Source organism: Loxodonta africana, chromosome 11, assembly GCF_030014295.1.
Source record: "Loxodonta africana isolate mLoxAfr1 chromosome 11, mLoxAfr1.hap2, whole genome shotgun sequence".
In the NCBI taxonomy this organism is placed as follows: Eukaryota; Metazoa; Chordata; class Mammalia; order Proboscidea; family Elephantidae; genus Loxodonta; species Loxodonta africana.
Genome location: NC_087352.1, coordinates 14,363,404 through 14,435,220, shown reverse-complemented (window position 1 = coordinate 14,435,220; position 71,817 = coordinate 14,363,404). Strand labels below are relative to the sequence as shown.

The window sequence follows — 71,817 nt, the reverse complement described above, 5'->3', positions numbered from 1 at the left end:
GATTAGTATTTGCCTAGAGCTGGGTGAAATGTGCAAAGACCTAGAGTTACGAAACCAAAACAGAAAAACATGCTCAGCATTTCTCAAGCTGAAAGAACTGAAGAAAAAAATTCAAGCTTCAAGTTGCAATATTGAAGGACTCTAAGGGGAAAATATTGAACGGCACAGGAAGCATCAAAAGAAAATGGAAGGAATATATAGAGTCACTGTACCAAAAAGAATTGGTCAACGTTCAACCATTTTAGAAGGTGGCGTATAATCAGAAACCAATGGTACTGAAGGAAGAGGTCCAAGCTGCGCTGAGGGCATTGGCAAAAAACAAGGCTCCAGGAACTGACGGAATATCAATTGAGATGTTTCAACAAACAGATGCAGCACTGGAAGCCCTTGCTCGTCTATGCCAAGAAATTTGGAAGACATCTACCTGGCCAACCACCTGGAAGAGACCCATATTTGTACCCACTCCAAAGAGAAGTGATCCAATAGAATGCAGAAATTATCAAACAATATCATTAATATCACACACAAGTAAAATTTTGCTGAAGATCATTCAAAAGCAGCTGCAGCAATACATCGACAGGGAACTGCCAGAAATTCAAGCAAGACACAGAAGAGGACGTGGAACCAGGGATACCATTGCTGGTGTCAGATGGGTCTTGGCTGAAAACAGAGAATACCAGAAGGATGTTTACCTGTGTTTTATTGACTATGCAAAGGCATTTGACTGTGTGGATCATAACATTTCGAAGAATGGGAATTATGGATAACATTGAGAAGAATGGGAATGCCAGAACACTTAATTGTGCTCATGAGGAACCTGTACTTAGACCAAGAGGCAGTTATTTGAACAGAACAAGGGGATACTGTGTGGTTTAAAGTCAGGAAAGTTGTGCATCAGAGCTGTATCCTCTCACCATACCTATTCAATCTGTATGCTAAGGAAATAATCTGAGAAGCTGGATTATATGAAGCAGAACGCTGCCTCCTGATTGGAGGAAGACTCATTAACAACCTTCGATATGCAGATGACACAACCTTTCTTGCTGAAAGTGAAAAGGACTTCAAGTACTTACTGATGAAGATCGAAGACCGCAGCCTTCGCTATGGATTATACCTCAACATAAAGAAAACAAAAATCCTCACAACTGGACCAATAAGCAAGATTATGAGAAACGGGGAAACTATTGAAGTTGTAAAGGATTTCTTGTTACTTGGATCCACAAACAACACCCATGGAAGCAACAGAAATCAAGCAACCCATTACATTGGGCAAATCTACTGCAAAAGATCTCTTTAAAGTGTTAAAAAGCAAAGATGTCATATCAAGGACTAAGGTGCACCTGACCCAAGCCATGGTGTTTTCAACCGCTTCATATGCATGGGAAACCCTGGTGGTGTAGTGGTTAAGAGATACGGCTGCTAACCAAAAGGTCAGCAGTTTGAATCCACCAGGCGCTCCCTGGAAACCCTATGGGACAGTTGTACTCTGTCCCGTAGGGTCGCTATGAGTTGGAATCGACTCAACAGCAATGGGTTTGGCTTTCGTTTTCATATGCATGTGAAACCTGGACAATGAATAGGAGAGACTGAAGAAGAATTGATGCCTTTGAATTACAAAGTTGGCAAAGAATACTGAATAAAGAATATGGACTGCCGGAAGAATGAACAAATCTGTCTTAGAAGAAATACAGCCAGAATCCTCATTAGAAGGAAGTATGGCAAGGCTTCATCTCACGTACTTTGGACATGTTGTCAGGAGGAACCAGTCCGTGGAGAAGGACATCATGCTTGGTAAAGTAGATGGTCAGTGAAAAAGAGGAAGATCCGCGATAAGATGGATTGACACTGTGGCTGCAACGAGAGGCTCAAGCATAACGATTGTGAGGATGGCACAGAACTAGGCAATGTTTCATTCTGTCGTACACAGGGTCATTACGAGTCAGAACTAACTCAACAGCACCTAACAACAACATCATGAAATGTACTGGAGATTCCATAGAGGCAACGGGAGAGAATAGCACCACACAGTAAAATGAAATACAGTCGAATTACTTCTGTCTGGCACAGTTCCTCTACCAGGTCTCTCTTCTCCTCGGGTGGGTGCTGGGTCTCTCCACTTATTCATTCCCCTTCCTCAGCTCTCTGCTTCCTCACTCCCACAGACATTTTCCTAAACATTGGGTTTTACTATCCCCTCCCCAACCACTGAATCTCTGCCCTAATTTTTTCTAATACTAAAATGTGTTAAAGTGCTTTATTTTAATTTTGTTCAAATGGGAAATATCTTAACATCATAGCTTTTGTTAAATTACTAGGATGGCCATCAAAAGAAGATGGAAGGAATGCTCAGAGTCATTATACCAAAAGAATCGGTCGATGTTCAACCATTTCCAAATGTAGCATATGATCAGGAACCGATGGTACCGAAGGAAGAAGTCCAAGCTGCACTGAAGGCACTGGGGAAAAACAAGGCTCCAGGAAGTGACGGAATATCAATTGAGATGTTTCAATAAAGGGATGCAGCACTGGAAGTGCTCACTCATCTATCCCAAGAAATTTGGAAAATAGCTACCTGGCCAACCGACTGGAAGAAATCCATATTTGTGCCTATTCTCAAGGAAGGTGATCCAACCGAATGCAGAAATTATTGAATAATGTCATTAATGTCACATTTAAGCAAAATTTTGCTGAAGATCATTCAAAAGCAGCTGCAGCAGTGTATCAACAGGGAACTGTCAGAAATTCAGGCTTGATTCAGAAGAGGACCTGGAACCAGGGATATCATTGCTGATGTCAGATGGATCCTGGCTGAAAGCAGAGAATACCAGAAGGATGTTTACCTGTGTTTTATTGACTATGCAAAGGCATTCAGCTGCGTGGATCATAACAAATTATGGATAACATTGCGAAGAATGGGAATCTCAGAACACTTTATTGTGCTCAGGAGAAACCTGTACATAGATCAAGAGGCAGTTGTTCGGACAGAACAAGGAGATACTGCGTAGTTTAAAGTCAGGAAAGGTGTGCATCAGGGTTGTATCCTTTCACCATACCTATTCAATCTGTATGCTGACCCAATAATCCGAGAAGCTGGACTATATGAAGAAGAATGGGGCATCGGGATTGGAGGAAGATTCATTAACAACCTTCGATATGCAGATGACACAACATTGCTTGCTGAAAGTGAAAAGGACTTCAAGCACTTACTGATGAAGATCAAAGACCACAGCCTTCAGTATGTATTACACCTCAACATAAAGAAAACAGAAATCCTCACAACTGGACCCATAAGCAATATCCTGATAAACAAAGAAAAGATTGAAGTTGTCAAGGATTTCATTTTACTTGGATCCACAATCAACACCCACAAAAGCAGCAGTCAAGAAATCAAAAGACACATTGGATTGGGCAAATCTGCTGCAAAGGACCTCTTTAAAGTGTTGAAAAGCAAAGATGTCATCTTGAAGACTAAGTTGCAGGTGACCCAAAGCCATGGTATTTTCAATCGCATCATGTGAATGTGAAAGCTGGACAATGAATAAGGAAGACTGAAGAATTGAGGCCTTTGAATTGTGGTGTTGGCGAAGAATATTGAATATACCATGGACTGCCAAAAGAATGAACAAATCTGTCTGGGAAGAAGTACAACCAGAATGCTCCTTAGAAGCAAGGGTGGCGAGACTGAGTCTTACATACTTTGGACATGTTGTCAGGAGAGATCAGTCCCTGGAGAAGGACATCATGCTTGGCAGAGTACAGGGTCAGCAGAAGAGGATCCTCACTGAGATGGATTGACGCAGTGGCTGCAACAATGGGCTCGAGCATATCCAGGATTGTGAGCATGGCGCCGGACCAAGCAGTGTTTCATTCTGTGGTACATGGGATCACTATGAGTCGGAATCGATTTGATGGCACCCAATAACAACAATCTTTACGGAAGCAGTTCGCCAGGCTTTCTTCCACAGAGCCTCTGGGTGGGTTCGAACCCATAAGCTTTAGGTTATTGTTGTTGTTAGGCGCAATTAGTCGGTTCTGACTCATGGCGATTCTGTGTGACAACAACGGGGTGATCATGAAGGTCCCTGGGTGGCGAATGCGGTCTGTACTTGGCTATTAACCTAAAGGTTATGGGTTCAAACCAACTCAGAGGCTCTGTGGAAGAAAGTCTGGCAATCTGGCTCCATAAAGATTGTTGTTTGGTGCCATGGAATCTATTCTGACTCATGGTGACCTTGTGTAACAGAGTAGAACTGCCCCATAGGGCTTATGAGGCTGTAATCTTCACTGGGCCAGATTGCTAGATCTTTCCCCTGGGGAGCTGCTGGGTGGGTTTGAACCATCAACCTTTTAGTTAGCAGCAGTTCTACTCTGTAACACATGGGGTGGCCAGGAGTCAGAATTGACTTGATGAGAACAGATTTAGATTGTTTTTTGGTTTAGAATGATCATGGCAATTGAACCAAAGCTGAGGATGCAAAACTGAAATAAGGTACTTAATTAGTTTTTGTGGTAAACCCATTACTTATTTGATATAGCTACCATTCCTATGTTTTATCACTTTATTGAGGTATAATTGATGTACTCTATAAGCAGCATGTATTTCAAATGCAATGTATCTGTGGGACCATCACCGCGATCAGCTTAACAAACATTTATGTAACATCCGGGAATTTCCTTGTGCCCCTTTGTAATCTCTCCCTCTCCATCATCCCCAGGAAACCACTAACCTTCTATCTGTCACTACAGATCAGCTTTCATTTTCTAGAATTTCACATAAGTAGAATCATGCAGTATGAGGCTGTTTTTGTTTTTGTTTTGTTTTTATTGTGGTGCAAATCTACACAACAAAACGTGCATCAGTTCAACAGTTTCTACCTGTACAATTCAGTGACATCGATTGTACTCTTCATGTTGCACAAACCTTCCACCTGTCTTTTTCCTAATTATTTGAGATCTCTTTTTGCCTGGCTCCTTTTGCTCAGCATAACGCTCTTGAGATTCACCCACATTGTTGCACGTATGAGGAGTTCGTTCCTTCTGCTTGCTAAATTGTGTTGCATTGTATAGTAGAACAGGCTAAATAATGGCCCCTCCAAGATGTCCACATTCTAATCCCTGAAACCTGTGACCGTGTTAGCTTATGTGGCAAAAGGGACTTGCCTGATGTGATTACATTAAGCATCTTGAGATAGGGAGAGTGTCTTGGATTATCTGGGTGGGCTCAACGTAAGTAAAAACTAAAACCAAACCAGTTGCCATCCGGTGGATTCCAACCTCTGGTGACTCCATGTGTTTCAGAGTAGAACTGCACTCCATAGGGTTTTCAAGGCTGTGACCTTTTAGAAGCAGATCACCAGGCCTCTCTTCCGAGGTACTTCTGGATGGGTTTGAACTGCCACCCTTTTCATTAGTATTTAAACGCTTAACTGATTGCACCACCCAGGGACTCCAAACAAGTTGCCACAGAGTCAGTTCCCACTTACGGAGACACCATGTGGCTCAGAAAACAACTGCACTCCATAGGGTTTTCATGATTGTAACATTTTGGAAGGAGACTGACTGCCAGGCCTTTTTTCCAAGGCGCCATTGGATGGGTTGGACCCAACAACCTTTTGGTGACTAGCCCAGCACTTAACCATTTGTACCACCCAGGGACTCCTTCAAGGATCTGTATAAGAGAGAGGGAGGAGAATCAAAGACAGAGAGAAAGAAGATGTAAGGATGAAGGCGGAAGTCAGATGAGAGAAGTTGCTACGCTGCTGGCTTTGGAGATGGAAGAAGGGGCCATGAGTCAAGGAATGCTGGTGGCCTCTAGAAACTGGAAAGGGCAAGGAAATGTATTCTCCCCTAGAGCCTCCAGAAAGAACACAGTCTGCCGATGGCTTGATTTAGATCCAGTGAGACTGATTCTGGACTTCTGACCTTCAGAACTGTAAGATAATAAATTTGTGTTTTCAAGCCACTAAGTTTGTGGTAATGTGATACGGTAGAAACAGAAGACTAATACAAAATTTAGTTTCTACCACAATTTGATTATCAATTCATCTCTTGACTGGGAGAGGGTATGAGAGGGGCTTCTGCGAGCCTGGAGATGTTCCGTATCTTCATCTGGGTGGTGATTGCACAGTACTCCAAACCAAATCAAATCCATTGCCGTCGAGTCAATTCCAACTCACAGCGACCCTATAAGACAGAGTAGAACTGCCCCATAGGGTTTACAAGGCTGTAATCTTTATGGACGCGGACTGCCACATCCTTCTCCCATGGAGTGACTGGTGGATTCAAACCACCGACCTCTCGGTTAACATCTGAGCACTTAACCACTGTGCCCACCACAGTGTGAAAAAAAAAATCAAGCTGAACACTTAAGATTTGTGCACTTTACTGTAAGCTATACCTCAATTAGAAAGAAAAGTGAGGAGGCTGTTGGTGTAGGTGGAAAGTAGGAGATGGTGGTTTCAGAGAAAGGAAGTAACAGGTTTCAAGTAAACGGATGTGGTCAGTGTTGTCAGACACTACTTAGCAACCAAGTAAGATATGAACGGAAACATAGTCAAAGAGATAGGTGTGGCTGGTGAAGAGGAGAAAGGGAGAAAGATCCCTCACCCTATTCTCTTCCTGGAGAATTCAGGAGTCCTCTCTCAGGCTATCTCCTTCCACATCTCCTGGTTCTCTTGGAATTTCCCTTCTATAGGAGCGTTGCAAGCCTTTCTTAGCTTCTCAGTCTCTTTCTCTTGAGTTCTCTGTTATGAAGTAAACACATAACTCAGCAAACTTGTGATACTCAAACACTCCAAAGAAAGGAACTGGCCCTTGATTAGCTCCTGAGAGATAATCTGTAAATCCTTGGAATATTCTGTCTGATAAGAGTGTCTTTGTATACCTGGGGGCTTGGGACATGCCAGATAGCTTATGCCAACAATGTGTTCTATGGTGAACACCTAGTTTTTGTTCATTCAAGGCACTGGGCCATGCTGTATCAACTTGCCATCTAGGGGTTCTGGAGACTGAGTAACAGACCATGCAGGATGGGGTTAACTCAACGGGTCTGGATTGTCCAAACCCTGCACATTCCAAAAAGAGGCCTTTCTTCAAGGCTAGCCCTTGACCACCTCCTAGGAGATATCTCTGATCCCTTGGAATATTCTCCTGACAAGAATACTTTTATATGCCTGAGGTTTTGGGCCGTGCTGTATCAGTTTAAACTTTGGGGGCAGGGGCTAGAGGCTGAATAGTTAAAATCAGTCACATGGGCACTCCATGCCTACATGGTTGACCCCCAATAAAAATTTTGTACACCAAGGTTCGAGTGAGCTTCTCTGGTGGGCAATACTCCAGGTATGTTGTCACACATTGTTACTGGAAGATGGAAGTACTGCCCATCCCTGGGTGGCGCTAAGAGTTAAATGTTAAATTACTAACCAAACATCATCCTGAGACCAGAAGAAATAGATGGTGCCCGACCACAACCAATGACTGCCCTGACGGGGAACACAACAGAGAACTCCTGAGGGAGCAGAAGAACAGTGGGATGCAGACCCCAAATTCTCATAAAAAGACCAGACTTAATGGTCTGACTGAGACTAGAAGAATCCCGGCGGTCACGGTCCCCAAACCTTCTGTTGGCCCAGGACAGGAACCATTCCCAAAGACTACTCATCAGACATAGAAGGGACTGGACAATGCGTTGGAGGGAGATGCTGATGAAGAGTGAGCTACTTGTATCAGGTGGACTTGAGACTGTGTTGGCATCTCCTGTCTGGAGGGGAGATGGGAGGGTAGAGAGGGTTAGAAACTGGCAAAATGGTCACGAAAGGAGAGACTGGAAGAAGGGAGTGGGCTGACTCATTAGGGGGAGAGTAAATGGGAGTATGTAGTAAGGTGTATATAAGCGTATATGTGACAGACTGACTTGATTTGTAAACTTTCACTTAAAGCACAATAAAAATTATTTAAAAAAAAAATTACCAGCCAAACATTTGGTGGTTCAAACCTACTCCGAGGTGCCTTAGAAGACAGGCCTGGTGACCTGCTTCTGCAAGGTCAAGCCTTGAAAACCCAATGGAGTACTGTTCTACTCTATACACATGGAGTCGTCATAAGTCAGAATGGACTCGACAGCAACTAACGACACCAATAATATGACTCCAGTGGAAGAGGACAACTGGAAGCTCACACAGGATCTCCCCTGGACTCTTCCCTGCATACCTTTTGCCTTTGCTGTTTTTAATCTGTATCCTTTCACTATAATAAACTGTAACCATGAGTATAACAGCTTTTCTGAGTTCTATGAATCCTTCTAGTGACTCATCAAACCTGAGGGTAGTCTTTGAGACCCCCTAACACACCTGTCTAGGTGTTTCTCTGGTTCTACATTTCTCAGAGTTTCAGTCACTTTGTCTCTGTTTGTTCTCTGTCTTCACCTCCATTTCCCAAACCAACTTATCATCTATCTCCCAACCCAATGGCCTCTCCATACTTCGCTTTTCCCTTTTCTTCCTCCTCTCCATTTCCTTACCATTTGTATTGATTTCCTAGGGTTGATGTAACAAAATACCACAAACTAGGTGGCTTATAAGAACAGAAATTTATTGTCTCACAGGTCTGGAGGCTAGAACTCCAAATCCACATGTCAAATGGGCCATGTTCTCTCAGAAGGCTCTAAGGAAAGATCCTTTCTTGTCTCTCCCAGCTTCCGGTGGCCCCAGAATTCCTTGGCTTGAGGGTAGATCTTCACATGGCTGTATTCCTCTGTCTCTCTGTGTCTCTTCTCCTCTTTTGTAAGGATGCCACTCATATTGGCTCAAGACCCACCCTACTCCAGTATGACCTCATGCTAATTTAACTGATAACATCTTCAAAGACCTAATTTCCAAACAAGATCACGTTCAGAGATACCAGGGGTTAGGACTTCAACATATCATCTTGGGGGACACAGTTCGATCCATAACACCACTCCTCTTCTCCATTTCTCAGCTTGATAATATTGCTCCATTTTTTCCATTTCTCAGTTTAATTTTATCCATACCTAATCTCACACAATCTTCTTTTCCATTTCTCAGAATGCTTGTCCCCTCTCATGTTTAAATCACCCCAGATTTCATCATCTCCTCTCCATCTCTCTTCTCTCAGTCACTCTCCATCATTGAACTCTCTCTTGCCACACATCTTTCCACTCTGTATCACTGTATCTTAGCTTATTTGCCTTTCACTTAGTTTCTCTCTCCATCTCCGCATTTCTCCTTCATCCAGCCTACTGGAGGCTCTCCATTTCCCTCTCTCCCTACCTGTATCAGATTATCTGAGACTGTTCCAGAGTAACTTGGTATTTCCCAGTATCTCCTCAGAATTCTCTCCAGATAATAGACAACCTGAGGTATTTACCAACTCTTATCACCCAAAGAGTGAAGGTTGCTTCAGAAACGTGGTTCTATTTATATATTGCTGCATACCAAACAACTCCAAAACTTAGCAGCTTAGAAGAAAAATTTTTTGTTATCTGTCATGATTCTGTGAATTGACTGCTGGGCAATACTCGCTTGTGATCTCTCATTCAGTTGTAGTCAGATGTTGACTGGGGCTCTAGTCATTTGAAGGTTCAGCTGGGCTTTGTGTCCAAAGAGGCTCATTCATAGAGCCGGAAGTTGATTCTGGCGTCAAGTGGGAACACAGCTGGGGCTGTCAACTGGAGTGCCTACACTTGGCCTCTCCATATAGTCTGGGCTTCTTGAAACATGGCAGCTGGGTTCCAAAAAGGAGTGTCCCAAAAGCAAGAGTTCCAAGAGCCCCAGGTGGAAGATGCAAAGCTTCTGGACTCAGAAGACACATAGCATCACTTTCACCATGTTCTATTGGTCAAGAATAAGTTACATATGTGGCTAACTGCCTTGATGAACAACTGCATTCTTTGCCATGAGACCAAAGGAACTGGATGGTGCCCAGCTACCATTTCTAAATATTTTGATCAAAGATTTCATAGAAGAATCCTGATCAAAAGAGGGAAAACGTAGAACAGAATTTTCAATTTTCATGGAATCCAGGCTTTCTGGAGCCATAGAGGCTGAATGAACCCCTGAAACTATTGCCCTGAGATAATCTCTAAACCTTAAACATTAAACAAACAAACAAAAATCCCTTGGAAACAGCAGTCAGAAAATCAAACTACATATTGCATTGAACAAATCTTCTGCAAAATACCTCTTTAAAGTGTTAAAAACCAAAGATGTCACTTTGATGACTAAGATGCGCCTGACCCAAGCCATGGGTATTTTCAATCACCTCATATGTGAAAACTGGACAATGAATAAGTAAGACCAAAGAAGAATTGATCCCTTTGAATTACAGCGTTGGCAAAGAATATTGAACATACCATGGACTGCCAGGAGAATGATGAAATCTGTCTTGGAAGAAGTACAGCCAGAATATTCCTTAGTAGGGAGGATGGTGAGACTTCATCTTACATACTTTGGACATGTTATCAGGAAGGACCAGTCCCTAGAGAAGGACATCATGCTTGTAAATTCGAAGGTCAGTGAAAAAGAGAAAGCCCTTCAATGAGATGGATTGACTTAGTGGCTGCAACCATTAGCTCAAACATAACAACAATTATGAGGATGGCACGAGTCTGGGCGGTGTTTCTTTCTGTTGTATATAGGGTTGCTGTGAGTCGGAAATGACTCAATGGGACCCAACAACAGCAACAATCAAGAGACTGAGTCCCTGGGAGGCACAAATGGTGAAGTGCTTGACTACTAGCCAAAGGCTGGGAGTTTGAATTCACCAAGAGACACCTCAGAAGACAGACCTGATGATCTGCTTCTGAAAAGTCACAGCCTTGAAAACTCTATGGAGCAGTTCTACTCTGACACACATGGGGTCGCCATGAATCAGCATAGGCTTGATGGCAACTGACAACAACAACAAATCAAGCAACTGACATCCCAATATCTTCACTATACAGGTAGTCCCAGACTTACGACATATTGCAGTTACCATGAACCTCACTTATGACCATCTGTTTTTTGGGGTTTTTTCTTTTTTTTGGCAAATCTTATTATTAGTAATACATACTACATACAATGTTGCAGCACGTAATTTGCTGATGTTATCATTCTCAGATATTCACTCACAGATGTTCAAAGATCAGGTTTATAAAAATCACCAAAAACCAAACCCACTGCCATCAAGTTGATTTCGACTCATAGCGACCTTACAGAACAGAGTAGAACTGCCCTATAGGGTTTCCAAGGCTATAAATCTTTACAGGAGCAGAGTGCCACATCTTTCTCCTGAGGAGAAAATCTGGTGGGTTCGAACTGCCAATCTTTCGGTTAACAGCCGATTGCTTTAACTGCTGCACACCAGGGCTCCCTATTTATAAAGACGCTGATAATAAAAGGCAATAAAAATGAAAGGAAAAAAAAAGTATTTGTCTTACATCAGAACCAACTTAGGACGGACGGAATCGTTGGAAGGAAACCCCATTCTAAGTCGGGGACTACCTGCATTTTATTGGTTAGAAGCAAGTCATAGGTCCCACCTGCACTCTAAAAGGGAGAGGGATTATGCAAAGACATCAACACCATGAGGTAGGAATCATTGGCAGTCAACTACTGTTCGTATGTCACAGCACTCTATTGGTGCTTGAACCACTGTGGGGTGCAACATGATGGTACCCCTACCCAATTCTGTTCCAACTCATAAGGACCCTATAGAACAGAGTACAACTGCCCTCATAGGGCTTCCAAGGCCGTAATTTTTAGAGATGCAGATTGCCAGGTTTTTCTCCCTAGGAACCGCTGGCAGGTTGGAACCACCAACCTTTCAGGCACCAGCCAAGAGCTTCCACCACTGCACCATCAGGGCTCCAGGATGGTACACGGAGTGTTAAAAGACACTATAGCACTAGCTGTCTACTGCTGCTGAAGGACTGCTGTCAGGAGCTGGAAGCCAGAGGAGAGCTGTTATAGACTGAATAGTTGAAGTCCTAAGCCCCAGTATCTATGAACGGGAACTTGTTTGGAAATAGGGTCTTTGAAAACGTTACCGGTTATGTTAACATAAAACCAGACTGGAGTAGGACGGATCCTAATCCTATCTAAGTACCCATTGCCGTGGAGCTGATTTCAACTCATAGCGACCCTATAGGACAGGGTAGAACGGCCCCATAGGGTTTTCAAGGAGCTGCTGGTGGATTTGAACTGCCAACTTTTTAGTTAGCAGCCATAGCTCTTAGCCACTGCGTGGTGTCCCATAAACGAGGACAAGAGACACAGAGGGACGGAGGAAAGATGGCCACATAACAAGAGTTACGCTGCAGCTGCAAGCCAAGGGACGCTTGGGGCTACCAGACTCTGGGAGAAACAGGAAAGACTCGCCCCCTAGAGCCTTCAGAGAGAGTATAGCCCCGCCAACACCCTGAATTCCTACTCCTAGCCTCCAGAACTGTGACACAATAAATTTTTGTTCTTATAAGCTACCCAGTGCAAGGACCTGCCTCTGTTCTCCTGCTTTCTAGGATCACACTAACGCCCCCTGCTGGCAGAAAAAAAAATTGCTGTTGAGCTGACTCAGATTCATGTTGCCTGCATGTGTATCACAGTAGAGCTGTACTCCATAGTGTTTTCAATGGCTGATCTTTCAGGAGTAAATAGTCAGGCCTTTCTTCCAAGGTACCTCTGGGCAGACTCCAACCTCCAACCTTTCAGTTAGCCACCCAGCACTTTAATTGTTTGTACCACAGCTGTAAACCAGCTAGCAAGGGAGTCTGGGAAATGTAGTTTGTGGACTGCCAGCCCCAACTCACGGGGAAAAGTATAAAATGGGTTGAGAAACAACAGTAAATAAAGAGCACAGTGTCACGGGGACTCCTGGGCTGCTGTTCCTGGTCGGTAGGTGAGGATCTGGCAGCAGTTAGAGGGGACCGAAGTTGGGAGCCTGCTGAGAAAGCAAAATGAGCAGTGAAATGGACACAGTTTTGAGTCAGACTGCCTGGGTTTGCATCTTACACACACACACTTACCCGTTGCCATCAAGGCATTTCCTACTCATACCAAACCTATAGGACGAAGTAGAACTGCCCCCATATGGTTTCCAAGGCTGTAAATCTCTACGGAAGCAGATTGCCACATCTTTCTCCCACGGAGTGGCTGGTGGGCTCGAACTACTGATCTTTCAGTTAACAGCGCCACCAAGGTTCCTATATACACACTTCTCCTTGCTGTCAAGTTGATTTTGACTCATAGTGACCCTTTAGGAAAGAGTAGAACTGGCCCATAGGGTTTCCAAGCAGGGGCCAGTGGATTCGAACTGCCGACCTTTTGGGCTGGGACATGACCACCTGTGGCAGATGAGATCAAAGTCTTCATGCCACACCACCACTGCTGCTGTTCAATGTTCACAGGAAGTTCCAGTCAGAGCAATTAGGGAAGGAAAATGAACAAAACTTTCCAAATGGGGAAGGAAGAAGTAAAACTATTTCTGTTCACACAAGACATGGTCATATATGTAGAAAATCCCAAATAATGTACAAGAAAGCTGCTAGACCTAGTAAATAATTTGAGTAAAGTTTCAGGGTACAAAGGTAACAGACAAAAATCAGTTGCAACAAGACTGAAGGGGGCACACCAGGCCAGGAGCAAGGACTAGAAGGCAGGAAGGGACAGGAAAGCTGGTAATAGGAAACCCAAGGTTGAGAAGGGAGAGCGTTGACACGTCACGGGCTGTTAACCAATGTCATAAAACAATATGTGTACTAACTGTTTAATGAGAAACTAGTTTGTTCTGTAAACCTTCATCTAAAGTGCAATTTAAAAAAAAAAAAAAGTCCCAAATTAGAAAAAAAATCAGCTGCATATAAACAACGGCAATAAACATTCTGAAGAGGAAAATAAAGAACCAATACCATCTAAAATAATAAAATAAAATACCTAGGAATATATTTAATCAAGCAAGTGAACACCGCGTATACTGAAAACTATAAAACACTACTGAAATAAATACAGACATTCATGTTCAAACAAACAAACAAAAAAAAAAAACCTTTACACCATCTATTATGGATTGAATTGTGTCCTCCAGAAATGTGTGTCAATTTGGCTAGACCATGATTCTCAGTATTGTGTGATTGTTCACCATTTTGTCATCTGATGTGATTTTCCTATGTGTTGTAAATCCTACCTCTATGATGTTAATGGGGGGGGCCAGGTGGCAGTTACATTAATGAGCCAGGATTCAATCTACAAGATTAGGTTGTGTCTTAAGCGAATCTCTTTCGAGATATAAAAGAGAGAAGGAGCAGGGAGACAAAGGGACCTCATACCACCAAGAACCGAGAGCCAGGAGAATAGCGCCTCCTTTAGACCTTGGGCCCCTTGTGCTGAGAAGCGCCTAGTCCAGGGGAAGATTGATGACAAGGACCTTCCTCCAGAGCTGAGAGAGAGAGAAAGCCTTCCCCTGAAGCTGACACCCTGATTTTGAACTTCTAGCCAACTAGGCCGTGAGAGAATAAAACTCTGTTGAAGCCGTCTACTAGTGATATTTCTGTTATAGCAGCACTAGAAAACTAAGACACCATCCCCTTCACTTCTATACAATGAGAGTACTTCTCCCTCTCCTTTACGCTGGCCTCAGCCATGTGACTTGCTTGGTCAATAGGGTAATAGCAACACGGGCTTGAAATGTACTTGTGCAGGTGGGCTCACGCCCCTGCCATCACCAGGAGAAGAACACTCCTGCGATAGCCCACTGGTCTTAAGTGTTGGATGCACCTGCCAAGGCCAGCCAAGATCAGCCAGCCCAGGAACACATGAAGGAGCCAGCGAAGATCAACACAGCCATCTAGTGCAATTCGCTAACCCTCAGCCAACCCCTGGATGCATGCACTAATAAATTTGTGCCCCACTGAGGATTTGGGGATGTTGCCCAACAATGGCTCACACCAATAGCTAACATCGTTATCAGTGGGGTATCCACAGACTCATCATAGTTGCAATATGACTATGGATGTATGGCCATCATGTTTTTTATATGTGATCTACAAACCATGCTATGGATTCAATTGTGTCCCCCAAAATATGTGCTGGAATCCTAATCCCTATGTTGTTGTTGTTAGTCATGATTGTTGTCATGATTCCACCTCATAGTGACCCCATGCACAACAGAACACAGTGCTGCCCAGTCCTGTGCCATCCTCACAGTTGTTGCTATGTTTGAGCCCATTGTTGCAACCTCTGTATCCAATCTACCTCGTTAAGGGTCTTCCTTTTTTTCACTGACCCTATACTTCACCAAGCATGATGTCCTTCTCCAGGGACTGGTCCCTCCTGATAACATGTCCAAAGCAGGCAAAACGAAATCTCACCATTCCTGCTTCTAAGGAACATTCTGGCTGTACTTCCCCCAAAACAGATTTGTTCATTCTTCTGGCAGTCCATGGTTTATTCAGTGTTCTTCACCAACACCAATACCCGTGGATATAATGTAAGGTAACGTCACGTAATGTAATTACCTTTCATCAATAAATGCTCCTTGGAGCCCTGGTGGCACAGTGATTGAGAACTCGAGACTAACCAAAAAGGTCAGCAGTTTGAATCCACCAGCCACTCTTTGGAAATCATAAGGGGAAGTTCTAGTCTATCCTATAGGGTCACTAGGAGTCAGAGTCGAGTTGACGGCAACAGGTTTGTTTTTATTGTAGTTGTTGTTTTCTCCCATGGAACCACTGGATGGGTTCAAGCCTCTGACCTTTCAGTTAGCAGCCAAGCGCTTAACCGTGCATCACCAAGGCTCCTTCTTCTATAATAATGCTAAGACATTATTTGCCTTTTTCACTCTTGCGAGCATACACTGGATTTTTTTCAGAGGCTACATGATGTTGATATTGCACCAGGTGGAATGAGAAGCAGCTATGAGAATCCAGGTCTATTGACCCAGATATTAAAAAGGGATTCTCAAAAATGGAAAACAAGGCCACTCTTCTCACTGAAGTTTTTTTTTTAAAAATGGAAAGTATAGTTATGTTTATTTAAAATGTTATTTATGTTAAAATGCAATGGGTTTATTATGGGCTTTTCTAATGAATTGGTAAACAAAATATTGATAGTTAAAACCCATGTAAACAAAAACTTTTTGGGGTCATCAGTAATTTTTAAGCATATAAAGGGTCCTGAGACCGACGAGCTTGAGAACCACTGCTCTACATACCTCTGAGGTGAGCCAAAGGCAGCTGCTAAACTGCCCCCTCACCGTCCACCTCCCCACCTCTCCACCCCCACTTCCCCACCCCTCCATCTCCACCATGACTGCCAAAAGAATGAACAAATCTGTCTTGGAAGTACAGCCAGAATGCTCCTCAGAAGCAAGGATGGTGAGATTTCATCTCAGGTACTTTGGACATGTTATCAGGAGGGATCAGTCCCTGGAGAAGCACATCACGCTTGGTAAAGCAGTGGGTCAGCAGAAAAGAGGAAGACCCTCAACACGATGGATTGACTAGTGGCCTCAATGATGGGCTCAAGTAGAACAATGATTGTGAGGATGGCGAAGGACCCAGCAGTATCTGGTTTTGTTGTACATAGGACCGCTGTGAGTCGAAACCACCTCGACAGCACCTAGCAACAACAACCACCACCTCTACCTCCTCACACCTCCACCTCCCCACTCTTCCACCTTAACTCCCCCGCGCCTTTACCTCTCCCTCTCTCACTTTCCACTCCTTCACCTCCACCTCCCCACGTTCCACCTTCACCTTCCCACCCCCTTCACACCCTACCTCCTGCACCTCTCTGCAAAGGTCTGCAAACTTCCAGGAATTAAATGGCAAAAATGTAGACTACGTTTCTTCTGGCCCAAGTAGATGAAAACCTGGCGGTGTAGTGCTTAAGTGCTATGGCTGCTAACCACAAGGTCGGCTAGTTCTAATCCACCAGGCACTCCTTGGAAACTCTAGGGGGCGGTTCTACTGTCTGCTATATGGCCACTATGAGTTGGAATCCACTGGATGGCAACAGGTTTGGGTTTTTTTTGTTTTTGTTTTTGGTTGGCCCACGTAGACCGGCAACCTCTAAAGACAGGCAACCTCTAGTAGAGGTAAAAGGTATTGCCTGCAAACACAAAATTTCTCTGCTGAGTAACTGTAATTTTGTAGAGCCCACTGAAATCCTAAAACCAAGGCAGAGGTCGTTGCTTGAAATGAGGACTGTATATCAGCATAGAAACTTTAAACCCTGAACTACACCTCTTCTCATGCACACTCACACACACTCACACACAGGCATACACACACAAACACTTGCACATACACACAGACACGTATTCACACACAGAGAGACACGCACTCATATATCCTCACAGATACATAGTCACACACACACATACACACTCACACAAGACACACAATCTGACATGCACACACATACTTTCACACAGCATATAGACACCAACACACACACACACACACAGGCACACAGACACAAACTCACCTGCTCACACATTCACACAGTCTGACACAGACCCACGTATTCACACACACAGACACACATCCTCACACCACCTCACACATAGAGACGGTCACACTCACACATACGGACACTTACACAGACATACACACAAACACACACTTTAACACAGTCACACCCTTAAGAAAAACCAAACCTGTTGCTATCGATTCTGACTCGTAGTGACCCTGTAGGACAGAGTAGAACTGCCCCATAGAGCTTCCAAGGAGCAGCTGGTGGATTCAAACTGTTGACCTTTTGGTTAGCAGCTAAGCTCTTAACCAGTTCGCCACCGGAGCTCTGCACAGTCACACAGACACCAACAAACATTTGCACACACACTCACACACAAACTCTCACACAGACCCACATGTTCACACTTACACACACATACCACTCACATAGTCAAATACACAGACACCCTTTCACATACACACACAACACTAAAAATAGCTAATCGTTAATAAAAGGGATTTAGCAAATGAATGGAAACCCTAGTGGCATAATGGTTAAGTGCTATGGTTGCTAACCAAAGGATCGGCAGTTCAAATCCACCAGGCGCTCCTTGGAAACTCTATGGGGCAGTTCTACTCTGTCCTATAGGGTCGCTATGAATGTCATTCTGTATTTTAAGAAATTGTAATGAAAAATTGGTTTCTCCCCAAAGCCATTAAATAAATGTTGAGCACATAATTAAGCTGAATCTAGGGCTGGAAAAATGCCAAAAGACGGGTCCAGATCCCTTAGCTGAAGCCTTTGAGAGAGACGCGCTTCCGGATTCAGAATTGCTCCAGTTTTAGAAACGTAAATCTGAGCGGATACATAAATTATGTAACATAACGCTCCCAAGGGTCTGAGGCCGCTCGTCCCACTCAGCTACGTTAATATTTTTGAGGGAAGATGTGTGAATATTCACACCAAAGGAGAGCCGTATAAATAGTTCCTATTGGTTGATTTGCCGCCACTTGAGACCTGGCCAAAATTAACCCTCCCAAAATGGGTTTGGCTTGTCAGAGTTTTTTGGAATTCAGAATTGCAGATAAAGGATTCTGGATTCTACATTAGCAGGCTTCTTGCCAGTGCCGCCACATATATTCCTTAGCTTCGGTTTTCAGATTTGGAGGTTTTCAGGATCCTTGGACGCCCCTCCTGACAGCCCCAGCCCTTGCAGTCAGCTGCGGAGTTGGGAAGTCTATTGGCTGAGACCACCTCCAGGGCTGGATCCTGATTGGTCTAAATTTTTATAGTAATCCCGCCTTGCCTTGCCAGTAAGTGGGCAGGAACCCCAGCCTTAACCAACCAGCACTTAACATCCCCCTGGCACAGGCATTGGTTCAGGCGTTGTCATGTGACACATTTTGATCCAATCAGATTGAAGCAAAGACCTTTGGTTCATTGGTAGGAAACAGAACTCCTTTTGAAGGGATGACAATAAGGAGCTGGCAGGTACTTCGGCCTGTGAGCAGCTGGTCTACCACCCCGAGGGACAGCCACTTGGGAATGAGCCAGACCCTGAAGAACCAGAAACAGTTTAGGACCCTGATATGGTCATGAAGGGAAACTGCTGAGATCTTCCAAGGGCACCTGCTGCTGTGCTCAGCTGATGGAAAGCATCATTGTGTTAGGGCCAACTCCATGCTTCCTTTGGCTGCGCCCAGCAATGACTGACCACACCGGATATTAGTGCCAGCTCCCTGCTACCCAATGCAGGACTCCTCTGCCGGACAACCTGTTCAAGGACTCCCCTTGGTGGTGGTAGCTGCCATCCGTGTCAGCCCCCAAGTCATGGTGACCCCATGTGTTACAGAGTAGAATTGTGCTCCATAGGATTTTCTTGGCTGTAATCTTTATGGAAGCAGATTACCAGGCCTTTCTTCCACGGTGCCACTGGGTGGGTTAGAACTGCCAACCTTTGGACTAGCAGCCAACTGCAAACCACTTGCACCACCAAGGCTCCTAAGGACTCTGCATAGACCTGGCCAAGACATTCTCAGAACTGTGTTGCAACTTGAGGCACCTCCTACCCAGACCCTCCTTACCTCTCTCATTTCACAGCTTCCAGCCTGGCATCACACAAAGTCCTGCTCCTTCCCCTCCACCCCTTACACTCCCCACATGTCTAATTCATTCTGGCGTCTGCTTCCCAGAGGACCCAAACTGAAAAGTCCCCAGTGACACTGGAGAGAGCTTAAAAGTATAGGTTCTGGGAGGTCAAACTGCCCAGCCGTCAAATCTTTGTTCTACTGTTTATTAGCTGTGTGACACTGGGCAAGTTACTCCACCTCTCTGAGCCTGTTTCCAAATCAGTAAATGAGGGATAATAATAGTACCTGCCTCATAGTCTTGCCATGAGGGTTGACTAGATCAAGGGCTTGGAATAGGATCTGGCTATTTTCACCACTCTGGAGTCCCTGAGTGGTGTAAATGGTTGATGCACTGAGCTGCTAACTGAAAGGCTGAAGGTTTGAGTCCACCCAGAGTTGCCACAGAAGAAAGGCCTGGTGATTTACTTCCCGAAAATCAGCCATTGAAAACCTTGTGGAGCACAGTTCTACTCTGGCACATATGGGGTAGCCATGAGTCACAATTGACTCAACAGCAAGTGATTTTTTTTTTTTTTTTTTTTTTTTTTTTTTTTGCTATATCACCCAAAAACCTCCCAGTTGTGTGAGCGTGTAATAAAGAATTTGGCCTTGCCCAAAAAGGGCAAGCCCTTGATATATACAAAACCAAACCCATTGCTGTTAAGCCAATTCCGAGTCATAGCAACCCGATAGGACGGAGTAGAACTGCCCTAGAGGGTTTCCAAGGAGCATCTGGTAGACGCAAACTGCCAACCTTTTGGTTAGCAGCATGAACTCATAGCCACTATGCCACCAGAGCTCCGTATGTATACATGTACATATCCTACCTGATACGAGTGTCTTTGTTTGGGGTAGAGTCTAGCCACACCTGATAGTCTTAGGTTGGAAGTTGGTCATACCAGAAAGACTGTGTGATTTAGGGAAAGGGGTTTGGGTCATGAGGTGTATTCATTTCCTATGGCTGCCGTAAAAAATTACCACAAACTGGGTGGCTTAAAACAACCAAAATTTCTTCTCGAACAGCTCTGAAGACTGGGAGTCTGAAATCAAGGTGTCAGCAGGGTTGATTCCTTCTGAAGGCTCTGAAGGGAGAACCTTTTCCACGCCTCTTTCTTAGATTCCAGTGTTGCCAGTAATCTTTAACATTCCTTGGTTTTCAGGTGTGTCAGCCCAATCTCTGCTCCAAAGTCAGTCAGCCTTCTCCCAGTGTCTCTGTCTCTTCTCCTTTTCTTAAAGGGACAGCCATCATATTGGATTGAGGACCCATCCTGCTCCAGTACGACCTCATCTTAACTAATTACATCTGCAGTGGCCCTATTTACAAATAAAGTCACATTCTGAGATTCCGGCTGGATATGAATTTTGGGAGAGCTGATACATGGTGTCATTCGACCTGGAGGCTAAGATCAATCATGCAGACAATCAATTGATCAATAATGTCTATATAACGAGAATAACAACGATTGTGAGGATGGTGCAGGACCCAGCAGTGTTTCATTCTATTGTACTTAGTGTCACTATGGGTCGGAACCAATTGGACGGCTCCTAACAACAATAACAACGATGACGACCCAGTCAAAACTCTGGACACTGAGGCTTAGATGAGCTTCCCTGGTTGGCAATACTCCATGTGTGTTGTCACACATCCAAATCTGTAGGGCATGTGGCAGGCGGGAGAATCCTGCAGTCTAGCCTCCCAAAGTCAAGAGGTCAGGCAACTTGAAGAGTTGCAGAGAGAGAGAGAATCAGTTCTGCAAAATATCTATTTATAGTCTGGAGGGTAATGTGTCCTGAGGACAACAGAAGCTTCTGGTTTCAATCCTCCTTGATTCTACCCTAGAGGCCTATTCCTCTGGCTGATTTTGATATTGTGGTGAATTGAGTTCCTTTATAAGGCCTTTTGCCTCGATTCTTCAGAAAAGAGCTTTTTCCCCTAAGCCTGAGGAATTACCTGTCCCCTAGATTTCCACCCCAAAAGGTCTGTTACTTTTGTCCAGGTTGATTCAGAGGCGTAGGGATGGGAAGTTAAAAAAAAAAAAAAAAAACTCGTTGCTGTTGACTCGATTCCGACTCATAGTAACCCTACAGGACAGAGTAGAGCTGCTCCATAGGGTTTCCAAAGAGCACCTGGTGCATCCTGTTGACCTTCTGGTTAGCAGCCATAGCTCTTAACCACTATGCCCCCAAGGTTTCCGGGTGGGGGGTTAGAGGGAGGCATTTGCTCCCAGGCACAAGTACAGGGGGGCACCAGAAAGTTCCTGACCCACTCCCATCGAGGGGAAAGGGGATAAAAACTTAGAAACATTACTTTCCATAACCCTCTGGCCTTTGATTGACATTTCCTGGGTAACCTGCAAACAACTCGAAGTTTTATAGTTTTTGTCTGGCCCTGGACTGCAGCCTGCCCTGTGATTGGTATGCACTTTCCAGGGGTTAGTCAATACGCTAGTCAAATGAAGTGACTATGGACTGTGCAAACCAGGTGACTATAGCCTAGTTCGTTGTTAGGTGCCGTCCAGTTTTTTCCGACTCATAGTGACCCTGTGTACAACAGAAGGAAACACTGCCCGGTCCTGCACCATCCTCAAAATTGTTGGTATGTTTGAGCACATTGTGACAGCCAATGTGTCAGTCCATCTCATTGAGGGTCTTCCTCTTCTTTGCTGACCCTCTCCTTTCGACATCCTTCTCCAGGGACTGGTCCCTCCTCATAACATGCCCAAAGTACATGAGACTCAATCTCGCCATCCTCGCTTCTAAGGAACATTCTGGTTGTACTTCTTCCAAGACAGATTTGTTCATTCTTCTGGCAGTCCATTTAACATTCTTTGCCAACACCATAATTCAAAGGCATCACTTCTTTTTCAGTCTTCCTTGTTCATTGTCCAGCTTTCACATGCATATGAAGCGATTGAAAAAAACATGGCTTGGGTCAGGAACAATTTGACATCAAATTGACACTTTAAAGAGGTCTTCTGCAGCAGAGTTGCCCAAAGCAATACATTGTTTGATTCTTGACTGCTGCTTCCATGGGTGTTGATTGTAGATCCAAGTAAAATGAAATCCTTGACAACTTCAATCTTTTCTCCGGTTATCATGATGTTGCTTATTGGTCTAGTTGTGAGGATTTTTGTTTTCTTTATGTTGAGGTGTAATCCATACTGAAGGCTGAGGTCTTTGATCTTCATCAGTAAGTGCTTCAAGTCCTCTTCACTTTCAGAAAGCAAGGTTGTGTCATCTGCATAACGCAGGTTGTTAATGAGTCTTCTTCCAATCCTGATGCCCCGTTCTTCTTCATATAGTCCTGCTTCTCGGATTATTTGCTCAGCATACAGATTGAATAGGTATGGTGAAAGGATACAACCCTGACACAAACCTTTCCTGACTTTAAACCACTCAGTATCCCCTTGTTCTGTTCAAACCACTGCCTCTTGATCTATGTACAGATTCCTCATGAGCACAATTAAGTGTTCTGGAATTCCCATTCTCCACAATGTTATCCATAATTTTTTATGATCCACACAGTCGAATGCCTTTGCATAGTCAATAAAACACAGGTAAACATCTTTCTGGTGTTCTCTGCTTTCAGCCAAGATCTATCTGGCATCAGCAATGATATCCCTGGTTCCACATCCTCTTCTGAATCCAGCTTGAATCTCTGGCAGTTCCCTGTTGATGTACTGCTGCAACTGTTTTTGACTTATCTTCAGCAAAATCTTACTTGTTTGTGATATTAATGATATTGTTCAATAATTTCTGCATTCTGTTGGATCACCTTTCTTTGGAATAGGCACAAATACGGATCTCTTCCAGTCAGTTCGCCAGGTGACTGTCTTACAAACCTCTTGGCATGGATGAGTGAGCAGTTCAAGTATTGCACAGCCTACAAGGCAAATGAAATATCTGTGACCTATGGAGAGGGAATTGGTCAGTTTGTGGCCCTGGCGGAAGGGCCAGACCTCGAAATTCATGATGAGTTTGTGTATATATGCAGTCAACCCCACAGAGGTTTTTCAGACAGAAAGAAGCAGGAAGAGAAGCAGCAGGAAAGAGCAGAAGGAAGAAGAGAGAAGCAGAGAGGGAGAGAGGGGTTGAGGAACCTCCTAAAAGAGTTGTAACAATGGCTATAACACTGATGACAGCAAGAGTCCCGGAAGAGGCCCAGTGGCAGAGCCAGGGGTGACAGAGAGCAGAGCCAAGAGGAGCCTGCCCTGAGAGGGCTGAGAGGAGTCCTGTACTGCCAAGAGGAGCTGAGAGAGCTGTCCTGCACTGAAGAAGGGAGACTTTGCCTACAGGCTTCCTGATCCTGATCCTGAGTTGTAGCCTGTTACTTCCTTCATAAACCACCTAACTGTAAGTATGGTCTGTGAGTTCTATGTGGCCATTGCAACAGATTATTGAATCCAGCAGAGAAGTAGAGAGTGCCATGGGAGGGATGGCTGGTGTAAGAACTGTGAAAAAGTGTTGAGAGTGAAGATATGTCTGACCTTCCACCTCCTAGGGATCAGCCTTGGCTGATCTTGATTCGCATTATCCCCCCTGAAGTTAGACAGGTTCTGACCCTACTGGGAAAGCCCACTGCACACATAGTGACCCCATAGCGTTTCCAAGGCTGTAAACGTTTACAGAAGCAGACTGCCACATCTTTCTCACACGGAGCCTCTGGTTGTTTCGAACCATCAGCCTTTCCATTAGCAGTCAATGCTTTAGCCACTTTGCCACAGGGCTGCTGATGATACCACTACTACACCATTTTTACAGATATGTAGCCTTCCCCTGTAATAAACCATAACTGTGAGTATAACAGCTTTCAGTGAGTTCTGTAGATTCTTCTAGCGAATTATTAAACCTGAGCGTGGTCTTAGAAACCACTCCCCAACCTTGCAATTGGTGTCAGAAGTGAGAGCAGACTCATGAAGGACTGTGCCCTCAAACCTCGAAATTTGGCTAACTCTGGGTAGTGAGCCAATCAAGTTCCTTATGGTCAAATCCAGGTAGAGGGAGTCCTGGGTGGCTTAAACAGTTAGGAGATTGGCTACTAACCAAAAGCTTGGCGGTTCAAATTCATCCAGAGGTGCCATGGAAGAAAGGCCTGGCAATCTACTTCCAAAACATCACAACCATTAAAAACCCTATGGAACACAGTATTACTCTAATATACATGGGGTCACCATGAGTGGGAATCGACTGGACGACACTTTTTTTTTAAGCCGTGTAGAGTTGAAGGTTTCTGTTACTTGTAACCAAGCCCCTCCTGACTGATGCGTTACCATCTTCCCTTCCCCAAGTCAAGCTGCCTGACTCACAGAAACAAGTCACCTGTGAACGATATGGTTAGGGAGCCTCCTCTAGGAAGCCTTCTCTGATCTCCAGGCTGATCCGGTGGCCCCTGCCGCCTGGGCTCCCTCATTCCATCCCTGACTACTTTGGATTGTCACTGTCTGGGGTCAGGTCTGTCTCTCCCACTGGACTGTGGGCCCATGAAGGCAGGGACATCACTGCCATGTCCCCAGCACCACTCAGCACAGGGCTGGGCGAGAACGGCCCGAGGTGCAGGGTCACCACCATCTGCAGGGCTCTGACTGTTCCCAGCCCAGTGCTGAGTGTTTGATGCAGGTCTGGCATTGACTCTTCACAACCCCTCTGTGAAGCCAAGACTACTATTCTTCCCTTTTCCAGATAAGGAGGCTGAGGACAACAGTGACATCATAGGATACTTCTGGAACATTTTGAGACCCTAAAATTCAAGAGGGGCAGGAATTAATCTCTTCAAGTTTCCCTGGACTGGGATGTGGGAAGCTGGCAGGGTTTGGGGAGCTTTTTTGTTTTGCTTAATAATTTATTTTATTTTTGTTTTTCTTGAGAATATACACAAAGGAACATACCCTGATTCAACAATTTCCACACGTACAATTCAATGACATTGATTGCATTCTTGGAGTTGTGCAAATATTCTCATCCTCCTTTTCTGAGTTGTTCCTCCCCAATTAACATAAACTCACTGCCCCCTAAGGCTCCTATCTAAACTTTCAAGTTGCTGTTGGCAATTCCAACCTATATAGATTGTTCTGAAAAGAGCCCAATGCTCAGGCAGACAATTTTTCCTAATTAGGGGATATTTTTGATTCAAGGTTTAAAGATGATCTCAGGGCAATAGTTTCAAGGGTTCATCCAGACTCCCTGGCTCCAGAAAGCATTGGGGTGGGGGGGTGTTTAATCAGTATACTTTAGAATTGTTTCACAGAGGAAAGAAAGGGAGAGACATGAGGGAGAAAACCTGGCAAGTGGGGAGGAAAGAGAAGGGAAGAGAAGAAGAAAGTAGTAAAGGTCCTAACCCTGATACCCGGCCTTGGGTATCTAGTGCTGCTATAACAGAAATACCACAAGTTGATGGCTTTAACAAAGAGAAATTTATTTTCTCACAGTCTAGTAGGCTACAAGTCCAAATTCAGGGCGTCAGCTCAAGGGGAACGGTTTTTCTTTCCTGTCAGCTCTGAAAGGAGGTCCTTGACATCAGTCTCCCTCTGGGCTAGAAGCTTCTCTGTATAGGAACCCTGGGCCCAAAGGACACGCTCCGCTCCCGACACTGCCTTCTTGGTCATATGAAGTCCCCCTCTCTCTCTGCTGGCTTCTCTCTTTTATATCTCAAAAGGGATTGGTTTAAGATACTATCTAATCTCGTAGATCTCATCAATGTAATTGCCATTAATCCATCTTATTAATATCATAACGATAGGATTTACAACACATAGGGAAATTACAGCAGATGACAAAATGGTAGACGATAATAAAATACTGGGAATCATGCCCCAGCCAAATTAATATTCATATTTTGGGGGGACTCGATTCAATCCATGACATACCCATCAGTCTCTGAGTTCAACAAGTAGCCCCACCATCCACCCAGGTGCCCAGACCCAAACTTAGGTCAGGCTTCTCTCTTCCTCACCCACAGCCAACCCAGTTGGTCCTACCTTCAAAATATATACAGATTTTGTTTAGTGGTTCCTCAAGTTAAACATAGAATTACCACATGACCCATTAGTTTCACTGCTGGGTATATACCCAAAAGAATTGAAAAGACATGTTTAAACAAATACTTGTGCGTGAATTCTCATAGCAGCCCTATTCACAATAGTCAAAAGGTAGAAACAACTCCCATGCCCACCAACGAATGAATGGGTAAACAAATGTAATATATACGTATGTTGTTGTTACTGGGTGCCATCGAGTCCGTTTTTGACTCATAGTGACCCCATGTGACAGAGTAGAACTGCCCCCACAGGGTTTCCTAGGTGAGTAGGAATCAACTCAACAGCAATGGGTTTTGGGTTTTTTGGAATATTTACGGGAGCAGATCACCAGGTCTTTCTCCCACAGAACTGCTGGGGGGGGGGGGTGTTCAAAATACCAGCCTTTCAGTTAGCAACCAACCATTTAACCATTGCACCACCAGGGCTCCTTCCATATATACATATAAAAACCAAATCCATTGCCATGGAGTCGATTCCTTCCGACTCATAGCCACCCTATAGGACAGAGTAGAGCCACCCCCACAGGGTTTCCAAGGCTGTAATCTTTAAGGAAGCAGGCTACCACATCTTTCTCCCCCAGAGCAGCTGGAGGGTTTGTACTGCCGACTTTTGGTTAGTAGCCGAGCGCTTAACCACTGCGGCACCAGAGCTCCTGTATATACATATAATGGGCTATTATTTAGCCGTAAAGGAATGAAGTACTGACAAATGCTACAAGGTGGAGGAACCTTGAAAACATTATACTGAGTGAAAAACACCAAATGCAAAATGACACACACTGTATGATCCCACTTACATGAAGTGTCTGGAGTAGGCAAATCACAGAGACAGAAAGCAGATTAGCCATTGCCAGGTATTGGGGGTAAGGTGGGAAGCAAATGTTTAATGGGTACAGTTTTGTTTTGTTTTTAATGTTCTGTTTTACAGTACAAACTGTTTAAGAGCCGGAACTCACCAGGACTGCCTTGTTTTCCGGGCCTCACAAGCTTTCTGCCTTTGACAGGATGCAGTCTTAACCACTTTTCTATCGCTCGTTTTAGTGGGAAATATTTGAGTTTTCCTTCTCTGACAGGTTTCCACCTTACACAGGTACTGACTTTTGCAAGTTTTACTGTAGATAGTGATGGGTGCGCTACTTTTTGTACGAAAATCCCACTGAATTGTTCACTTTAAAGTGGTTAAAACGGTAAGTTTTATATTATATGCATTTTAACACAATAAACACACATATATGCATATTTTGACAACTTTCCCCCTCCCCAGCCACCACCCTGGTCCAGCCACCTTCCTCCCTCATCTGAACCTAACAATGGTCTCTTTCCTCAGTGGCCTCTCGGCTTCCACCCTGGCCCCCACAGTCCATTTCCCACATGGCCGCCAGAGGGCGCCTGTGAAAAACTAAGTCAGCTCCCTCCCTTCCTCTGCTCAGAGCCCTTCGGTGGTTCCTGTCTCAGAGTGTAAGCCAAATTCCTCACTGTGACCCAAGAAGCCCTACACGATCTGGATCTGCCCCGTATCTCTCTTGCCTCCCCTCCTCCCACTCTTCCCCTCACCGGCTCTGCTCCAGCCACACTGGCCTCTTTGCTGTCCTTCGAACAAGCCACACACCACCAGCCACAGGGCCTTAGCACTGGCTCTGCCCTCTGCCTGGAATACTTTTCCTCCAGGTAACTGCATGGCTCCCCACCCTCCACCTCCTTCAGACTCCTACTCAAGTGTCCCATCCCTGACCACCCTATACAAAATAGTAATCAGCTCCCTTGCTCCGTATCACCTTTTCCCACTTCCTTTTCTCCTTTGTGATTACTACTATTGACATATACAAGCAAACAAAAACCAGTTGCCGTCCAGTCAATTCCAACTCGATCTGACGTTGTTGTGTGCTGTTGTTTCCAACTTCATAGGGACCCCATATGACAAAGTAGAGCTGCCTCATATGGTTTTTTTGGCTGTAATCTTTATTCATTTACTTATTTTTAGTGAAAATATACACAGCAAAACCTGCTCCTATTCCACAGTTTCTAGACACAATGATCAGTGACATTGGTTACATTCTTCACGTTGTGTCAACATTCTCCTTATTTCTGTTGTAGTGGTTTCACTTCCATTTCCTTAATCCCCTGCCCTTCAACCTTCTCATATGTGCTTTAAAATACCTGTTGACCCTTTAGTCTTATGTTGTTGTTGTTATCGGGTTCCATCGAGTTGGTTCCAACTCATAGACTGGATTCTTTACTGGCTATAATCTCTAAGGAAGCAGATGGCCAGGTCTTTCTCCCTCAAAGCCACTGGGTGGGTTTGAACAGCCAACATTCCAGTTAGCAGCAGAGCATTTAACCCTTGCGTCACCAGGGCTCCTTCAATCTGACATGCTGCTGTTGCTGTTGGGTGCCGTCAAGTCAGTTCCAACTCATAGCGGCCCTATGCACAACAGAATGAAACACTGCCCGGTCCTGAGCCATCCTTACAATCGTTGTTATGCTTGAGCCCATTGTTGCAGCCCCTGTGTCAATCCACCTCGTTGAGGGTCTTCCTCTTTTCCACTGACCCTCTGCTTTGCCAAACGTGATGTCCTTCTCCAGGGACTGATCCCTCCTGACAATGTGTCCAAAGTATATAAGATGCAGTCTCGCCATCCTTGCTTCTAAGGAGCATTTTGGTTGTACTTCTTCTAAGACAGATTTGTTCCTTCTTTTGGCAGTCCATGGTGTATTCAATATTCTTCGCCAACACTACAATTCAAAGGCATCAGTTCTTCTTCGGTCTTCTTTATTCACTGTCCAGCTTTCACATGCATACGATGCAATTGAAAATACCATGGCTTGGGTCAGGTACACCTTAGTCTTCAAGGTGACATCTTCACTTTTCAACTCTTTAAAGAGGTCCTTTGCAGCGGATTTGCCCAATGCAATGTGTATTTTTGATTTCTTGACTGCTGCTTTCATGGGTGTTGATTGTGGATCCAAGTAAAATGAAATCCTTGACAACTTCAATCTTTTCTCTATTTATCATGATGTTGCTTATTGGTCCAGTTACGAGGATTTTTGTTTTATATTGAGGTGCAATCCATACTGAAGGCTGTGGTCTTTGATCTTCATTTAGTTAAGTGCTTCAAGTTCTCTTCACTTTCAGCAAGCAAGGTTGTGTCATCTGCATAATGCAGGTTGTCAATGAGTCTTCCTCCAATCCTGATGCCCCATTCTTCTTCACGTAGTTCAGCTTCTCAGATTATTTGCTCAGCACACAGATTGAATAGGTATGGTGAAAGGATACAACCCTGACGCACACCTTGCCTGACTTTAAACCACTCAGTATCCCCTTGTTCTGTCCGAACAACTGCCTCTTGATGTAGGTACAGGTTCCTCATGAGCACAATGAAGTATTCTAGAATTCCCATTCGTCGCAATGTTATCCATAATTTGTTATGATCCACACAGTCGAATGCCTTTGCATAGTCAATAAAATACAGGTAAACATCCTTCTGGTATTCTCTGCTTTCAGCCAGGATCCATCTGACATCAGCAATGGTATCCCTGGTTCCACATCCTCTTCTGAAATCGGCCTGAATTTCTGACAGTTCCCTGTCAATATACTGCTGCAACCACTTTTGAATAACCTTCAGCAAAATTTTGCTTGCATGTGATGTTAATGATATTGTTCAATAATTTCTGCATTCAGTTGGATCACCTTTCTTGGGAATAGGCATAAATATATGGATCTCTTCCAGTTGGTTGGCCAGGAAGCTGTCTTCCATACTTCTTGACCTAGATGAGTGAACATTTCCAGGGCTGCATCCATTGGTTGAAACATCTCAATTGATATTCCATCAATTCCTGGAGCCTTGCTTTTTGCCAGTGCCTTCAGTGCAGCTTGGACTTCTTCCTTCGGTACCATTGGTTCCTGATCATATGCCACCTCTTGAAATGGTTGAACGTCAACTAATTCTTTTTGGTATAATGACTCTGTGTATTCCTTCCATCTTCTTTTGATGCTTCCTGCGTCATTTAATATTTTCCCCATAGAATCCTTCACTGTTGCAACTCGAGGCTTGAATGTTTTCTTCAGTTCTTTCACCTTGAGAAACGCCAAGCATGTTCTTCCTTTTTGGCTTTCTATCTCCAGCTCTTTGCACACGTCATTATAATACTTTACCTTGTCTTTTCGAGCCACCCTTCGAAATCTTCTGTTCAGTTCTTATACTTCATCGTTTCTTCCTTTTGCTTTAGCTGCTCGACATTCAAGTTTCAGAGTCTCTTCTGACATCCATCCATCTTGGTCTTTTCTTTCTTTCCTGTCTTTCCAATGACCTCTTGCTTTTTTCGTATATGATGTCCTTAATGTCATTCCACAGCTTGTCTGGTCTTCGGCCATTAATCTGACATAACAGGCATTTAATGTATTAAGTGTATCTCTTGTCTGTCTTCCCACTAATGTATCAGCTCCATAGAGGGCAGGGATTTTTGCCCAGTTTTTTCACTGCTGTATCCCCAGTGCTTAAACAAGACGTGGTGCATAGTAGGTGCCCAATAAATGTGTGTTAAATGAAAGATTAAGCCTAGAAGAGACCGGGAGAAACAGAGAAGGGAAGAGAGATTGTGAAAGGGGAGGAGATAGGGGACGGGGAGATGGGCTGAGACTAGGGGAGAGGTGGAGAAGGTAGGTAGGACAGAAAGGGAGAGCAAGGTGGGGAGGTGTTGAGGGGAGGTGTGGGGAGAGAAGAAATAAAGGAAGCATGGGGTGGGAGGGAAGAGAGCAACAGAGAGAAGATAGAGAGTAGAGAGATACAGAGTGAGAGACAGGCAGGGAGACACCATGAAGAGATTCAGGGAGAGACACAGAGACACAAAGATTGAGAGACAATAGTGAGACATCAGGGAGAAACAAAGACACAAGTATTGAGAGACAGAGACAATACTGAGAGATACCAGGGAGAGACAGATAGATACAAGGATTGAAAGACAATACTGAGACACATCAGGGAGAGACACAGAGACACAAGGATCAAGAGACATCAGGGACAGAGAGACACAAGGATTGAGAGACAGACAATACTGAGAGACATCAAGGGGAGACAGAGACATAAAGATTGAGAGACAATGCTGAGACATCAGAGAGAGACAGAGACACAAGGACTGAGAGACAGAAACAATACTGAGAGACATCAGGGAGAGACAAAGATTCAGAGACAGGAACAGAGAGACAGACACAGAGAAAATAGGAGAGAAATGAAGGTGGAGAGGAAGACACAAAGACAAGGAGAGAGACAGAGAGGTCATGGAGAAATAGGGCTGGAAGAAAAAAGCTGGAAAACAGAAAGAGGACAGCTAGTGGGAACAGAGATGGAGAGGTCCCTCCCTCTTAACCATTTGCTGGGGCTCAGGGCTCTGAGCTGACTTATCCCTCAGGATCCAAGGTGTGGTTTTTAAAGCTCTGAGCGATGGAGGAAGATGGAGAGAGAGAGCTTGTGACGCTGTTCTAAGGGCTTTAGATGACTCTCAGAGCAACTCTGTAAGTACAATTATCATCTTCATTTTACAGGCTCAGAGAGGTTGAGTAGCCTGCCCAAAGTCACACAGCTAATGAGAGGAAGAGCTAAGATTTGAACCTGGGCCCTTTGGCCCCCAAATCAGTGCCCTTAATTACTACCGTGTTGGCTGTAAAGAGGTACTGCCTTCTGAGTTGTCCTTTAGTCTCCTGTATCTACCCCCTCTGGGTGGGGGGAGGGCAGTGGTGAGGGACTGGCCTATAGGAGATGAGGTAAGCAGAGTCACCGACATTCCCAGCCCTGACCATATCCACAGATGTCCTGGTCTGCAGGAGGAGCTTCACTCTCCTCGGAAAGTCTCCAGTTCAATGGGGAAGGCTGGACAGAAAACCAGCTTCCCACATGCCAGGCTCCAGGCCCTGCCCAGAGCCAACCCTCAGTCTGCCTGGTGAGAAAATGGACCAACTACCTCTGACTCCTTCAGCTGGACGAGCAGCACTGCAGGTCCGAGAGGTTGTAGGAATCTTCAAAGGCAGCACGGGGCTTTGATAATCTCCTCTGTGGTTTTGAGGCGGGCAGAGCAGTCGGACCACCACCCCTGACCACGCTCATCCCTCTGACTCCAGGAAGAAGGGAGAATCTTTCCTTCTCAGTAGCATCCTGACAAAGATTCCTGGAGGTGCAACAGTTAGGTGCTCGACTACTACCAGAAAAGTTAGTGATTCTGACCCACCCGGCCGCTAGGCTCTGAAGGAGAAAGATCTGGAGATCTCCTTCCATAAAGATTACAGCCTAAAACACCCTATGGGGCAGTTCTACTCTGTCATATACGGTCACTATGAGTGGGAATCGACTCAGTGGCACCTGACAACTGCATCCTGAGGGGTCGGAGAGATAGCCTGGGTCCTGGACATCATAATTACAATAGCGACTCTCAGAACCCCAGTTCTTGTGCAAAATCATCCCATTTCTCCCTTCTCCTGTGTTGTGAGATCAGGGCAGGCCTTTTACCTCTGTCCAGAAAGGCTCTTGTCCTCTACCCCAAGCACACACACAACTGGGAAGTCGTTCACACTGTCTGACCTTCAACTGCCCTACTGCACATAAGTCTCTTCTCCCCACACCAACCCAAAAACTACCGGGAAGCAAAGGACGAAGGAAACGGTTCCCCTAGGGAAGGGGACAAGACTGCACCGCCTAACCAGAGAGATACAAAGATTAAACCCTAGAAAGGACTTCCGCTCAAAAACTTAAGACACCTCTCCAAAAACCACGACATGCACCAGAGGCAGGTGGGGCTGCACTTTATTGCAAATAGATAGGGTGATTGAGGGAGAAGGGGAGGGGGCGGTGGCTGTGAGCTCTGTGCTCAATCCTACGAAGTGATGGTCAGAGAACAGAAGACAGGGAGTAGAGGACAGGTCTGCGAGATGGTGAGGACCCGGCCTGACAGCGGAGCTCCCAGGGGCGGGGCCGCGAAGCCCCCGACTCCATTCTTCAGGATGACGGCTCCGCAGACACTGTGCGACGCCATTAAGAGGGAACCGGGGTCCATCCGGGTACGACGCATCTCAAGGGCCGGTGGTTCGGACCGGGTGGGGGTGGAGGATTACCGGGTCCTCAACTCCGCGGCCTCCGGCATCTCTCCGGGCGTCAGGTGGCTCGGGCGGTGGCTGAGCCGCTGTGGCGGCGGCGGCGGCTCTGCGGGGGCTGAAGCTGCGGTCGCGGCCCGCCGGGGGCCCCCAAGGCGCAGGAGGCGGCGACAGGCGCCGGAGCGGGCGGCGCGCCGGGGCGGGCGGCGCACGGGGCGGGCGCGCTGGGCGGCTGGCCGGCGGGGGCCGCGGGTGGCCGCGTGGGCACCCAGATGAGGCCGTAGTAGACGGCGAGCAGCACGGCAGCCAGCGACACGCAGATGAAGTAAGCGCAGACAGGAGCCAGGCGCAGCCAGCGGCCCCGCGGGCCCTCGCTCAGCCCGGCGCTGCCAGGGCTCTCGCCGCCGCCGCCCACGCAGCTCGTGCCCCGCATCCCCGCAGCCCACTCGGCCCGGAGCCACGGCCCGCAAGGCCCCGCCCCTCCGCGCCCGCCTGCCCCCTCCCAGGCCCACGCCCGCACCCAAGGGCCGCCCCCGCCTTCTAAAACTCCCCCTCCAGCTCCGCCCCCACCGCATGGCCACGCCCCTGCAGGGCGGGCCTCCTCCTGCCCCTGATCCCGCCCCCTGCCCATGCTGACCAACCACAGCACTCTAACCACGCCCCTTTGGGTTCTGGCCCCGCCCCAGAACTTCAAGATCTTTTTTTCTTCCCAAGGGCAGGTCTTGGCCCTCATGCCCAGCCACCCAGCTCCAGCCATGCTCCAGAGTTACACCCAAAAACCAAAACCAAACCCACTGCCTGGAGATGATGCCCCCCCCACACACAATGCTACAGGTTATAGCAGAACTGACCCACACGGTTTCCGAGGTTGTCATCTTTACAGAGGCAGACTCCCACGGAGCGGATGGTGGGTTCAAAACACCAACTTTGCAGTTAGCAGCCGAGTGCTTCACCACCACTGCCACCAGGACTGCTTGTGTTACACCCCAAAACACCAAACCGTTGCTGTCCCGTCAATTTTGACTCCTAGCCACCCTATAGCACAGAAAAAAACTGCCCCATAGGGTTTCCAAGGAATGCCTGACGGATTCGCCCCCACCTTTTTGTTTGCAGCCTTTAGCAGCCAAGTTCTTAACCACTAGCCACCCTACCACTACTACTACTCGTTGCCATCCAACCCATGCGGACTCATAATGACCCTAACTAAAAAAAGTGACCCTAACTAGCCACCCGAAAAAACCACCAAACCCATTGCCATAGAGTCAATTGACTCATGGCGACCCTACAGGAAAGAGCAGAGCTGCCCCGGTAGAGTTTTCAAGGAGCTCCTGGTGGATTTGAACTCGACCTTTTGGTTAGCAGCTGTAGCACTTAACCAGCCACCCAGGGCTCTAAAATTAGAGACCCGCCCCATAGCTTACTTAGCTCCGCCCTTTGCTGACCTACTCCCTGCCCCACCCCCTTTCTGACAAGTACTCCATCCAGGCATCTAGCTCCATCGCCTCCCCAACCCCCACCCCCCCGCCTCAGGACTCCGTTGGCTCTCAGACCCTTAGATGCAGCCGTGTCCGAGTTCCAATCCCCCTTAAAACGTCATTTGACTCCCAGCCTCCATCCAACTCTGGCCTCACTCATCTCTAGCCCAGGCTCCACCCCTTTTACTCCTCACTCACTCGGTCCCAGCACTGCACTGACAATGCCCTCCGCCTGTGGCCCCGCCCCATTCCAGTGTAAAAAACTCCCACCTGAACCCGATCTTTACGTATAAGCCCTGCCCCACAAACCTAACTCCGCCTTCCAGAATTCTGGCCCCGCCCAGGCACCCAAGCCACGACCCTCGCAGGACCTGCCTCCTCCTCCCGCTACCTTCAGCCGCCGTTTCCGGTGTCCAGAAGTCCAAACTCCTGCCGCCCAGAGGCCCCAGCTTCGTCCCACATCCCAACCACGCCCCTTCCCCCAGCTCCTGCCCCCCACACCCACAAAGTTTCGCTCTCCCTTGAGCCACGGGGTCCGGAGTGGGCTCCGGGGAGGAGGGGGCACCGCCCAGAGATCCAGATAAACTCCCTCCTGTCCTCCCCCATCAAGGCGAGGATGCTTCAGGCCCCTCCCAGCTGCGTCTTCAGGAATTCGGGGAGGCCTGCGGGAGGGGGGAGGGAAGGCTTATCAGGGGGTGAAGCCGACCCCTATCCTCCCGCCTCTTTCGCCATGGGAAAGCCCGCAAGCACAACAGCCCAGCCTGCGCCGCAGGAACACAGTTCAGAGGTTAGCAGAAAAAAGCAACTGGTTTAATCCAAGTCCTTGGAGAGTCACCGGCCGTTTGCCATGCTCCAGGTGTTAGCCTCTGGAGGCGGGAAATTCTGCCCTGGGACCGGCTTAGTCCCCCACGGCCTCCACATGTGGGTGCCTCCTGGCGTCTTAGCCCACCCCGTGCCTCGATCTCCCCCAGTGTAGGGGCTGGACGACAGTCCAGACCCCACCGCATTCCCTGCCCCTGGCTCCGCCCCCCTTACATTTAACCCTCTCCTGGCTGGCGTGTGGCACAAGCAGAGGACAGGAGCGCGGCGGCGGGAGGTTAGTGCAGAGAGGAGAGGCCGGCGGGCGCGGTCAGCGAGCGGCCCCCGGGGGCGGGCCGGCCCCCACCACCTTGCAGAAACGCACCCTCTGGAAGTCGGTGATCTCCGCCGTCTCCTGGGCCTCAGGGCCGGCCTCTGGAGAGAGAAGACGCGGTCAGCGTAGGGAGAAGAGTTTCCCCACCCCACCCCCGTGCCCTCCACCTGGACCCGGAACACCCACCCCCGTCCATCATCCCAGTGCGGGAATTGCAGCAGCTAGGCCCGCGCTAAGCGGTTTACGAGTCTTTGACTCGTTTAATCCGCTCGGGGGACTCACGAAGCAGCATTCACCCTGCAACATACACCCTGCTTACAACCAAGGAGACACTGGTGAGGCGGAGTGACAGCCACCCGCCAACACATGGCCTTAAACTCTGTCCTCTGGAACCCCAGCCACAACCCCGTCTCCCACCTAAGCCAACCTCAAACTAGCCCTACCGGATCTGCCCTCCCTTTTCCTTCCCCTCACCTGACATTCGAACCAGACCTACCTTGACTCTGCCCCCACCCCCCAAACCTAATCCCACTCCTGGGGACAGGGGAGATGGTCCCTGCTTTGCAGCCTGGCTCCCATCGGTGGGGCAGTGTCGCTCCCTGGCTACCACGGGGTGAAGGTGAAAGGGTTCGGCCTTTTGCTCCCACTCGGTCGAGCCAATTAGGTCTTTTCCCTTCAAATTCTAATCGGGTCCGTATTTTCGGTCCTTATTTGTCCCCGCTTGGTTGAGCCTCAAAACTCTAATCCCGCCCACAGCTAAACCTCTTAATCCGCCCCTCCCCCACTCTTATTTTTTTTTACCTCAACCCAATTCTAATTTCTAATCCAGCCTTTAAACTGCTCCCAAGGAACGTAACTCCCCACCACGTAGCCTTTACTTTCCAAAACCCCACTTCACAATTCGAATCCCATCCTTGTTCCACCCCCCACCCCACCTCCACTCACATTCAATTCCCATTAGCTTGGCCCCAAAAAGCTAGTCCTTCCCATAGCTTCACCCCCGGGCCCTGGCTCCGTTCCCACCCTCAGCCTGGCCCTACCCCATCTGTGAACTCATTGGTCCTCCCGAGCTCTGCATAAGCAGTCTAACATCAGCGCCACACAGACCACATCCTCTTATTCTCAACCCCTCCTACCCCTCAACCCCGGAGAAAAGAGGGAGACACCACCGCCTCCGCCTGCCCCGCCCACTCCCCGCCAGCCCCGCCCACTCCCCACCTGAAGCTGCCTCAGACCCCTTCTCTTCAGCTTTCTGGCTTCCTGGGAGGCTGGGCCCACTCTCCGGGGAGGCAGGAGGCCGCTGGTCACCTCCTGGGGAAGGGGGAAGCCCAGTCAGCCCCCTCCCCTGCACACATCACCCTCACCCCAAGACAGCCACTCTGAAGGAGTTAGAGGGGGCTCAAGGACACACTTAGGGGAATGTCATTTGAAGATGTGAACTCTTTTATTGGGAATGGCCTGGGTCAGGGGCAGAATCTGGGGGTGGGCATTCCAGAAATGGGAGCTTCCGGGGGAGGGAGGAGACAGGCAGTACAGAGAGGGGCATGGACTGCCCTCCAAAGCCACCAGGGCTGTGGGGGCAGCCAGGATCCTGAGGCCCAGCCCCCTGAAGGGCCCCTGCCCACCACCGCACCCCTTCAACACACCCCCAGACAGCCAGCTTCATGCATTCCCGAAAGGCCAGGCCTCACCCGGTGAGAGGGCGCCAGCCGGGTGGGCAGTCCGGGGGGAGTTCAACTCCATCTCTTCACCCCAGTCAGATACGGGCTCGTGGCCCCCAGGGGGCGAGAAGGGGCTGGTCGGCGTGGCAGGGGCCTGGGCAAGCGGCAGGGGCTCCTCCGGCCTGGAAGGCGCTGGGTCGGCCGGCTCACTGGCAGGGTGCCCGGCAGAGTCGGCCTCTTGCAGCGGGCGGTCTGAGGCAGGTTCTTTCTCCTCCTCGGCACCATCTTCATCCTCCTCCATGTCCTCACTCTCATCGTCACTTATGTCCTCCCACTCCTCATCCTCTTCCCCCTCTTCCTCTTCCCCCTCATCTTCGGGAGGCCGGTGGGCAGGGGCCAGAGCCTCCGGTGGCTGCGGGGGACACAAGGCAGGTCAGGGAAAGAGTGCGGAGCCCTCAGCACCCACATACCCCCAACCCTGAGATGACGGCCCAGCTGTACCTGTGTGCATGGCTCCTCTGGGGGAGTGGGCTGGGGGGGCTCAGGGGCCAGGGATGCTGTCTCCTTCGTCTCCCAACGGTCATCATGGTCGCTGAAGCGGGGAAGGGAAGGAGTAAGGCCCAGGAGGACAAGAAGAGGTTTAGGGGTGCGGACTGAGGGGTTTCAGCACGAGGACCCAGGCTTGTTGGAGCAGTGGGCAGTGAGGAGATGGTAGCCTGTGGCCCCAGATGTCAGGGAAAGATGAAAGGGAGGGGCACATGGCAAAAGGATAGATGGGTGGGAATGGTGGAAGGGATGGGGAGGGTTGAGACCCAAACCCCAACCCCTTAAAACGAAGGGCCAGATCAACAGAGATGAGAAGGACAAGACCAAGAAAAATACAGACACAGAGACTTGGACACACACAGAGAGATATACCCACATCAACACCAAGAAATCCAAACCCACTGCTTGATTCCAACTCATGGCGACTCCATGTGCAACAGAGTAGAACTGCTCCATAGAGTTTTCCTGGGTGTAATTTTTACAGAGGCAGATTGCCAGGCCTTTCTTCCATGGTGCCACTGGTAGGTCTGAACTGCCAATCTTTAGATTAGCAGCCGAATGCAAACCATTTGCACCACCCAGTGGCCTACAAACCCACAAAGACACACACAAATCAGGGAAGAGGACAGGGGCCAGAGCACACTCCACTGGCAGTGTGGACACGCTGGGGAGAAGTGCCCACCTGTAGGCATGGGGGACCGCCTTGGCCTGAGGACGGCTGCTCTTTCTCCTTCTGCGGCTGTTGACCTCAGCTTTGTGCTGGGACAGGAACTCCCCAAAAGTGGGGGGCTTAGGGGGCCGGGCCCAGGGCTGGTCATCTGCAACAGAAGCCAGTTGTCATCTGGGGGCATGTGGCCCAAACTACTTCCCCCACTCTCCACAGCCCAGCCCAGCCCAGCCGAGCTAGCTACCCCACCCAGGTCCAAGGCCAGCCACTCACCATAGCGGTGGGATGTTTCAACGGCAGGGGCCGGGCCATCCTTGAACCTGGAGAGAGAGAAAGAGGGTGAGCTGGTGACTGGTAGACAGAGGGAGCAGAGAGACAGAAAGAGATGAGGGAGAGAGACGCAGGCCAGGGTCAGAAATCAGGATCAGAGGAGAGATGGTCAAACACAGACACAGGGTCAATGAAGAGAAGGGGGATAGCATTAAGTGACAGACAAGAGACAAATATGATGACATAGTGGTAAATACAGGGGAAAAGATTCAGAATTTGACCCCCAAAACAGAAAGTTTGGGGTCACTACAGACCCTTTGGAAACCCTGGTGGCATAGAGGTTAGGTGCTACAGCTGCTAACTGAAAGGTCAGCAGTTTGAATCTACCAGGTACTCCTTGGAAGCTCTATGGGGCAGTTCCACGCTTTTCTATATAGGGTTGCTATGAGTCAGAATCAACTCGACCTCAACAAGGGTTTTTTATGGACCTTTTTGAAGAACACAAGGTCCCTAGCTTCCTGTCTGACCTCATTTCCCATTGCGCTCTTTCCTTTCTCCAGCTACAGGCTCTCCTACTACACCTGCTCCTGCCTCAGGGCCTTTGCACGTGCTGCTACCTTCTGCTTAGAACACTCTTCCCCCAGATGTTTCAGTGGCTTTCTCCCTCACCTCCTTCAGGCCTTGGCTCAGAGGCCTTCCCAACCTAAAATAATCATCCCCATCCTTCCCTATCTCCTTACTCTGCTTCATTATTCTTCATAATGAGTAGACTTTTTATCTACAGCTAGTGCCCAACTTACAACGGCGTTCCATTCCAACGACTTCATAGTGAGTCAGTTCTGATCTACGTGGAACACCTTTTTTTTTTTTTTTTTCAGTTTTCATTATTATTGCCTTTTATTATCAGAATCTTTATAAACCTAATCTTTGGGGATTGAGAACATTACATATAAACTTACAGATATATTTCAATACATAAAAAATACACAAATCATAAAGAGAAAAACAGACAGTCAGAAAGCGCAGTTCGTCGTCACTAGAATACATCGTTAGTCAGGGACTACAGGCACTCCCCAGGTTAGGAATGAGATCCGTTCCTAGGTGCGTCTTTAAGAATCCGTAGCTAAGTCAGAACAGGTACCTACGGTTCCCCTTCAGCCTTACTTCCATGCAAGAAAAGGCTGGGGGCCGTTTCAATGATTTAAAAGCTGCATGTACAGGAAGCGAAGGTGACTGTGATGAAGAATCTGTCGCGAGGAGGGATCAGTTCAATCATTTCAACGCTCAAAGACAGGCAAATTTATAACATTAAAGAGCAAGTACAAATGGTCCTTAAGTTCCCGGGGACTCACTGTACCTGTATTCACTGCCCATCTTCCCACTAGATTATAAGTCCCCTGAAGGCAGAAACGTTTTGTTCACTGCTGTATCCCCATCATCTAGAACCTTCCATGACACATATCAGAATTAAATATCTGTTCATAAAGTCAATGCACGCATACTTTAATTAGATTTTGGGGAAAAAAGAGTAATAAACGGACTGCTTTTGGGATAAAAAGGGAAATACAACTACTTTCTCATTCTTAACCGTGAGAACCTCTCCCCAAAGCCTGGCCACCTACGTGTGTGGATTAGCTACTACACTGGTGCAAAATACTTCTCGCACTTGCCAAAGTTTAGCTCACACTCCAAGAAATGCTCCCGACCACCAGGCAGATAGACAAAATCCTTTCTTTAGTCAGAACCAAGAGGAAAGAGACTGAAGGATTCCCCAAGACTACTGCCCTGAGATACTCTTCAAACTCTGAACCAAAACTAACCCGAGGACATCTTGTAGCTAAATAACAAACTGGGTCAAAAAATAGTATCACCCATAAGTACTGTTCTGCTTTAAAAAAAAAAAAAAAAATCACCTATTTGAGACCAAAACAAGATGAGAAGGTAACAGGGGCAGGGACACTAGATTAATGGAAACAGAACAACCAGAATGGAAATAATGAGAATGTTCCCATGTTGTGAAGAACGTCGCCAGTGTCACTGAACAACTTGTGTAGAAATGGTTGAATGGGAACCTAAATAAACTGCTGTATAAAACCTTCACTGAAAACACAGTATTTTTTTAAAAAAAGAGTAAAGGATAGAGGTAAACAAAAACTCCCAACGCAGCAGAGTATGCGGGAGTGGAGTGAAACCTATCAGCTCTTTCGGAACCTTCTCTGGAAGATGGGAAGTTGGTCTCCCTGTCAGTGACACATGATGCCTGTAAGTCTGACTGACTGGATGTTTTCTTGGACCCAAAAGGGAACAATGTTAGACTTGAGAGTAATGCCACAGGGATAAGATGGCAGAAAGGCACGAAGAAAAGTCCAGGGAGTTGGGTGACTGGGGGACAGGTTAGAAGGATAGAGGAAGAACGCAGTGGTCTAACACTGTAATTCTTCATGCCCTCCCTATGTTAGAATTTACAGCCATGCTCTTGGCCATGGGCTCTGCAGTAGCACCTACCAGAGTGGGCAGAGTTTACCCTGCGCTCAGCGATGCTGGGTCTGTGGACACGTGTCCCCTCGCCCTGGTGCACATCTCAACACCATGACATGCACATCCCCAGGTCTCTGCTGCCCCCCGGCCTGAGCCCCAGGATGGACACCCATGCAGCAGAGCTTTGCTCATCCTACAGTGAGGAGCCATGCCCGGCTGGACTATAGCTTGGGAATCCAGCCTGATCCGCCAAACCCAGCTGCCCCAGGAGCACATGAGAAATAAATGCAGCTTTTTTATGCTACCGAGACTTGGTGATTGTTACACAGCACGATCATAGCAATCGCTCACTGATATACAGAGTGAGAAACCCAGACAGCAAGTCAAAGGAATCAGAAGTCAGGGCCGAGGTCAAAGAGCCAATGCGGGCGAGTGGGGAAGAAACTCACATCCCGTCGGTCTTCTCAGCATCCCACTCCCGCCGCCACTGGCCGGTGGGCTTCCGGTGCCTCTGCAACCGCTCCTGGTCAATCTTCTCCCGCTCCTGCTTCCAGCGCAGGTACTCTGACCGTTCCCGGCCCGTCATGGACAGCGTCATGTCACCAGCACCTCCCAGGCCAGCCCGGCGGCCCTACACCCAGCCAATAGCCCATCAGGACCCTGTTCCACAACCCCACCCTGCCCCGCTGCCCTGCGCCTTGTAAACTCAGAGAGATGGAGCCAATGCCCAAGCCACACAGGGAGGTAGCAACGGGGCGGAGATTAGAACCAGGTCTGCTACAATGGCGCTTCCTCTGGGAGGCCATCCCAGACCTCTCCTTCTTAAGTAGCACCCCTGTGGATCCCTTCTTGGTCCTCTCATCATGTTTGCTCAGTAAATAGTACTAATGTTAGTAATGAGAAGAGGCCCCCAAAACATGCCACAAGGCTGTAATAATTCAAGCAGATGAGACTGGCACAAAGACCGACAACAATTCACTTGGCGTGAAGAACCGAGTCCAGGGGCATGTCCCTTCCACCTCTCCTCAGCTATATTGCCGCCCCTCACACAGCCCCTGCACGTGGTGGGTGCCTTGTAAATACTCCTACTACCAACGAGTGGAAACTTGCTGTAGTAGGAAACAACCTGTACAGGCTACAGTTGTCTCTGACTCATGGTGACCCCACGTGTATCAGAGTAAAAACGCTCCACAGGGTTTTCAATGCGTGACTTTTGCCAGTAGATTGCCAGATCCTTCTTCCAAGGTGCCTCTGGTTGACTCAAACTGCCAACCTGTTGGTTAGCAGCTGAGTATCATTAACTGTTTGCACCACCCATGGACTCCTCACAGGAACAACATACTACAAATTTGTGATAATTAAAACACAGCTATCCTGGCACAAGAAACCTTGGTGGCATAGTGGTTAAGAGCTACAGCTGCCAACCAAAAGGTCTGCGGTTCGAATCCACCAGGCATCCCTTGGAAACACTATGCGGCAGTTCTACTCTGTCCAATAGGGTCTCCATGAGTTGGAATAGCCTTGACAGGAACATGTTTTTGGTTTGCTTTATCCTGGCACATGGAGCCTGGGTGGCACAAGCGGTTTGCGCTCAACTACTAACCCAAAGGTTGGTGGTTCAAACCCACCCAGCAGCTCTGCAGAAGTGAGGCCGAGTGATTTCCTTCCATAAACATTATAGCCAAGAAAATCCTATGTAGCAGTTCTATTCTGCAACACATGGGGCCACCGTGAGTCAGGGGTTGACCCAACGACACCTAACGATATACTGGCACAAAAACAAGATAGATAAGGCACGGCAGCCCTGGTCGGCCTTGTCACCTACTGTCCTGGAGTAATGCCTGGTACACAACAAGCACTCGGTAAACGTATGCTGCTCAAATGAGAAACTGGTGCAGAACCCTCAGTGCCTGGGAACGCCTGGCTGCCAGCACCCACCTGCCGCTCCTGCTCAAGGCCACAGCGCACCCGCTCGAAGTCAGGGCCCCCCCAGTTGCGTCCGTGCCGGCGGCTGCCCTCCCGGCGGTCCCGCTCAGGCTCCTCCAGGGGCCCGCTGCGCCGCCGGGGGTCGTCCAGGAAGTTGCGCACCGGGTTCGGCTCCAGCACCCCCTCCTGCAGGCACAGGGAACAGGGATGTCGGCTGACTCACCAGCAGCCCAGGCAGCTCTGCCCCACCTCCAGGGATGCCCAGGCACTGACCCTCTGGTTCCGCTCATACTCTGCAATCTTCTCCATCTCCTCGTTCATCTTCTCAATGTTCTGCCGGCGCCGCTCCTCCCACTCCTGTGGGGAGACAGACGCGACACCCGGTGTCAGTCAGACCTGCTCGACTCAAAGGTTTGTTAGTATCTCGGCAAAAGAGATTTAGCATGGTCCTCAAAAAGCTCAACACAGAACTACCACGTGACCCAGAAATTCCACTCCCAAAAGATTTCAAAGCAGAGAGTCAGACACTTGTACACCAGTGCACACTGTAGCACTAACTATTCACAACAGCCAAAAGGTGGAAACAAACCAAGTATCCATCAACAAGATGAATGGGTCAACAGTGTGGTCCGCACATACAATGGAATGTCACTCAATCGTAAAGAGAAATGAAGTCCTGACAAATGCTACAACACAGATGAACCTTGAAAACAATACGCTGAGTGAAATAAGTCAGACAAAAATGACAAATATTTTATCACCCCACTTCCATGAAATATCGAGAATAAGCAAATGCCTAGAGACCAAAGTTTATTCATGGTTACCAGGGGCAGGAGGGGGAGACGGGAGTTGTTGCTGAAAGGACAGTGGGCTTCTGCTAAAGGTAATAAAAAAAATCTGGAAACGGACGGCGGCGATGGCTGTACGACATGGTGAAGTAGTATCACTGCATTGTACACAGAAAACATGTTGAGATGGCAGATGTTCTGTTACATACAACTGCACCACCAAAAAAAAGGAAGACGCAACGTTAGAAGACACTCAGCTTCTGTTACGGGTGAAGAAGAAATTCAGGAACACTTAATGGTGACAGCTGAACATCATCATGGACGCATTTGATATCACTGAACTATGCAATGAAGACTGTTGGAACAGCTAATGTTTTGTTACCTATATATTTACCACAATTAAAAAAAAAAGTTACCACAGGAGGCCTGAGACTACTCTCCTTAGAAAGGCTCGCTCTTGGCTAGTGCCAAGAGTTAACAGATGAGCAAGGCTTACTGTGCCTAGACTGCACAAACAGCACAGTTGATGTCCGACACCTCCTTTCCTTCTGGAGGTCTGGAATTTGGGTTCGTGCCAGACAGAGGCTGGCTACGTGACCAGTCCCCAGTCAGAACCTTGGGCGCTGAGTCTCTACTGAGCTTCCCTGGTGAACGTTTCACACGTGTTGTCTCAACTCATTGCTGGGAGAATTACGTGCATCCTGTGTGATTCCACAGGGAGGAGATTCTGGAAACTTGTGCGTGGTTCCCCCTGAACTTTGCCCCACACACCTTTTCCCTTTCCTGATTTTGCTTTGTATCCTTTCACTGTAGAAAACGGAAACCATGCATTCAACTATGCTGAGTCCTGGGAGTCTTTCTAGCAAGTCACCAAACCTGCGAGTGGCCTTGGGGATCCTGACACCCCATCATTGCTGCAATAATGACAATAGTAGCAACGATAATAACTTGGCAGATCACTAGTAGGCCTCCCACAATCTATTCCTCCCTTTCTTCCATAGAAATGGCATTTTAGATGAGCACGTGGCCACCAGCCAGAGATGACATTTTCATTTCCCAGCCTCCTTTGCAGTTAGGTGTAGCCAGATGTCTAGGTTTTCACCAACAGAATGTGAGAAGTGATAAACATGACCTTCCTGTTTTCCTTCCCATGAACTAGACCTCAACTGTGTCAGTGGCCCTGCTCTGACCATGCAGGCAAGGACCACATCCTGGGCCCCTGAATGTCACAGTGGAGCGGGGCCTCCCTACCTCTCCATGGGGCTCGGCACATGAGAGAAATGAACTTCTACCTTATTTAAGCCACAGTATTGTGGGGCCTGTTTCTTACAGCAGCTTAGTGTGTACAGGTAACAAACAACCACAAGTTAGGCTCACTGAGCGATTACTGTGCCCGGCACCATGCTGAGCTGAGGGCTTCAATGCTCAAGGTCAGGACGCCTACAATAACCTACAAGTTAAACCATCATTCCTGTCCAAAAGCAAAAACCCAAACACAAAGAGGAAACGAGCTGCCCAAGGATGTGCAACTCACAGGATCAGGTGGCACCCATGTCATGTGGGGGCTGTAAGCCACTATGCTGGACAGACAGCCTCCCACCCTGCTTACCTGTTGGGGAAAGGGCAATTCCAATAAGAACATTGCTCCCCACAAACCAATCCAGGGATGGGGACAGACACAAACAGAGAGAAAGCAAGACAGAGCCCACACACCTAAGAACACCACACATAGACAAGGCATGCAAAGACAGATGGACAGTATGCAGACACAGACAGACAGGGTGCACAAAGACAGACAGAGAACGCAGAGACAGACGGGCAGCATGCAGAGACAGATGGACAGCACACAGACAGAGAGCATGCGGAGACAGGACAAACAGTGTATGCAAAGAGAAACAGACAGGGTGCCAGAAAGAGGTGAATGAGACTGCCACGGTGGTGGGCAGACAAGCATACGTCAAACAGCACGAAGACAGACACAGAGAGAAGTCAATGAGGAGAGAACGCAGGGAAACTGGTCAGGAGAAGGCAAGCAAAGAGAAAGAAGAAGGAAAAGGAGCAGGAGAGACACGCCACACACACACACGCCCACCTGCACGGATACACACACGACCCAGTGAGCAAGTGTCACATGGAGGGGCTGAGAAAGAGACTCAGAGAAAAAGATGAAACCAAAAGAAATGGTAGGATGGAGGGCAGGGATAGACGAAAACCAAACACAGAGACTTCCAGACAAAGGACCCAGCTCCCTGCCCAACTCCTACCTTGGATTTTCGGTCAGCAGTGGCAGTCGTGGCATCTCCAGCCCCAGAGAGATGAGGGGACCCCCTGCCCCGGCCCCTCCGGCCGCGACGCCCAGCTCCTCCTCGAGGCTGCTCCCCAGGACTCTCCTCCCAGCTACGAGCTGCCCGGCCCGCGCCAGCCCGGCCTCCTCGCTGGGGAGGGGTCCGGGTCCCTTTGCTGGGCCCTGGGGGCCGAGGAGTCCCAGGAGACCTCCGGGAGGGACCCAGGCTCTTCTCCTGGAAGAGGGGGAGGAGAAAAGGACAGTCACTGGGGCAGGGAGACTGGGACACCCCAAGCCCAGGGAGGGCACCTGCCTGGATCAAGACCACCCACAGGTCTGGGTCAGCTGGGAGACTCCTGGGTTTCGGCCCTCAACCCTCACCCTCTCCCCATCCTCAGGAACCCCCCATTCCAGTGTCAAGATCACCACCTCAACCGCCACATTCTCCTTCTCCACCAAGCGGCCCTTCCGGGGGGCTGTCACCGCTACCCCCTCAAGTTCCGCTTTCTTCCGGTCTTCCTCGATCTCCTGGAAGCAAATGGAGGGGGAGGGGGTGTCAGGGATCCTGTTGCCAGCTGGGCTCCACACGCCCTGAACAAGTCCTGCCCCAGCCCAGTTCTCTCTCCTGAGCACTAGACAGCAAGGCCACAGCTGGTCACATCAGCAACTTCCCCCAGGCCCCATCACGGTCTCCCCTGCTCAGAATCCTCCAGTGCTAACCATCTCTGAGTACAAGCCACACCCATGCCCTCCCACGGCCTATAGGGGCCCCGTGACCTCACCTCCCATCCCCTCCCCGCCACACTCTGGCCTCCTCGATGTTCCTAGAACACACCAGGCTGGGTCCTGCCCCAAGGCCTTTGCACTTGCTGTTCCCTCAGCAAGGACCACCCCCTTCCCCAGATCTCCTTCACTCCCACATCTCCTCCAGGTCTTCTCTGCTCATACGGCCCCTGCTTGCTGAGGCCTTCCCTGAAACCACCCTACAGGAACCAGCTCCCTGCCATTCTCTCTCCCCGTTCCCGATTGTATTTTTCATTATGGCAGGTTGTCGCTACCTGGCATTATGTGCATTTGCTTGCTGCTCGCCTCCCCCACCGCAACATAATCTGCCTGAGGACAGGGTCTGCTTTGCCCACTGATGTAGCCCCAAAGCTAGAACGGTGCTTGGCACACAACAGAAATGCAGTAGACTTTTTTTTATATTAATGAACGAATGCATGAAGGATGAATACGTGAAACCCATTCCTCCGCCCAGGTCCCATCTCAGGGACAGCCCCATGATCTAGCCCATCACCTATGACAAAGACCTGGGCCTCCCTTCTCTCCCTCCTCGTACCACAGACCATTGGGCACTGAGTCCCACCTATTCTGCCCTCTAAGTATCTTGTGAGTCCACCTCCTACTCTCCCTCCCCTCAGCCCTGTCCTGCGCCAGACATGTCTTCTCCCCCAGGGTCCCTGCAGCTTCCTCTTTGGTCTCCGGTCTCCGGTCTCCGGTATCACCTCCTCCCATCCACCACTCCCACAGCAGCTAGAAGGATCTTCCTAAAAGGCTATTCTGACATGGCCCCACTCCTGCTCAAAGCCCTCCATGGCTCCCCAGTGCCCTCAGGAGAAAAAAACCCAAACATTCTGGTGGTGCCGAAGGCCCTGCATGATCTGGCCCCTGTGGACCTCTCCAGCCCCACTGCTCAACACTCTACCAACTCACTCAACCAAAAAGCCAAACCCGTTGTCACTGAGTTGATTCTGGTTCGTGGTGACCTCATGTGTCACACAGTAGAACTGCTCCATAAGATTTTCTTGGCTGTAATCTTTATGAAAGCAGATCACCAGACTTTTCTTCCACAGCACTGCTGGGTGTGTTCCAACCGCCAACCTTTAGGTTAGTACTCAAGCTCAAACCACTTGCACCACCTAGACAGCAATTCACCAACCCTAAACTCTCTTTCTTGGTTCCAAACTTTTGCACAAGCTGTTCCCTCTGCGTGGAACACATTCCCCCCTTCTTTTCAAATGGCTAACATCTATTGACCCTGAAGACCTCAAATATCTCCTTCTCCTGGAAGCCCTCCTTAATGCCCCACAGGCTGAGCCAGGCACCCTCTGGTCTCCCACAGTTCCTGTGCCCCCCGGCCCCTGCTCTGTCCACTCTGTGTCATCACTGACTGAGAACAGGTCTCTGTCCGTCACTGAACTGTGAGCCCTGGAAGGGTACACCCAGGCTGTCTTGGCCACGGATGGGTCCCCAGAACCAGTCGGCATAGGATCTAGCACAGTGAAGACCCTGGTGAATACGTGTGAGCAAATGAATGATGAAATGAAGGAAGGAATGCCAGGCTAAGAGGTTTGGTGTTGATCCTGAGAGCAATGGGGAGCCATGGAAAGGTTTTAAGGAAGGGAGTGGTATAGTCAAAACGAAAGTCTAGGAAAACTCACTGCGGGGAGGAGAGGGGGTAGGGTCTCCCAGGGCGGGGCTAGGGCACCTGGTAGCGCCGGATAAGGGCTTCGTTCTTCCGCCGAAGGGCCTCGATCCTCTTGTCCAACTCAGCATCCTTCTCCTCCTTCGATTTTAGATCCAGGGTGGCCGCCTGGGAGGGGAGGCAGTGAAAAGTTGGTAAAATGCCTCTACCCATCCCAGTGCTAGTCAACCCAGAGTCTGAGAGTCAGGCGCCTGAGCCCCCTCCTCCGAGTCTCCTTCCCCAAAGCTGAGATTCTGGGAAGCCCATTTTCCATCTCACCATTTTGCTGGCTGGCTGGGGTTGCGTTCCCAGGACACTTCCCTGCAGAATCTAGACGCAGCACTGGGGGTTCCTGAGGACAGAGGAAACAAGAAGGACTAAGGTCAACACCCCAAGATTACTGGGCCTCAATCCTACACCCTCTTCCTGAAGTCCTAGCCCCGCCCCCTGCCCTGGAAAGATTTAGGCTATGCTGTTTTTAGACTAGGAACCTTAGTGGTTCCACTGTTAACCAAAAGGTCGGCAGTTCAAATCCACCAGCCGCTCCTTGGAAAGCCTATGTGGCAGTTCTATTCTGCTCTATAAGGTCACTATAAGTCAGAATCAACTTGACAGCAAAGGGTTTGGTTTCACTTTTTCTTTGGTTGTTAGACTATACCGTTGCTGGTAGCTTCCGTTTAGTCAGCCCCCAACTCATGGAGAACAAAATGCTACCCAGTCCTGCACCAGCCCCACAGTCGGTTGCAGATCAAACCACTGTGATCCACAGAGTTTTCACTAGCTGATTTTTAGAAGTGGATGACCAGCTCTCTCTTCCTAGTCCATCTTGAGTCTGAAAGCTCTGCAGAACCTGTTCAGTACCATAACAACACACCAGCCTCCATGCAGGAGGTGTACTGGAAAGCTAAAATTCTACCACTGAACCACTATCTCTCCCTAATGACCTGTCAGGATCCCTGCCTGGCCAAAGTAAGCATTTTCACGCCCACCTTGGGAATGTTCTGGCTCCGCCCCAATTCTTAAGGCAGCATCCCAACACTGTTCCCATCCAAAGGAACATTCCAGACCAACCTCCACATACCTGAGGTTGTGATTTTAGCCCAAGTCCCTTTCTCAAAAGAGCTTCAGATATACCCACCCTTAATCAAAATAAAAATCTGCACAAGAAAGTTCTAGCTCCACCGCCTGACACCCATTCTGGTCACACTCACATCCAGGGAAACCTTCCAGCTCCACCCTCCTTTACAGGGAAGCTTCTGAAACGTCCTTTAGCCCCACATAGAAAAGGCTCGAGTTCGAACCCCACTACTACTTGCTGCCCCGACCCTAAGACAACATTCTAAACCCAGCCCTCTCTCAGGCATGTCCTAGCCCCAACCCCAGCATCCTGATAAAAGTGCCGCCACAGCCCCTCACCCCCGCAATAATTGTGAACTGGGGCCTCTATCCACTGGTGAGGCTTCCTGGCTCTGGCTCGGCTCCGCGGTGACCATTCTACCCGTCCCCAAGCGGACAAAACTTTCTGAACCCGCCCTGGCTTTCCAGGAAAAAGCACCAGTCCCAACTCCTGGGAGAACATCACGGCCCCGCCCACGGCACAACTTTCTGGCCCCGCCCCCAACGACGCCGCTTTCATCTGCCTTGCGAGCGACTTTCCCAGCCAACCTACTGGCCCCGCCCCCTGACTCCCCAGGCAACATCCCGAACCTGTCCCCACTTTCTCGCGTTATTATCCTGGCCCCGCCCCAAGCATCCCCGGCAGCGCCCTAGTCCCGCCCCTGACGTGCCCAGGCAATCTTCTGGTCAAGCCCCCTGACTCCCACCCGCTTCCTTGCGTCATACGTGGCCCCGCCCCTGCTTTCCCCAGTCAAGATTCCGACGCCGCTCCCAAAAAAAAAAAAAACTTTCCGGCCGCGACCCTGGTCTGACAAAACTTTCTGGCCCCGCCTCCAACATTCCCGCCAGCACCACGGCCCCGCCCCCAGCGCCCCGGCCTCATCTTGGCCCGGCCCTCACCTTCGCGTCAGCCTCTGGTTCCGCCCCTGGTTTGCGGGCCAGCATTCCAGGCCCACTTCCAACTCAAGCAAACTTTTCTGGCCCCGCCCCCAGCGCTTTCTGCGACTGTCCTAGCCCCGCCCCTAGCTCGCCCGACAATATTCTGGCCCCGCCCCGGCTTCCCGGCAGTCGTACTAGCCCCGCCCCCATGCTAGGCACAACTTTCAGGTCCCGCCCCCAGCTGCCCACCCACGCCCCGGCCCTGCCCACTCCCCGACGCCCCGCCCCGCGAGAGCCCCTCCAGCTTCCATGTGGGCGTCCTGTCCCCGCCCTCCCCTGAGTACTCTGACCCCGCCCCGCGAACTGCTCTCTGCCCCTCCTGCGCCTGCTCCGGCTCCCCGCTTGTGGAACGCCAGGCCCCGCCTTCCCCGAGCGCGCTCCCGGCCCCCTCCCCCGGTCACCTGTCCCGAAGACCCCACGGCGTCCGCGACTCTGGATCCGTCGGCCTCTGTCCGCAGCTCCCGGGCCGCACGCGTCACTTCCCGCTCGCATCACGTGAGGAAGGGAAATAGAGGGTCACTTCCGGTTCGGCGGTCCGCTTCCGGGAGCTTTAAAGGGGCCTCGCCCTGGCGGATGGAAGCGAGCGCGGGGTAGCTGGCTTCCCCGGGAGTGATGCTCCAGAAGCTTGTTCAACTTCTGTCTGGCTGGATTAACTCTCCAAGTAAAAGGAGACACAAGCCTCAGTTTGTGTCCTCTGTCTCTGCTCAAACTGTTTCCACCTCCAGCCCCATATTCCTGGTTCCAATAAGTAGGTCCCAGGCGCTGGACAATGACTCCTGGAAGCCTGGCCTGCTTTGACCCCACTCCTGCCAATAAATCTTAGGGTTAGTTGTTGTTGTTAGGTGTCGTCAAGTCGGTTCCGACACATAGCAACCCTGCGTACAACAAAATGAAACACTGCCCTGTCCTGCGCCAGTCTCACAATCGTGGCTGTGTCGGAGCCCATAGTCGCAGCCACTGTGTCAGTCCATCTAGTCGAGGGTCTTCCTCTCTCTCACTGACCTTGTGCTTTACCAAGCATGATGTCCTTCTCCAGGTTCCTCCTGATAACATGTCCAAATATGTGAGGTGAAGTCTTGCCATCCTCGCTTCTAAGAAGCGTTCTGGCTGTAGGAACTTAGAATTTCAACTGATAGAATCCTTTGCTAATTCTCTAAATCAGCACTGAGTACTAACTCAGCCTAGCACTCAATGTTGGGCATTGAGGTGGAATCAAGATGATGAACAAGGCACAGCAGTTGTGAGAGCCGCCTTACAAGAGGCCCAACAGGAGAGGCCTGATGGTGTCGGAGGGTCGCTATCCAGGCAACAGAAACAGCCTGTGCAAAGTCAGCTTGGTGTACTACAGGTTCTGAATGAAGCTCAGAGAAGGAGCAAGCTAGATTTTGGCTACAAAGTTCAGGGGTTCATTAACTAAAACTTGCACATAATAAACCTGTTATAAACCAACCAAAACCAAACCCAGTGCCGTCAAGTCGATTCCGACTCATAGTGACACTATAGGACAGAGTAGAACTGCTGTGTAGTTTCCAAGGACCACCTGGTGGATTCGAACTGCCGACCTTTTGGTTAGCAGCTGTAGTGCTTAACGACTACGCCACCAGGGTTTCCAAACCTATTATAAGTGATGATAAATGCCATGAAAGAACCTTACAGAAACAGGAGAACAGACTTCCAGACATTTTATTTTGTGATTTAAAACATGGAAAGTGGAAGTAGCCAAAATAATACCTTACGCCATATATGGTGTCTTAGTTACCTCATGTAATGGATTGAATTGTGTCTCCCAAAACTTTGTGTGAACTTGGTTAGGCCATGTGTGGTTATCCTCCATTTTGTGATTTTCCTACATGTTATAAATCATAATCTCTGCCTGTGGTTAAAAGGATTAAGGTGGAATGTAACACTCTTGCTCAGGCCATATCCCTGATCCAAAGTAAATGGAGTTTCCCTGGGGAGTGGCCTGCACCACCTTTTATCTCTCAAGAGATAAAAGGAAAGGGAAGCAAGCAGAGAGTTGGGGACCTCATACCACCAAGAAAGCAGCACTGAGAGCAGAGCACATCCTTTGGACCCGGGGTCCCTGCACCTGAGAAGCTCCTTGACCAGGGGAAGATTGAGGACAAGGACCTTCCTCCAGAACCCACAGAGAGAGAAAGCCTTCCCCTGGAGCTGATGCCCTGAATTTGGACTTGTAACCTACTAGACTATGAGAAAATAAATTTCTCTTTGTTAAAGCCATCCACTTGTGGCATTTCCGTTATGGCAGCACTAGATGACTAAGATACCTAGTGCTACAGAAATACCACAAATGGGTAGCTTTAAATAACAGAAATGTATTTTCTCACTGTTCTAGAAGTTAAAAGCCCAAATCAGGTTCTCAACCAGGTCTTCTAGTATTGCGTCTGCCAGAGATGCTTGGCTTCTATTTTTCGGGGTGTGTGTGTGTGTCCTGGTCTTTTGTAATTCAGAAGCGATAGGCTTAGGACCCACACTATTCCACCATAACCTCATTAACATCACAAAAAATTTTTTCCAAACAGGATCACATCCACAAGTACAGAAGCCAGGACACATATTTGGGCGGGGAGGGGAACACAATTTAATCATAAAAAAAGAGACAGTCCTTTTTTCTTTTAACAGAGCATCACGAAAGGTGTGTGTCAGGGTTGTATCGCTTCCCCATACTTATTCAGTTTGTATGCTGAGCAAATAATACGAGAACCTGGACTAAATGAAGAAGAATAGGGCATCAGGACTGGTACAATACTCATTAACAACCTGCAATATGCAAATGACATAACCTTGACTGCTGAAAGCAAAAAGGATTTGAAGCACTTACCAATCAGGACCAAAGACTACAGCCTTCAGTATGGATTACACCTCAATATAAAGAAAACAAAAACCCTCACAACTGAACCAATAAGCAACATCATGATAAATGGAGAAAAGATCCAAGTTTTCAAGGATCTCATTTTACTTGAGTTCTCAATCGACACCCATGGAACCAGCAGTCAGGAAATCAAAAAAGGCATTGCATTGGGCAAATCTGCTGTAAAAGACTTCTTTAAAGTGTTAAAAAGCAAAGAGAACTAAGATGCGCCTGACCCAAGCCATGGTTATTTTCAATCACCTCATAAGCATGGGAAAGCTGGACAATGAATAAGGGAGACCACAGAAGAATTGATGCCTTTGAATTATGGTGTTGGTGAAGAATATTGAATATACCATGGACTGCCAGAAGACGAACAAGTCTGTCTTGGAAGAAATACAGCCAGAGTGCTCCTTGGAAGCAAGGAGCAAGGATGGTTAGACTTCCTCCCACATACTCTGGACCTGTTATCAGGAGGGACCAGTTCCTGGTCCCATCATGCTTGGTAAAGTAGAGAGTCAGTGAAAAAGAGGAAGACCCTCAACGAGATGGATTGACACAGTGGCTGCAACAATGGGCTCAAGCATAACAACAATTGTGAGGATGGTGTAGGACCAGGCAGTGTTTCATTCTGTAGTATATGGGGTCGCTAAGAGTCCGAACTGACTCGACGGCACCTAACAAGAACAACAACAATTTAATCTATAACAATTTAATCTATAATTGCCCTGGTGGCACAATGGCTAAGTGTTCAACTGCTAACCAAAAAGTCTGTGGTTCATACCCACCCAGCAGCTCCACAGGAGAAAGACCTGGCTCCCATAAAGATTACAGTCTAGGAAGCCCTGTGAGGCAGTTCTACTCTGTCGTATAGGGTCACTATGAGTTGACATTATCTCAGTGGCACCTCACGACATTTCACCTTTTAGAGGCCTTCTCTATGCATGTTGTTGTTGTTGGTTACAGTGGAGTCAGAGCTGACTCATGGTGACCCCATGTGTGCAGAGTAGAACTGCCCCATAGAGTTTTCAAGGCTGTGATATTTTGGAGGCAGACCTCCAGGCCTGTCTTCTGTGGTGCCTCTAGGTGGGTTTGAACCGCCAACCTTTTGCTAGTAGTCAAGCACCTCACCATTTGTGCTAACCAGGGGCCCCTCTCTTCCTAACCAGCTTAACTATTTTATAATTTCCCATCAAGTTCCCTCCCTCACCTCTCTCATCTCTTTATTCAAATATCACCTCCTTCTTGGGGTCTTCCTTGAAACCACTCCTTTAAAAATTGCAAAGCCCTTTCCCATCCTATCTCCCTTCCCAGCTTTATTTCTTTTTTTTTTAATTAATTTTTATTAAGCTTCAAGTGAACATTTACCATTCCAATCAGTCTGTCACATGTAGGTTTACATACATCTTACACCCTTCTCCCACTTGCTCTCCCCCTATTGAGTCAGCCCTTACAGTCTCTCGTTTCGTGCCAATTTTGCCATCTTCCCTCTCTCTCTATCTTCCCATCCCCCCTCCAGTCAAGAGTTGCCAACACACTCTCCAGTGTCCACCTGATTTAATTAGCTCTCTCTTCATCGGCATCTCTCTCCCCGCCACTGACCAGTCCTTTTCATGCCTGATGATTTGTCTTCGGGGATGGTTCCTGTCCTGTGTCATCAGACGTTCTGGGGAGCATTGTCTCTGGAATTCCTCTAGTCTCAATCATACCATTAGGTATGTTCTTTTCATGAGAATTTGGGGTCTGTATCCCATTGGCCTCCTGCTCCCTCAGGAGTTGTCTGTTGTGTTCCCTGACAGGGCAGACATCGATTGTGGCCGGGCACCAACTAGTTCTTCTGGTCTCAGGATAATGTAGGTCTCTGGTTCATGTGGCCCTTTCTGTCTCTTGGGTTCTTAGTTGTCGTGTGACCTTGGTGTTCTTCCTTTGCCTTTGCTCCAGGTGGGTTGAGACCAATTGATGTATCTTAGATGGCCGCTTGTTGGCATTTAGGACCCCAGGCGCCACAATTCAAAGTGGAATGCAGAATGTTTTCATAATAGTATTATTTTGCCCATTGACTTAGAAGTCCCCTCAAACCAAGTTCCCCAGACCCCAGCCTCTGCTCCACTGACCTTTGAAGCATTCATTTTATCCCGGAAACCTCTTTGCTTTTAGTCCAGTCCAATTAGGCTGACCTTCCTTGTATTGAGTGTTGTCTTTCCCTTCACCCAAAGCAGTTCTTATCTACAGACTGATCGATAAAAAGCCCTCTCCTTCCCTCCCTCCCTCCCCCCTTTGTAACCACACAAGTATGTATTCTTCTCCGTTTTTTCTATTTCTCAAGATCTTATAATAGTGGTCTTATACAATATTTGTCCTTTTGCAACTGACTCATTTCGCTCAGCATAATGCCTTCCAGATTCCTCCATGTTATGAAATGTTTCAGAGATTCGTCACTGTTCTTTATCGATGCGTAGTATTCCGTTGTGTGAATATACCACAATTTATTTACCCATTCATCCGTTGACGGACATCTTGGTTGCTTCCAGCTTTTTGCTATTGTAAACAGAGCTGCAATAAACATGGGTGTGCATATATCTGTTTGTGTGAAGGCTCTTGTATCTCTAGGGTATATTCCGAGGAGTGGGATTTCTGGGTTGTATGGTAGTTCTATTTCTAACTGTTTAAGATAACGCCAGATGGATTTCCAAAGTGGTTGTACCATTTTACAATCCCACCAGCAGTGTATGAGAGTTCCAATCTCTCCGCAGCCTCTCCAACATTTATTATTTTGTGTTTTTTGGATTAATGCCAGTCTAGTTGGTGTGAGATGGAATCTCGTCGTAGTTTTAATTTGCATTTCTCTAATGGCTAATGATCGGGAGCATTTTCTCATGTATCTGTTGGCTGCCTGAATATCTTCTTTAGTGAAATGTGTGTTCATATCCTTTGCCCACTTCTTGATTGGGTTGTTTGTCTTTTTGTGGTTGAGTTTTGACAGAATCATGTAGATTTTAGAGATCAGGCACTGGTCGGAGATGTCATAGCTGAATATTCTTTCCCAGTCTGTAGGTGGTCTTTTTACTCTTTTGGTGAAGTCTTTAGATGAGCATAGGTGTTTGATTTTTAGGAGCTCCCAGTTATCTGGCCAGCTTTATTTCTTCATCTTACTCTTCACCCTTGAAATCACCATGTTTTTTACTTATTTATCTTCTTTACCATCTGTCTTCCCCACTAGAACATCAACTTCATAAGGGCAGGGACTCTTGTCTATTTTATACCCTGGGGTATCCCAGTTCCTCCAGCAGTGCCTGGTATATAGTAGGCTCTCAAATATTATATGTCAAATGAACAAGTGAAACTTTCTTACTACTGTTTTCTTCTCTTTTTATAAAACAAGGAAAATATACATCCTGCAGTGGAACTCTGTATCTTGAACTTGACAATGGGTGACTGACAACCTTTTAAACTGCTCTATAACATTTCACCCTATAAAAACCAAACCAAACCAATTGCCATCAAGTTAATTCTGACTCATGGTGACCCCAGGTGTTTTAGAGTAGAACTGTGCTCCATAGGGTTTTCAATGGCTAGTGTCTTTCAGGAGCCTGGGTGGCGCAAGTGATCGGTGATCAGTTAGTAACTGAAAGGTTGGCAGTTCCAACCCATCCGGTAGCTCCACGGGAAAGAAAAAAAAACCCTGGTGATCTGCTTCCATAAAGATCACAGCCAAGAAATCCCTATGGAGCAGTTCTGGATAACACGTAGGGTCACCATGAGTCAGGGGCCGACTCGACAGCAGCTAACAACAGCTACACTATCCTTTGGAAGTAGATTGCCAGGCCTTTCTTCCCAGGTGCCTCTGGGTGGATTTGAACCACCAACCTGCCATCCATTAAATGTGCCATAATTTGCTCCTACCTGGTCTCATTAGAAGTCCTGGTGGCACAAGGGTTAAAGGACTTGGCTGCTAACCAAAAGGTCAGCGGTTCAAACCCACCAGCTGCTCTGCGGGAGAAAGATGTGGCAGTGTGCTTCTATAAAGATTTACAGCCTTGGAAACTTTATGGGTCAGTTCTACTCTACCCAACAGGGTTGCTATGAATTGGAATCAACTTGATGGCAGTGGGATTTTGGTTTGGTTTTTGGTCTCACGGGGATTTGAGTTTCCAATCTGAGGAGCTTTCGAACAAGGCTGCATTGAGCTTCTTCTATAAGCACACATCTTTTTGAACACATGATCTTTAACTTTGCTCAAAAGAGCATATAATATCACAGTTAAGAGTGTGGATGCTGAAGGCAGACGGCCTGGGTTTGAATCCTGACACTATCACTTACCAACTATGTGACCCTGGGCAAGAGATGAACCTCTCCGGACCTTAGTTTCCTCATTTTAAAATACAGATGGTAATAACACCTCCTGTCTTAGGCAGCTCTAGAGAAACAGAGCCAGTGGCTGTTGCTATGGTGCTGAACAGGTTTTGGCAGACCTTCCAAATTAAGACAGACTAGGAAGAAAGGCCTGGTAATTTACTTCTGGCAATTAGTTAATGAAAACCCTGTGGACCAGAAGAACTGGATGGGGCCTGGCTACCACTACTGAATATTTTTTATCAGAAATTCTATAGAAGAATCCTGATCAAAAAGGGGAAAGTACAGAACAGAATTTCAAATTCTCATGGAATCTGTATTTTCTGGAGCCATAGAGGCTACATGAACCCCTGAAACTACTGTCCTGAGATAATCTTAAGCCTTGAACAAAAAAAAATCCCCTGAAGTCTTCTTAAAACCAAGCAATACTTTAGCTTAACTGGAAAAGAATGTCTGCCTTGAGCATTGTGCTCTTTTAAGATCTATCTATATGGGATCAGGAAAACCTGGTGGCACAGTGGTTAGGAGCTATGGCTGCTAACCTAAAGATTGACAGTTCAAATCCACCAGGGGCTCCTTGGAAACCCTATGGGGCAGTTCTACTCTGTCCTATAGGGTCCTACAAGTCGGGATCGACTTGACGGCAGCGGGTTTGGTTTTGGGTTTTTATATGGGATCAAATTGACAATGGCAACTCTAGAGATTAGATAGGAAGTTTAGGGGGCAGTGAGTTTATGTTAATGAGGGAGGAACAACTCAGGAAAGGAGGGTGAGAGTGGTTGCAAAACTTGAAAAATGTAATTCGTGTCAATGAATTGTACAGGTATGAACTGGTGTATGCTGTGCTGTGTATATTCACAACAACAACAAAAAAATTCAATAAAACAAATGTTATATATTTTAAAAAACCCTATGGATTACAAAAGTCCAGTCCACAACCAATCATGGGGATGGTGCAGGACCAGGCAGCATTTGGTTCTGTTTTGCATGGGGCCGCCACGGGTCAGGCCAACTCACAGCAGCTAACATAACAAGCAGGACAGGAGCATGTGCTTCCCGGAAGCCACATCAACACTTACTTGTTGATCTTTGCCAATGGATGGCCAAAGCATGGTATCTCAGTTAGTAGTTTCAATTAATTAAAAAGTGAGAAGGAAGCAACTTTATTCATAACTGGCCAAAACTGGAAACAACCAAGGTGCCCTTCAACAGGTGAATGGATAAACTTAACTGTGGTACATCGATACAATGGAATATTACTCAGCAGTAAAAAGAAATGGGCTATTGAGTCACGAAAAGACGTAACCTGTGGCCGTCGAGTCATTTCCAGCTGATAGCAACCCTATAGGACAGAGTAGAACCGCCCCATGGGATTTTCTAGGTTGTAATCTTTGCAGAAGCAGATTGCCAGATCTTTCTACTGTGCAGCAGCTGGTGGGTTCGAATCACTGTCCTTTCTGTTAGCAGCAGAGCACTTAACCATCGTGCCACCAGGGCACAAAAGACATAAAGGTAGTTTTAAATGCATATTGGTAACTAAGCAAATGGAGCTAATCTAAAAAGGCTACAGACTGTATAAGGTTCTATGACATTCTGGAAAAGCAAAACTATAGAGACAAGAAAAAGATTAGTGGTTGCCAAGGGTTCAGGGGAAGGGGGAGTGATGAATAGGTGGGGCTCAGGGCATTTTTAGAGCAGCGAAACTGTTCTAAATGATACTGTCATGGTGGACAGTGATGGTTAAGATTCTGTGTCAACATTATTTTAGCGTTTATATGTGATCACTCCCATGATGGGATCTGCTGTGAGTAGCCAAACAGTTGAAAGGGAGTTTCCTTGGGGGCGTGGCCTGCATCCGAATATAAGCAGACATTCTGGCTTTTTGCTTGCTCTGGATCCTGTGGCTGCTTCCTATTCATCATTCTTGGGGCTTTAGCTATCAGCTTATCTGCTGATCTTGGGATTTGTCAATATTCACAGCCTGTGAGCAAGAGCCCTGCTTTCCAACATGTTGATACTGGGTTTGCCAGCCCCTGTGGCTACATGGATCAAGCGAAGCCTCTATCCTAATCCATGGCCTGGGACGTTCCTGCATCTACAGTCACGTGAGCTGTTTCTTTGATACAAATTTCTCTGTATATATATTTATATGCTTTACTGGTTTTGCTTCTCTGTAGAACCCAGCCTAAGACATGAACACATGGCATTAAGTGTTTGTCAAAGCCCATAGAACTGTACAACACAAAGAATGAACCCTAACATAAACTATAAACCAAAAACCAAACCAGTTGCCATCAAGTCGATTCCAACTCATAGCAACCACGTGTGTCAGAGTACAACTGTGTTCCATAGGGTTTTCAATGGCTATGATCTTTCAGAAGTAGATCACCAAGCCTTTCTTCCGAGGGGCCTCTGGATGGATGTGAACCTCCAACCATTTGGTTAGCAGTGAAGTGCTTAACTGTTGGACTTCAGTTAATTAAAAAGAAAAAAATCCTCTCATGTTCTGCATCCTAAAGAGTTGAGTAGTGTCTAGGGTCTTAACTTTCAAGCAGCCATCTAAGATACAACTATTGGTCTCTACTCATCAGGTGCAAAAGAGAAAGAAGGAAACCAAAGTCTTGGAGAAGAAACTAGTCTACAGGGCTGATAGACTACACAAGGCACAGCTTCATCTACCCTGAGACTAGAAGAACTAGATGGTGCCCGGCTACCACTACCAACCATTCTGATCAGGGCCACAACAGATAGACTGTGATAGAACAGGAGAAAAATAAGGAACAGAACTTATTGGACCAGTTGAGAGTAGAGGACTCCCTGAGACTATCCCCCTGAAATACTCTTTAGATCTTGAACCAAAACTTTCCCCCAAGATCACCTTTTGTGAAATAGCAGATTAGCTCACAAACTAAAGGATATTATCTCTGAGCACGGAGCTCCATTAAAAAAAAAAATTCTATATGAGACCAAAAGATCAACAAATACACTAAAGCAAAGATGAGAAAATAAAGGGGCAAGGAAACTAGAGTACTTGAAAGTGGAACAACCAGAACGCAATTAAAGAGAATGTTGACACCTTGTGGAAAATGTAACTAACATCACTGAACAATTTGTATAGAAATTATCAAAAGGGAACCTAATTTGCTGTGTAAACTTTCACCAAAAACACAATAAAATATTATTTAAAAAAAAAAAAAAAAAGCCTCCACATTTTCCTAAGAATCTAATAGGCCAGGCATATGCCCAGGGGAGACGCATACTCAGAAAAGACCTGAAAAGGTCCTAAACTCCCACCTCTCACTGATGTTAAAGCTCTGGGCAAGCAGGAAATGAAAGAGAAAGCAGAGCTGTAAACTAACCTGGCTGAGTAATTGACTCATCAATTGTAACAAATGTTTCAGAAATGCAAGATGTTAATAACAGAAAATTGTGCGCAGGGGAGAGTGAGGAGAGTGGAAACTCTTATTTCCTGTGTAGTCTTTCTGTACACCTGAAACAGCTCTAAAAAATAAAGTATTAAATATTTATTGGAGCCCTGGTATTGGGGACAGAAGGTAAAATTAAGAGTGATGGCATTTCCTCAAAAAGTTGAACATAAAACCACCATAGGACATAGCAATCCCAATCCTAAATATATATGCAGAAGCAATGAAGGCATAACACAAACAAAAACCCACACACCAATGTTCATTGTAGCACTTTTCACGATAGCCAAAAATGTGGGAACCACCGAAATGTCCATCAGCAGATGAATGGATAAACAAAATGTGGTATGTCCATACAATGGAATACTACCCAGCTATATATAAAGAGAAATGAAGTCCCGATGCACGCCACAACATGGATGAACCTTGGCAACATCACGCTGAGAGCAATTAGTCGCAAAAGGACGGGTACTGTATGGTCTCACTTACATGAAATAAACAAATATATAAAAACCAAAGGTTATTAATGGTCACCGGGGTGGGAGGAGGGGGAAAGGAGAAGGTTTTGTTTGGAAGGCACTGAGTTCATGTTAATGGTGGTGCAATGTTTTGGAAAAGGATAGCAAGAATGGTGGCAAACACTGAAAAATATAATCAATGTCATTGAATTGTAAATGTGGAAGCTGTGCTGGCGAACGTTTTGGTGTATGTATTTTCGCCACAATAAACAAATAATAAAGAAAGAAAAAGATAGAGGAAAAACACAGGGAGATTTGACACAGACATATGAAGACTCATGTGAAAAAGATGGCAGCAGAGACTGGCGTGATGCATCCACGAGTCAGGAACACCTGGAGCCACCAGATGCTGGAAGAGACGAGGAGGGATCTTCCCTAGAGTGGACGGAGAGAGCATGGCTCTGCTGACACCTTGATTTTGGACTTCTAAGCTCCAGAACTATGAGAGAATAAACTTCTGTTCTTTCAAGTCTTAGTTACCTAGTGCTGCTGTCACAGAAATACCACTAGTGGGTGGCTTTTACAAACAAAAATGTATTTTCTCACAGTTGAAGATGCTAAAAGTCTGAATTCAGGGTCCTGGCTCTAGGGGAAGCCTTTCTCACTCACTCAGCTCAGGAGAAACAGTCCTTGTCTCTTCTGAGCTTCTGCTCCCGGGCGATCTCTATGTGACTTGGCATGTGTCTTCCTCCATCTCTGCTTGCCTAATTGCTCCTTTTATATATCAAAAGAGACTGACTCGAGACACATCCTACACTAATCAAAACCAAGAACCAAACCCGTTGCCGTCGACTCGATTTCAACTCATACCAACCCCATAGGACAGAGTAGAATTGCCCCATAGGGTTTCCAAGGAGTAGCTGGTGGATTCGAACTGCTGACCTTTTGATTAGCAGCCAAACGCTTAACCATTGTGTCACCAGGGCCCCCCTACACTAATACTGCCTCATTAAAATAACAAAACCCATTGCGAAATGAAATTGTAACCACAGGCATTGGAATTAGGATTTACACCGCATATTTGAGAGGGATACAGTACAGTCCATAACATCACCCAATTTGTGGTAACTTGTTACAGCAGCCACAGGAAACTAATGGGGGTGGGGGGTTCAATGAGATACTGCTTGTAGAGTGCACAGAAGATGCATTTAACTGTTACTGGGAAAACCTGGTGGAGTAGTGGTTAAGAGCAACAGCTGCTAACCAAAAGGTTGGCAGTTCAAATCCACCAGGCATTCCTTGGAAACCCAATGGGGCAGTTCTACTCTGTCCTTTAAGTAAACTACGAGTCAGAATCAACTTGATGAAGATGGCTTTTTTTTTTTTACCTTGGAATCCCTGGTGGTGGTGTGGTTAAGAGCTACGGCTGCTAACCATAAAGGTCTGCAGTTTGAATCCATGGCAACAGGTTTGCTTTTTTATTACTACCTTAGGAGTTCCTGAGTGGTGCAAATTATTATTGTGCTAGGCTGCTAAACGAAAGGTTGGAGGTTCAAGTCCACCCAGAAGCACCCTGGAAGAAGGGCTCGGAAAGCTAATCTACTCCTGAAAAATCAGCCATTTGAAAACTCTACTCAGATACACACGGGGTCGCCATGAATCAGAATCAACTCCGCGGCAGCTGGTTTCATTTATAATAAAACAATGTATATGTGAAAATGTATTGGTACAACCACACTAAAAACCAAAGAAGGAGACAAATGTTTTCACCTACTTATAATAAATGTGTTTGGGTATAAGAGAATTCAGACTGTTGTCAATGGAATATTGTCAATACTCTTTTGTTATGTCTGACATTTGGAAAAAGGGCTGGGTGAGTGCATACACACACACATGCATATATATAGACTCAACCAGAAGGCAGTAGATGAACACAGGGTGTTATAGTGAGGCACCTTGATGTGATTTGAGTACCAGAAGTGGCAGCAATGATGTGATTGTCAAAAATGGTGCACAACCCTTTGTTGGTTTCTGAACAAAACACAGTACAATTTCCCTTGAAAGAAGTAGTTGTATCCCGGGAAAACTCAGGATCTATTAAAACCATTAAAAAAATCCTTTGTGTTTACCTCCAACAGAATGGCTAAAATTAAAAAGACCGACAATATCAAGTGCTGACAAGAATGTGGAGCAACTAGAACTCTCATCCACTGCTGAAGGGAATGTAAAATGCTCCAACCGCTGTCTGGCAGTGCCTACTGCAGCTGAACAAACACATACCTTATGAGCCAGCAATCCCCCTGTTTCATGGATTGAACTGTGTCCTCTAAAAAGATGTCAAGGACCTAACCTCTGTGAATGTGACCCTGGCTGGGAGCAGAGTTCTTCTTTTGTTATGTTAATGAGGTCATACTGGAGTAGTGTGGGTCCTAAACCTAATCACTTCTGAACCAATCAGTTGTGAGTTGACTCCAATTCAGGGGACCCCAGGGGTGTCAGAGTAAAACTGTGCTCCAAGGATTTTCAGTGGCTGATCTTTCACAAGTACAATGCCAAGCCATTCTTCTGAGGGATCTCTGGGTAGACTCTAATATCTAAACTTTAGGTTGGAGTACGTTACCATTTGCACCACCCAGTGACTCCTAATTCCTTCTGAGTGATGTCTTATAAAGGGGAGTACAGACACAGAGGGACGCACAAAGGGGGAGACACAATGTGATAATGGAGACAGAAGCATCTATAAGCTCGAGAAAGTGAAGAATTGTCAGCAGCTACCAGAAGTTGAAAGAGACAAAGGATGCTCCCCTAGAGGTGACACACTGATTTGGACTTCTAGCCTCCAAAACTGTGAGACAATAAAAGTCTGTTCTCTAACAGCACCTACTTTGTGGTATTTTGTCAGGGCAGCTCTTGGGGACAAAGACACACTCTGAGGGCTTTACCCGACAGACTGCATGCATGCGTTTACCAGAATGTCCACTGCAGCCTTCACATACTAGCCCCAAACTGGAAACAGCCCAGATGCCCATCAACAGTAGAATAGATCATTATATTGTGGTGCCTTCATAGAGGAATACTATGCGCCAATGAAAAAGGAACCGTTTATACATACACACTGCAACATGGATGAATGTCACAAACATTATGCTGAGTGACAGAAGCCAAACCAAAACCAAACCCATTACTGTTGAGACAATTCCAACTCCCAGTGACCTTATAGGACAGAGTAGAACTGCCCCATAGGCTTTCCAAGGAGCAGCTGACAGGTTTAAACTGCCAGCGTTCAGGGTAGAAGCTGAGTTCTTAACCACTGAGCCACCAGGGCTACTGATGGAAGCCAGACAGACACAGAAAAGAGAACATACTAAATGATTCCATTTATATAACATTCTAGAACAAATAAAACTAACTCTGCTGATGGAATTTAGGATAATGATTGGCCTGGGGGATAATGGAGGTCCCTGGGTGGTGCAGATGGTTTGCTCTCAGCCAATAAGTTAAAAATTAGCAGTTCAATTGTAATCAAAGATTCTATGCAAGAATTCTGATCAAAAGGGCGGAAATGCAGAACAAAATTTCAAATTCTCGTGTACTCCAGACTTTCTAGAGACTTGGAGGCTGGATCAACCCTCAAAACTGTTGCCCTGAGATAATCTTTAAAACTTAAGCCAAAAATATCCCTTGAAGTCTTCTTAAAACAAAAGAGTAGTTTTGCTTAATTAGTAAAAACTGTCCACTTTGAGTATTCAGCTCTTTTAAGAACTATCTATATGGGATCAAAGTGACAACCAAACCAAACCAAAACAAAAAAAAAAACCATTGCTGTTGAGTTGATTCTGACTCATAGCGGCCCTATAGGACAGAGTAGAACTGCCCCATAGGGTTTCCAAGAAGTGGCTGGTGGATTCGAACTGCCAACTTTTTTGGTTAGCAGCCAAGCTCTTAACCACTATGCCACCGTGGCTCCCAAAGTGATAACAGTAACTAGAAAGATTAGATAGGAACCTTAGGGGGCAGTAAGTTTATGTTACTGGGGGAGGAACAACTCAGAAAAGGAGGGTGAGAATGGTTGCACAACTTGAAGAATGTAATCAATGTCACTGAATTGTACATGTAGAAACTGTTGAATTGGCGTGTTTTGCTGTGTAGATTCTCAACAACAACAAAATTAATTAAAATTTTTTTTTTTAATTTGGCAGTTCAAACCCACCCAACATCACCAAGGAAAAAAGGCCTGGAGATCTGCTTTTGTACAAATTACAGCCAAGAAAGCCCTAAGGAGCTGTTCTACTCTGCACACATGGGATCCCATGAGTCAGAATTGACTCAGCGGCAACAGGTGTATCACTAGGTGGCACAAACAGCTAAGCACTCAACTACTAACTGAAAAGTTGGTGGTTCTAGCCTGCTCAGAGGCACCTAGGAAGAAAGGCCTGGCGATCTGCTACTAAAAAATCAGCCATTGGAAGCCTATGGAGCACAGTTCTACTCTGACACACATGGGGTTGCCATGAGTCAGAACTGACTGGAGGGCAACTGGCTTTTCTTTGGGGGGGGTGGGGATAATGACTAGTAGGGGGGGCTTGTAATATTCTATTTCTTCGCTCAGGTCTTGGGGGAGTTTTGTTTTGTTTTGTTGCAAATGCCTTTATTAATAATATCTTCTTAATTAAATTGCGAAGATGTTGAGAACATAGAGTAGCTAGAGCAAATAATTCCAAGACTTGGATGCCATAATAATAATGCCCCCTCCCCCCGTTTTTTTGTACTTTAGGAGGAAGTTTACAGCACAAATTAGCTTCTCATTCAAGAATTTATGCACAGATTGTTTTATGACGCTGGCTGCAATCCACACGGTGTGTCAGCACTCTCCCACTTTCAATCCCCGGTTCCCTGTGCCCATTGGTCCAGTTTTCCTGTACCTTCCTTTCTGCTTGTCTTGCTTTCGGACAGGAGTTGCCCATTTGGTTTTTTTTTTTTTAATTAACTTTTATTGAGCTTCAAGTGAACGTTTACAAATCAAGTCAGACTGTCACATATAGGTTTATATACACCTTACTCCGTACTCCCATTTGCTCTCCGCCTAATGAGTCAGCCCTTCCAGTCTCTCCTTTCGTGACAATTTTGCCAGCTTCCAACTCTCTCTATCCTCCCATCCCCCCTCCAGACAGGAGATGCCAACACAATCACAAGTGTCCACCTGATATAATTAGCTCACTCTTCATCAGCATCTCTCTCCTACCCACTGTCCAGTCCCTTCCATGTCTGATGAGTTGTCTTTGAGAATGGTTCCTGTCCTGGGCCAACAGAAGGTTTGGAAACCATGACCGCCGGGTCTTGGGGGAGTTTTACACTTAAGATTTGTGGACTCAGTTCAGCACAACTAGATGGTGCCTGGCTCCCACCACAGACTGCTCTGACGGGGATCACAATAGTGGGTCCTAGACAGAGCTGGAGAAAAATGTAGAACAAAATTCTAACTCACAAAAAAAGACCAGACTTACTGGTTTGACCGAGACTGGAGAAACCCTGAGAATATGGCCCCCAGACGCCCTTTGAACTCAGTACTGAAGTCACTCCTGAGGTTCACCCTTCAGCCCATGAAATAAAATGAGACTAAACGGGCACACCAGCCTAGCGGCAAGGACAAGAAGGCAGGAGGGGACAGGAAAGCTAATAACGGGGAACCCGAGGGCGAGAAGAGGAGAGAGTTGACATGTCATGGGCTTTGTAACCAATGTCACAAAACAATATATGTATTAATTGTTTAATGAGAAACTAATTTGCTCTGTCTTGGAAGAGGTACCACTAGAATGCTCCTTAGTAGCAAGGATAGTGAGACTACATCTCACATACTTTAAACATGTTGTCAGGAGGGACCAGTCCCTGGAGAAGGACATCATGCTTGGTAACGTAGAGGGCCAGTGAAAAAGAGGAAGACCCTCAACGAGATGGATTGACACAGTGGCGGCAACAATGGGCTTAAGCATAACGATCGTGAGGATGGCGCAGGACCAGGCAGTGTTTCGGTCTGTTGTACATAGGGTCGCTATGAGCTGGAATCGACTCGAGGGCACCTAACAACAATTTGCTTTGTAAACCTTCATCTAAATAAAGCACAATTTAAAAAAATAAAAAAAGAATTATGGACTCCGCAAAAGTATTTGTTAGGCTTCAGTTTAAACAATGTTTGAAAGCATTTTGAAAATAAATTTTAAAAGTTCAAAAATAATCTTTAAAAAAGGCTTTGTGTTTATACGTGAAATGGAGTTAAGTTCTAGCATTACTATTTAATCAGCAGGCTTTTCACTTAACAGCCTGGGAGGAAATTTAATAGCTGGGCGGACGGGAGATGTTTGCTATTGGCCACCAGGGGGCGCTGTTGCCGCTGCCGTCGCCAGACGTGTTCGTTCAAGGAACAGACTTTGTGACAATGAAGCCAATTTAGGCTTCTTCCTGGTTTTGGGATCCGTGAAATGGGGATTAGAGTGTACGCCTGTGCTCAAGGCAGGTCCCTGCTACCATGGAGCTTACTTTCTCCTGCAGGAGACAGAGACAATAAATAGCTAAACAAATGAATAAACCAAACCCGTTGCCATCGAGTCCATTCCTACTCATAGCGACCGTATAGGACAGAGTAGAACTGCCCCATAGGGTTTCCGAGGAGCGCCTGGTGGATTCGAACTGCCGACCTGTTGGTTAGCAGCCCTAGCACTTAACCATTACGCCACCAGGGTTTCCAAAACAAATGAATATGAAATATTAATAAATGAAATTAATCTGTAAGAGTAAATTAAAATGTAATATGCATGCTGTGGAGCCCTGGTGGAGCAGTGGTTAACAGTTTGGCTGCTAACCAAAAGGTTGGCAGCTTGAATCCACCAGCCGCTCTTTGGAAACCCTATGGGGCAGATCTACGCTGTCCTATAGGGTCCCTGTGAGTCAGAATCAACTTGATGGCAATAGGGTAGGCATCCTGTGGAGCAAAGTAAAGCTGGGAGAGAGGACAGAGATGGTCCGGGAAGGCATCTCTAAGGTGACATTTGAGCAAAGACCAGAATGAAAAGTGGGGACAAGCCACGTGTCTTAGTTACCTTGTGCCGCTATAACAGAGATACCACAAGTGGGTGGCTTTAACAAACAGAAACTTATTTTCTCACAGTTTAGGAGGCTAGAAGTCCAGGTTCGGGGTGCCAGCTCTAGGAAAAGGCTTTCTTTCTCTGTCTGCTCTGGGGGAAGGGCCTTGTCTCTTTTCAGCTTCTATTCTTTGGTGATCTTCATGTGGCGTGGCGTCTGTTTTCCCCTGTCTGTGCTTGCTTCTCTGTCCTTAATCTGTTCCTTTTATATCTCAAAAGTGATTGGCTTCCCAAGAGGCAGAACGCAACGCAACAGAATGTTGACACATTGTGAAAAATGTAACTAATGTCGCCAAACAACTCTCCTAGAAATTGTTAAATGGGAAGATAATTTGCTGTGTAAACTTTCACTGAAAACATATTATTTAAAAAAAAAAAAAACTGGCGTAAAACACATCCTACAACGATATGATCTCATGAACATAACAAAGAAAACTCTATTCCCAAATAGGATTACATCCTCAGGTATAGGGGTTTAGGATTTGCAACACGCTTTTAGGGGGGGACACAATCCAATCCATAACACCAAGTGAATATGGGGAGGACTTTTCAGGTGGAGTAAATTCACGTTGCCAAGGCTCTGAGGACACCAGCTTGGCCAGGGGCAACTGAGGGAGGTGGAGAGGGCAGAGGCAGCACCTTGAGAGTGAGCCAGGTAGGGTAGGAAAGAAGCAAGGCCCAGCACATTCCCTAACAAGTAAGGCAGGGCGGTGCAGAGAAGATAAACCTGCGCTCCCGCCTTTGGCCGCTTGGGGGCAGCAGGCGACCGGTGAATTCGAGGAGACAGGAGCGGGGGCACCTCCGGCAGAGGAAGCTGATGAAATCCTAGCCAACTTGCAGTGAGCTCATCCCGCCAGGGCGCCTCCGGAAGCCGCGGGGCCTCCCGGCCTCCGCCTGGCCCGAGAGATAAAGCTCCGGAGCTGAGCCAGGGAGGAAAGTCCTTCCTGAAGTCTACCCTGCGTGGTGCCTGCTGCCAGAACTCTGGGCCTGCAGGGACCGCACGGGTAAAGCAGGGAATGGTCCCCTGGCTGTCTCCGCAGAATAAAAAGTGAATTCTGAACACGGCTGTGGGAGTGATAGAGAGGATGGGGGAAGGGAGGGAGGAAGGGAGAGAGACAGGAGGTGGAAGAGACAAAGCGAAGGAGAGACAAAGATGGGGAAACTGAGGCAGAGGAGGGGGAGACAAAGATAGAAACAAGGAAAGACAGCCCGGGAAAGTCAGAAGGAGAAAAAGAGAGGGAGGGAGACAGAGATGGGGAGACAGACAGATGGAGACACAGAGATGGGGAGACAGAGACAGAGATGAGGAGAAAGTTAGGGCGTGGGAGACAGACAGAGAGACAGAGACAAACATGGGGAAGACCGCGTGGGGAGAGAGACCAAGAGAGCGGCAGAGACGGGGAGGCAGAGGAAGCAGAGAGGGAGATGGAGTCAAGGGAGGGAGACAGAGACGGAGACACTGAGTTGGGGAAGACAGTGGGGAGCGGGAGAGCCCCCGGGGTTGGGGTCGCCTGCGGGGGCGCGGCCCTGCGGGAGCGGGGCGGGTCCCCCAGCCCCGCCGCGGCGACGGCGCGGACCGAGTTACCAAGTTACCAAGTTACCGCAGGATTCGGGCGCTCCTCACTGGTGAGGCCGCAGCCAATCAGAGCGCGGCGCCACTGTTCTCCAGCAGGAAGCCTGGAGACACGCGCACCTTCCCCCGACACTCAGCGAAACACGCTGCCACACAATCACAGTGGCGCGCACACACACACTGTCCCCGAGACGCGCAGCGTCGCCCACACACACACAATCACAGTGACACACAAAGCCCCGGCACAGCATCACCAGATGCACACACAATCACAGCGACATACATAAACAGGCCTAGCACACTATCGCCTGAACACACACGCAATCACAATGACACACGCAGGCCCGGCACAGCCTCGCCCGGGTAACACACAACAATGGGGACACACACCGTGACATACACACAGGAGCATGCAGTGACATACAACATCACACAGACAAGCCAAATCTCAGTGACACACAGTCTCAGGACACACAACACCACCCAGACCCACAATGACAGTGAAACACAAACCCACAGAAAACAACTTCACTGAAACATACAATCACAAGGATAAACACAATT

The 71,817-nt window shown here is 47.4% G+C and overlaps 2 protein-coding genes across 5 annotated transcripts; both read right to left on the bottom strand.

Moving 5' to 3' along the window:
* Window positions 1-30,128: 30,128 nt before the first annotated feature.
* On the bottom strand, window positions 30,129-35,070 carry INAFM1 (InaF motif containing 1). The gene has a single exon (XM_064293897.1). It carries the CDS (start codon window positions 34,445-34,447, stop codon window positions 33,752-33,754), a length of 696 nt encoding a protein of 231 aa, XP_064149967.1. The 5' UTR covers window positions 34,448-35,070; the 3' UTR covers window positions 30,129-33,751.
* A 617-nt stretch (window positions 35,071-35,687) lies between these two features.
* Window positions 35,688-51,967, bottom strand: CCDC9 (coiled-coil domain containing 9). Of its 4 annotated transcripts, none has more exons than XM_064293894.1 (15): window positions 51,838-51,967; window positions 49,661-49,733; window positions 49,406-49,510; window positions 47,347-47,445; window positions 46,898-47,152; window positions 44,119-44,202; window positions 43,858-44,031; window positions 42,369-42,550; window positions 39,445-39,491; window positions 39,187-39,322; window positions 38,460-38,550; window positions 37,989-38,370; window positions 37,516-37,608; window positions 36,349-36,398; window positions 35,688-35,827 (listed from the first exon to the last, which is right to left on the bottom strand). In XM_064293894.1, the coding sequence occupies exons 2-15, from the start codon at window positions 49,661-49,663 to the stop codon at window positions 35,810-35,812; spliced, it is 1,719 nt and encodes a 572-aa protein (XP_064149964.1). In that variant the 5' UTR covers window positions 49,664-49,733; window positions 51,838-51,967; the 3' UTR covers window positions 35,688-35,809. The 4 variants fall into 4 exon arrangements, with proteins under 4 accessions (XP_064149964.1, XP_010584770.1, XP_064149966.1 ...); XM_010586468.3 differs by lacking the exon at window positions 51,838-51,967 and adding an exon at window positions 51,398-51,483; XM_064293896.1 differs by lacking the exons at window positions 35,688-35,827; window positions 36,349-36,398 and having other exon boundaries at window positions 37,530-37,608; window positions 37,944-38,370.
* Between the last annotated feature and the right edge of the window lie 19,850 nt (window positions 51,968-71,817).

Coding starts and splice junctions, on each gene's coding strand:
- INAFM1 (XM_064293897.1), bottom strand. CDS start 34,447: ATGGCTGGAGCTGGGTGGCTGGGCATGAGGGCCAAGACCTGCCCTTGG.
- CCDC9 (XM_064293894.1), bottom strand. Junction 39,323..39,444: donor TGAAACATCCCACCGCTATG/GTGAGTGGCTGG, acceptor CTTCTGTTGCAG/ATGACCAGCCCTGGGCCCGG. Junction 38,551..39,186: donor GCGGTCCCCCATGCCTACAG/GTGGGCACTTCT, acceptor TCCCCGCTTCAG/CGACCATGATGACCGTTGGG.